This window comes from Heptranchias perlo, chromosome 25 (assembly GCF_035084215.1).
Source record: "Heptranchias perlo isolate sHepPer1 chromosome 25, sHepPer1.hap1, whole genome shotgun sequence".
Lineage (NCBI taxonomy): Eukaryota > Metazoa > Chordata > Chondrichthyes > Hexanchiformes > Hexanchidae > Heptranchias > Heptranchias perlo.
This window is the reverse complement of record NC_090349.1, coordinates 14,417,722-14,482,344: the sequence shown is the minus strand read 5'-3', so window position 1 is coordinate 14,482,344 and position 64,623 is coordinate 14,417,722. Positions and strand designations below refer to the sequence as shown.

At 43.9% G+C, this 64,623-nt stretch overlaps 2 protein-coding genes across 3 annotated transcripts; one reads left to right on the top strand and one right to left on the bottom strand.

Annotated features, from left to right (window-relative positions):
- Positions 1-17,121: 17,121 nt before the first annotated feature.
- slc35e4 (solute carrier family 35 member E4) lies at positions 17,122-32,109 on the bottom strand. Its single transcript, XM_068005671.1, has 2 exons — positions 30,780-32,109; positions 17,122-17,789 (listed from the first exon to the last, which is right to left on the bottom strand). The coding sequence occupies exons 1-2, from the start codon at positions 31,375-31,377 to the stop codon at positions 17,350-17,352; spliced, it is 1,038 nt and encodes a 345-aa protein (XP_067861772.1). The 5' UTR covers positions 31,378-32,109; the 3' UTR covers positions 17,122-17,349.
- A 2,608-nt stretch (positions 32,110-34,717) lies between these two features.
- c25h12orf43 (chromosome 25 C12orf43 homolog) lies at positions 34,718-64,043 on the top strand. Of its 2 annotated transcripts, XM_068005672.1 has the most exons (6): positions 34,718-34,845; positions 38,636-38,690; positions 42,717-42,815; positions 47,238-47,302; positions 50,431-50,521; positions 59,568-64,043. In XM_068005672.1, the coding sequence occupies exons 1-6, from the start codon at positions 34,746-34,748 to the stop codon at positions 60,061-60,063; spliced, it is 906 nt and encodes a 301-aa protein (XP_067861773.1). In that variant the 5' UTR covers positions 34,718-34,745; the 3' UTR covers positions 60,064-64,043. The 2 variants fall into 2 exon arrangements, with proteins under 2 accessions (XP_067861773.1, XP_067861774.1); XM_068005673.1 differs by lacking the exon at positions 42,717-42,815.
- Positions 64,044-64,623: the final 580 nt, after the last annotated feature.

Here is a 64,623-nt window from a genome sequence, read left to right as displayed (position 1 = left end):
GATCATGGGGGAGGGGGTGAGATCGGACCACGGGGCGGGGAGAGATTGGATCACGGGTGGGGGGAGAGATCGGATCACGGTGGGGGGAGAGATTGGATCACGGGGCAGGGAGAGATCGGATCACGGGTGGGGGGAGAGATCGGATCACGGGGGGAGAGATCGGATCACGGGTTGGGGGAGAGATCGGATCACGGGGGAGAGAGATTGGATCACGGGGCGGGGGGAGAGATCGGATTACGGGGGGAGAGATTGGATCACGGGGCGGGGGGAGAGATCGGATCACGGGGGGAGAGATCGGATCACGGGGGAGAGAGATTGGATCACGGGGCGGGGGGAGAGATCGGATTACGGGGGGAGAGATCGGATCACGGGGGGTTAGATCGGATCACGGGGCGGGGAGAGATCGGATCACGGTGGGGGGAGAGATCGGATCACAGGGCGGGGAGAGATCGGATCACGGGGGAGAGATCGGATCACGGGGCGGGGGGAGAGATCGGATCACGGTGGGGGGAGAGATCGGATCACGGGGGAGAGATCGGATCACGGGGCGGGGGGAGAGATCGGATCACGGTGGGGGGAGAGATCGGATCACAGGGCGGGGAGAGATCGGATCACGGGGGAGAAATCGGATCACGGGGGGAGAGATCGGATCACGGGGGGAGAGATCGGATCACGGGGGGAGAGATCGGATCACGGGGGGAGAGATCGGATCACGGGGGGAGAGATCGGATCACGGGGGGAGAGATCGGATCACGGGGGGAGAGATCGGATCACGGGGGGAGAGATCGGATCATGGGGCGGGGAGAGATCGGATCATGGGGGAGAGATCGGATCACGGGGAGAGAGATCGGATCATGGGGCGGGGAGAGATCGGATCACGGGGCGGGGAGAGATCGGATCACGGGGGGAGAGATCGGATCACGGGGGGAGAGATCGGATCACGGGGGGAGAGATCGGATCACGGGGGGAGAGATCGGATCACGGGGGGAGAGATCGGATCACGGGGGGAGAGATCGGATCACGGGGGGAGAGATCGGATCATGGGGCGGGGAGAGATCGGATCATGGGGGAGAGATCGGATCACGGGGAGAGAGATCGGATCATGGGGCGGGGAGAGATCGGATCACGGGGCGGGGAGAGATCGGATCACGGTTGGGGGAGAGATCGGATCACGGGGGAGAGAGATTGGATCGGCGGGGGGGGGAGAGATCAGATCACGGGTAGGGGGAGAGATCAGATCACGGGGCGGGGGGGGGAGAGATCGGATCATGGGTGGGTGGAGAGATCAGATCACGGATGGGGGGAGAGATCAGATCACGGGGCGGGGGGGGAGAGATCGGATCACGGGGCGGGGAGAGATCGGATCACGGGGGGAGAGATCGGATCACGGGGGGAGAGATCAGATCACGGGGGAGAGAGATTGGATCGGCGGGGGTGGGGGAGAGATCAGATCACGGGTGGGGGGAGAGATCAGATCACGGGTGGGGGGAGAGATCAGATCACGGGGCGGGGGGGGAGAGATCGGATCATGGGGGGGGGGGAGATATCAGATCGCGGGGGAGAGAGATTGGATTGGGGAGGGAGAGATCGGATCGGGGGGAGAGATCGGATCGGGGTTGGAACATCGCGGGGGGAGAGATCGGATCACGGGGGGGGGGAGAGATCCGATCGGGGAGGGGTCGGAAGATCACGGGAGGAGAGGTCGGATCACGGGGGGGAGAGATCGGATCGGGGAGGGGTCGGAAGATCACGGGGGGAGAAGTCGACTCACAGTGTGGGGGGCGTCGGTAGATCGCGGCAGATTTGCTTGGGGTGCCGTGGGGAAGCACTCCTGCTACTCCTGGCCCACAAGCAGTGCTGGGAAAGCATTTACTGGCTGGATCCGGCAGTTCTTGCCTCCCTGTTAGCTGCTGGGTTTCCTGTGCTGGAGGCGTTAAATTCAAATCGCTGACAAAATCTGAGGCACGGAACCTCATTAACATATTATAATTACTGACCCGCCTCTCCAAAGCGGGTCACTCGGCCGACCCCCATCTCACCCTGGTTAAACCAGAAGTAGGCGCCTTCGCAGCGGATTGGGGTCGGGTTTCCCATTTTTAACAATTTAACCGCTCCCTCCCCACCTCCTGACCCTCTCCCACCCATCCTAGGGCGGGTTAAAATGACGCCCTCAGTGTCTGAGGTCCTCGATTGCACTTATAGCCGTAATGTAGTACTAGTGGCCAATGTACGTATATTGGAAGTGGGAACTCTGTTGAGAATGGGAGTTCCTGACACCAGTATATGGAGCCTGCCAACCAAGTCATTAATATTGGGATCATACGAGGACCAGCAAGGCATTAACCACCAGACTCTGGTAGAAGTGAGCTGGTGGAAATGGATGCTAAGGGGAGGGAGGAGAATGAATGGCAAAGTGGGGGGGGACAAAGTGGAATGGAAGGGGAGGAGAGGGGTGGGTGGGGGCAAAATGTGAGGGGAAAGGGCAAAATACATGGCAGGAGGAGGGTAGAGACAGAATATATGGCAAAGGGAGGGGAGGGAGCAGAATGCAAAGCAAAGAGATGGGGCAACATTTTTTTAATCCATCACTGCAAAAATCGCACATTTATGTGCTTTGGTTTATTTTCTTATAATACAACTGATGAAATGTTGGGGCTTGCTGCAGCTTAAGTCATGATAAGTTCATAGACCACTGCACCCACATTGTAACTACTTCTTTTCATACGTCATACGTGAGACCACTGGGTTTCAGTTTCCACAGAAAAACAAACTGAATTGTGGAACGTGATCCCAAAACACTAATTAAAATCTTGAAATCCAATGTAATAAAAAGAATTTTAACTTAGATTAAGGAAAGGTGAATACAGAAAAGGAGAAAAAGATAGAAAAAGAAGAGAAAGACAGGGAAAAGAGAGGTGAGAATACTTTAACACCTCCTGGCCCATCTCCCGTTGCCCATTGTGATCGGTGCATCTTGAAGCTTTTAACCAAGTTTATGTTTTTTGACCTGAATCAATGCTTCCAGAATAAGGCATGATGGGCTGAATGGTCTCCTTTTGTGCTGTAAGATTCTATGATTCTATGAAATAATGAGCTCACAGTTCATGAGTCACAGGTACAAACCTGCGATTCATCACTTTATGGTGTAGTGTGTTGGAGCATTCCTGACTCTAGCTCTCAAACAAGACACTGCTTGGGATTATGGCCCTCAGCAAAACATGAATAACACTGTGAATTAAGCATGTATGTACAGCAGTTAATATCCTAACACTGCAAGGGCTACATACTTCAATGAACACATTTAAAAGGAACCTCAAATTATTTATGAAAATACCTTATCTGATTGGTTGACATTGACCAGCCAACACTTCCAATGATAGTGCTCATAATGAACATTATGGGGAGATATCGCTTAATTCTATTGCCTTATTTTTATGGTATATAATAAATGAATCTTTTCTTTATAAAGCCATGGCTTCTGCCTGGAGATTCTTATCAGGAACAAAGAGTGCACCAAGGTAAATATAAAATTTCGATCATGTGGGGATAATGAGTTATTTCCCAAATTAAAGAATAACATCACATCACACTTTTGTCCCTACACTTTTGATTAATATTATAAACACTGTCCCTCTGGCCTAGTCGGTAAAGGCACTGCTCGGTGTACCCCCAAAGCCACACACACCAGAAGGTCTCAGCTTTGACTCTTGGGCTGTGCTGAATTTGCTGATGGGGTCAGTTGGGATGGCAATTAGAGGCTACAATTGGTCTTAGCATCTTGGGATAGGGAGAATAAGAAAAAAATCAGCCTAGCTTCCCATTCTGATTACTACTCAGTGACTCCTGCTTGAAAGTGTACATGTGTGCACATCCGATGAGGACAGAATTAGGCTTGTCTTCCTACCCCAGAGGCACTGAGGCCAGTTGTATAAAAGCCCTTACCGACACCCCAGCTGAGGTCAGCTGACTCAGCATAGAAGGACCTGGGACCATCCAGGCTTGTATGGAATACACTGATGAAGAAGGAGTGTTAGGTATTCTGCTTTATATTTTGTTTTATATAATAAACATGATGAATAATCAGCTGATTAAAGAAGGCCCACTCAAAACATATAGCTTAAATAATAGAAAACCAAAACCGGACTATGTTCTTTATTAAGGCTGTCAGCACACAAAATAATTCTTGCTATAACATATACTTTAGAATTTCAGGGAATGATCATGTTGTAAAATATTAATGCCAGATGCCTCCGTTCCCACTCCCTGTTCTGGTTTCAGTTAATTTTGAAACACGTGGAAAATTTCACAGTGACCACAGAAGTCAATGAAAAGGAAAATCGGCCGGGTGTGCAGCGGGCGAGGTGTACAGCGGGCGAGGTGTACAGCGGGCGAGGTGTGCAGCGGGCTGGGTGTGCAGCGGGCTGGGTGTACAGCGGGTGAGGTGTGCAGTGGGCTGGGTGTACAACGGGCTGGGTGTACAACGGGTGAGGTGTACAGTGGGCTGGGTGTACAACGGGCTGGGTGTACAACGGGTGAGGTGTACAGCGGGCTGGGTGTGCAGCGGGCTGGGTGTACAGCGGGTGAGGTCTACAGCGGGCGGGGTGTACAGCGGGCGGGGTGTACAGCGGGCGGGGTGTACAGCGGGCGAGGTGTGCAGTGGGCTGGGTGTACAACGGGCTGGGTGTACAACGGGTGAGGTGTACAGTGGGCTGGGTGTACAACGGGCTGGGTGTACAACGGGTGAGGTGTACAGCGGGCTGGGTGTGCAGCGGGCTGGGTGTACAGCGGGTGAGGTGTACAGCGGGCGGGGTGTACAGCGGGCGGGGTGTACAGCGGGCGGGGTGTGCAGCGGGCTGGGTGTACAGCGGGCGAGGTGTACAGCGGGCGAGGTGTGCAGCGGGCTGGGTGTACAACGGGCTGGGTGTACAACGGGCTGGGTGTGCAGCGGGCTGGGTGTACAGCGGGTGAGGTGTACAGCGGGTGAGGTGTACAGCGGGCGGGGTGTGCAGCGGGCTGGGTGTACAGCGGGTGAGGTGTACAGCGGGCAGGGTGTGCAGCGGGCGGAGTGTGCAGCGAGCGAGGTGTACAGCGGGCGGGGTGTGCAGCGGGCTGGGTGTACAGCAGGCTGGGTGTACAGCGGGCTGGGTGTACAGTGGGCGGGGTGTGCAGCGATCGAGGTGTGCAGCGAGCGAGGTGTACAACGGGCGGGGTGTGCAGCGGGCGGGGTATAAAGCAGGCGGGGTGTACAGTGGGCGAGGTGTACAGCGGGGGGGGGGGTATGTACAGCGGGCGGGGTGTACAGCAGGCGGGGTATAAAGCAGGCGGGGTGTACAACGGGTGGGGTGTACAGCGGGCAAGGTGTGCAGCGGGCAAGATGTACAGCAGGCGGGGTGTACAGCGGGCGGGGTGTACAGCGGGCGGGGTGTACAGCGGGGGGGGGGTATGTACAGCGGGCGGGGTGTACCGCGGACGGGGTATAAAGCAGGCGGGGTGTACAGCGGGCGGGGTGTACAGCGGGCGGGGTGTAAAGCGGGCGGGGTGTACAGCGGGCGGGGTGTAAAGCGGGCGGGGTGTACAGCGGGCGGGGTGTACAGCGGGTGGGGTGTAAAGCGGGCGGGGTGTACAGCGGGCGGGGTGTAAAGCGGGCGGGGTGTACAGCGGGCGGGGTGTAAAGCGGGCGGGGTGTACAGCGGGCGGGGTGTACAGCGGGCGGGGTGTAAAGCGGGCGGGGTGTACAGCGGGCGGGGTGTAAAGCGGGCGGGGTGTACAGCGTGCGGGGTGTACAGCGGGCGGGGTGTACAGCGGGCGGGGTGTACAGCGGACGGGGTGTACAGCGGACGACCGATCTACCACTGCCGAAAGTCAAAATCGGCCCTCTTACATTTTGCAAGCTACTTTCTATTCGGAACAGTCAAAAAATGAAAAACACTCTAACCATTCATTTTCTAATTCCTTTGTGCCCTTGCTCCACCCTAACTGGACATTCTTCTCCTGCCCTACACCCCTGCCCTACACCCCTGCCCACACCCTTCACTTCTCTGACTCTGGATTTCTGCTCATCCTCACTCTCTCCACACCACCATCAGGGGGCAATCTTTCAGTAACAATGCCCCTATTTCTCTAGATTTCTGTCCAAATGCCACTCCATCTTGTTTTCTCCCTTCTTGCCTGCTCCACTTTGCCAGTTTTTCATGCTTCCATTTGAACCTGCCTTTCCCCCCCAACTCCTCAGCTATTCATATGTTCTGTGTCTCATAAATGTCTTTCTTTGATATCTCTCACTGTGCCTCCGATTGTCTCACACCAGTATCACTTCTACCATTTGACCATCTTTAGTTCTCCTGTTTTCTACTCAAGCGCTTATCCTAGTTCGTCTTTCGTGTGTGTATGTGGTCTTTTTCCTTCCCTATGTTCTGTTCCTTTTTAAATGCTGTTTATCTGTAATATCCTCCAGTTCTGATGAAGAGTCCACACCTGAAATGTTAACTTTCTACAGATAATGCCTGACCCGATGAGCATTTTCTGTTTTTCTTTCAGATTTCCAGCATCTACAGTTTTTTGGGTTTTTTGTTTATACGTTTTCCTGGATTCCCATTTAAGCTGAACCCCCGAGCACACGCCTCACCATCCTGCTCGACCCAGAACTGAGCTTCAAACCCCATATCCAGTCCATCAACAAGGCTGCCTATTTCCACCTCAGAAGCATTGCCTTATCTCCAGCTCGAACCCACTCCCGCTACTGCTAAAACCCTCATCCATGCCTTTGTTACTTCTAGACTCAACTTTACTAATGGACCCTCAGACTCCAGGGCTCTACCTTACATAAACTTATCCAGAACTCCACCACGTTTAGCCTCTCACTCACATCTATCACCCCTAGATCCCTGATTATGTCTCGGTCCTCACTCATGCAATATACTGCACACCCCACCAATCAGCATTGAGGAGCTGTTATAGCTCATAGCAGACTATCAGCATGAAACAGCAATCTGCGCAGTTTTGGTCATAATGCAGTGTATTTTTGGGGACGGCAAGCTAATTAGTCGTTCAAGCAGTGTTGAATATATGCAGCAGCAGCTCACCATGAATCATTTATCTTCCCTAATCATTTTTAAATGCAGATACAGATTGTGGTGCGAGCCCCACACCAGGGACTAGAGCTCACAATCTAGGTTGAGACTGCAATGCTGTACTGACAGAGGTGCCATCGTTCAGATGAGACAACATCAACAATTTGCATTTATATAGTGCTTTTAACGTAGCAAAACATACCAAGGTGCTTCACAGGAGCGTAATCAGACAAAAATTGACACCAAGCCAAAGAAGGAGATATTCGGACAGGCGACTAAAAGCTCGGTCAAAGAGATAGGTTTTAAGCTGCATCGTAAAGGAGGAGAGGTTTGGGGAGGGAGTTCCAGATGTAGGAAATGACACCAAAATTGGTACAACGGTTCTTTATTTTATACACAAGCGAGTTCTAATACGTTTCAATGTTTAAGCAGTAATTTATGGAGAAGCAAGATGATATTTTACTTAACTGGAGGAGGGCTAATTTCAGTGAGTTAAAAAGGGATCTTGCCCTGGTGGATTGGAATCAAAAATTGGCAGGCAAAACAGTAATTGAACAATGGGAGACCTTCAAGGAGGAGTTGGTTCAGGTACAGAGTAGACACATTCCTACGAGGGAGAAAGGAAGGGCATCCAAAGCTAGAGCTCCCTGGATGACTAAAGGTATGGAGATTAAAATTGAAACAGAAAAAGGAAGCTTATGACGAATGTAAGGTTCATAATTTAGTAGAGAACCAGGCCGAATACAGAGAGTACAGAGATCTAAAAAAGGGAATAAGAGGGTCAAAGAGGAAGTATGAAAATAGATTAGTGGCTAACATAAAAAGGAACTCAAAAGTCTTTTATAAACATATAAATAGTAAAAGGGTAGTCAAAGGAAGGGTGGGACTGATTAAGGACAAAAAAGGAGAGGGTATGACTGAGGTACTAAATGAATACTTTGCATCTGTCTTCACTAGAGAAGAGGATACTGCCACTGTAGCAATAAAGGAGGAAGTAGCAATATTGGATGAAATAAAAATAGATAAAGAGGAGGTACTTAAAAGAATAGCACTACTCAAAGTAGAAAAGTCACCCAGTCCAGATGGGATTCATCCTAGGTTAATAAGGGAAGTAAGGGTGGAAATTGCGGAGGCTCTGGCCACAATCTTCCAGTTCTCCTTAGATATGGGGATGGTGCCAGAGGACTGGAGGATTGCAGACACCTGTTTAAAAAAGGGGAGAGGGATAAACCCGACAATTACAGGCCAGTCAACCTAACGTTAGTGGTAGGGAAACTTTTAGAGACAATAATCCGGGACAAAATTAACTGGCACTTGGAAAAGTATGGGCTAATAAATGAAAGTCAGCATGGATTTGTTAAAGGAAAATTGTGTTTGACTAACTTGATTGAGTTCTTTGATGAAGTGACGGAGGGTTCATGGGGGTAGTGCGGTTGATGTGTATATGGACTTTCAAAAGGCATTTGATAAAGTACCACATAATAGACTTGTTAGCAACATTAAAGCCCATGGGATGAAAGAGATAGTGACAGCATGGATACAAAATTGGCTAAGGGACTGAAAGCAGAATAGTGGTGAACGGTTGTTTTTCAGACAGGATGGAAATATACAGTGGTTTTCCCCAGGGGTCAGTATTAGGACTATTGCTGTTTTTGATATATATTAATGACCTGGACTTGGGTATAATTTCAAAGTTTGCAGATGACATGAATCTCGGAAATGTAGTAAACAATATGGAGGATAGTAACTTCAGGATGACATAGACAGACTAGTGAAATGGGCAGACACATGACAGATGAAATTTAACACAGAGAAGTGTAAAGTGATAAATTTTGGTAGGAAGAATAAGGAGAGGCAATATAAACTAAATGGTACAATTTTAAAGGGGGTGCAGGAACAGAGAGACCTGGGGGTGCACATACTTTGAAGTTGGCGGGAGAAGGCTGTTAATAAAGCATGTGGGATCCTGGCCTTTATTAATAGAGGCATATGGTACAAAAGCAAGGAAGTTATGCTAGACCATTATAAAACACTGGTTAGGTCTCAGCTGGAGTATTGTGTTCAATTCTGGGCACCACAGTTTAGGAAGGATGTCAGGACTTAGAGAGGGTGCAGAAGAGGTTTACTAGAATGGTACCAGGGATGAGGGACTTCAGTTATGTGGAGAGACTGAAGAAGCTGGGGTTGTTCTCCTTAGAACAGAGAAGGTTAAGGGGAGATTTGATAGAGATGTTCAAAATCATGAACAATTTTGAGAGAGTAAATAAGGAGAAACTGTTTCCAGTGGCAGAGGGGTTGCTAACCAAAGGACACAGGTTTAAGGTGATCGTCAAAAGAGCCAGAGGTGACATGAGGAAACATTTTTTTATGCAGCAAGTTGTAATGATCTAGAATGTACTGCCTGAAAGGACAGTGGAAGCTGATTCAATAGTAACTTTCAAAAGGGAATTGGATAAGTACTTGAAGGGAAAAAAAATTACAGGGCTATTGGGAAAGTGCAGGGGAATGGGACTAATTGGAGAGCTCTTTCAAAGAGCTGGCAGAGGCATGATGGCCCGAATGGCCTCCTTCTGTGCTGTACCTACTACGATACTATGATCCTTGTTGGCCTCCATTAGCACCCCATCCCTCAAGGTCCTCCGCCTCATTGATTTGAAATGCACCATTTTCAAATCCTTCCATAGTCTTGCCTTTTCCTACCTTATCATCTTCTCCAGCCCTATGTCTTCACTCATACGCTCCACTTTTACAACTCTGGACTACTCCCTCCCTAAACCCCTTCATCTTCCTACATCTCTCATCAGCTTAAAAAGCCTCCTTAAAATTTACTTCTTTGACTGCATTTTCAGTCTGCTCCTTTAATCACCTTTCTATTCCTTCTGAATAGATGCCCAACCTCAGGATATTTTGCTACTTTAAAAGCACTATATAAATGCACGTTACTGTTTACAAACTGTATAATCATTTGCAAAAATACCCTTTTTTTCCCAGTGTGATACTGTATTTTTATCATGTTCACAGACTTTTTGATGTAGTCCTTAATTATAAAACAACCAGTATTGAAGCTCCCCTGATGGCCCAGTGTGTTGAACTGAGTTTTTCAGATCTCGAAGGTCTCCGATTCAATCCTCATCTGTGCTGGTTTACCTGATCTCAGCTGGGGCTGCTACAATTGGCCTCAACAAGCACCTGACCTCTGAGGAGGAAAAAAAATCTTAACTGTTGTACGGTGCCCCTTGTTGGAAGTTTGTGGACGTGAATTGAGAATAGGGAGCAGGCATATCTCCTATCGTCGAGTGGCTTGCTGACACTCAATGCCTAGATTTGAGTACTTGAACAAGGTACTAGAGGGTGGACATCCTTATGAAATCATCACCAAGCATCACTTAGCACTGTCAGAAAAGGAATCGAGAAAATATGGAGAGAAAAATAGAAGAACAGGATAAACAGCCTGATTCTCAAACTAGCCTAAACAGTAATACTCAGTTAGTCATTTCTGTTTTCTTCTGAATTCTCACTTGCTGGGGCAGAATTCATTGAAATATTGTACACATGACACAATAAGCTAGTGACAGCATTGACACAGCCCAGCAGACTGCGGACCTGCAAGTTAAACACTACAGTGACACTATCTAGGTCACTTGCTGCTGTGTATTAAGTTTCCATAAACAGATTTGAGGAAACAATACGTTTGGTCATTAAGGGAAGCTTTATTCCTGATTTGGTACATAACCTCTAGGGGTAAACAAATCTGATCAGTCTTATGAAGGAATTTAAAGAATCCTGTAAGATTTGCAATTTGGCCAACATGATCCTGAAGTTTTGTGAAGAAATTTCCCATGGAATATTTTTACAAGGGTTTCTATCCTTTGTGTTACTTGAAGAGAATCTAAATATTTTTGTTTAGTAAATGTTTTGTGCTCCAGTCTTTTTTTCCCTCATAAAAGAGGATACAAATGAATTTTACGATACACGTGGAAAGCTTGTAATTCATTCCATCAACAATCTTGTTTTAACTAGAACAATCTCCTTCAAACATCCCACTTTTTTAAATTATATATGTTCTGTGACGGGGTTCCAGTTGGGGCACAGATGCTACGGCACAGGTGAAGTATTCAATATTCTATTCAGGAACCCTAACACCATGTTCTCAAAATAGAAATGTGGTAGTAAAGTGTTTTATTTTATATAAGTATTACAGTAATTACGTGCTGTATTTCTGAGAGGTTCCAAGTAATGTGAAATCTGTCAAAATTTACCATCACACTCTCTCCTTGTTTTCATAGGTTTTGTTTTTATGCCAACCATCAATGCCCAGAAATTACAACCAATGCCACTTCCAATAAGTGAATGTAAACAGGGATTTAACTTATGAGTCATTATAAATCTAAATGATTACACACCAATGATGCTCTTTGCAGTCTTCAAGTCCCATTCCAGAGGCTTGAGCCCAAATTCTAGGCTGACACTCCAGTGCAGTACTGAGAGGGGGTGCCGTCTTTCAGATGTGACATTAAACCGAGGCTCCATCTGCCCTCTCAGGTGGGCGTAAAAGATCCCATGGCACTATTTCAAAGAAGAGCAGCGGAGTTCTCCCCGGTGTCCCAGCCAATATTTATCCCTCAACCAATAGCAGTAAAACAGATTATCTGGTCATTATCACATTGCTGTTCGTGAGACCTTGTTGTGAGCAAATTGGCTGCCGCATTTCCTACATTACAAAAGTGACTACATTTAAAAGTACTTCATTGGCTTTAAACTGCTTTGGGACATCCTGAGTTTGTGAAAAGCCCTATATAGATGGAAGTCTTTCTTCATTTCATTTAACCTCCTGTACCTGCTAGACCAGAATCAGAATGAGAAGATCAATTTGAGAGGAAGTGATCTGAAACAAATAAAATGTGTTGTTGACAACAGGCCTTCATCCAGGAAGCTTAGTATGGAAACTACTTCTAAATATTTCTGAAGTACATTCCTCACCTCCAACAAGTACGAGGAGCTCATGGGCTACTTTGTCACTAAGATTGAGACCATCTGTTCAGCTGCCTCTGCCGCTTCCCTCCCAAGGGCCGCTAGCCCCACCAAGCCTTTCCCCGACAGTTCCCCCCCGCTTTAATCCCGAACTCGCACCTTTCTCTAGTTTCTATCCTATCACCCCTCCAAGCTCATCTTGATCACGAGACCAATCTCCTGCTCCCTCGACCCTACTCAAGAGATTGATTAAGAGAGGAAAAATGGAGTAGGAGAGTAAACTTGCAAGGAACACAAAAATGGACTGTAAAAGCTTCTACAAGTATGTAAAAAGAAAAAGATTACTGAAGACAAATGTAGGACCCTTACAGTCAGAAACAGGAGAATTTATAATGGGGAACAAGGAAATGGCACAGCAATTAAACAAATACTTTGGTTCTGTCGTCACAGAAGAGGCACAAATAACTTTTCAGAAATGCTAGGGAACCAAGGGGCTAGTGAGAAGGAGGAATTAAAGGAAATTAGTATTAGTAAAAAAATAGTGCAGGAGAAATTAACGGGACTGAAAGCTGATAAATCCCCAGGGCCTGATAATCTGCATCCCAGAGTACTAAAAGAGGTAACCATGGAAATAGTGGATGTATTGGTTGTCATCTTCCAAAATTCTATAGATTATGGAATAGTTCCTGCAGATTGGAGTGTGGCAAATGTAACCCCACTATTTAAAAAAGGAGGGAGAGAGAAAACAGGGAACTACAGACCGGTTAGCCTAACGTCAGTAGGAGGGAAAATGCTAGAGTCTATTATAAAGGATGTGATAACAGGACACTTAGAAAATATCAGTGGGATTAGACAAAGTCAACATGGATTTATGAAAGGGAAATCATGTTTGACAAACCTATTAGAGTTTTTTGAGGATGCAACTGGTAGAATAGATAAGGGAGAACCAGTGGATGTGGTGTATTTGGATTTTCAGAAGGCCTTTGATAAAGTCCCACTTAAGTGCTTAGTGCGCAACATTAAAGCACATGAGATTGGCAGTAATATACTGGCGTGGATTGAAAATTGGTTGACAGGAGAGTAGGAATAAATGGGCCTTTTTCAGGGTGGCAGACGGTGACTAGTGGGATACCTCAGGGATCAGTGCTTGGGCCCCAGCTATTCACAATATATACCAATGATTTGGATGAGAGAACCAAATGTAATATTTCCAAGTTTGCTGACGACACAAAACTAAGTGGAATTGTGAGTTGTGAGGAGGATGCAAAGAGGCTTCAAGGCAGTTTAGACAAGTTGAGTGAGTGGGCAAATACATGGAAGATGCAGTATAACATGGATAAATATGAAGTTATCCACTTCGGAAGGAAAAACAGAAAGGCAGAGTATTATTTAAATGGTGATAGATTGGGAAATGTTGATGTACAAATGGACCCGGGTGTCCTTGTACACCAGTCACTGATAGCAAACATGCAGGTGCCGCAAGCAGTTAGGAAGACAAATGGTATGTTGGCCTTCATTGCAAGAGGATTTGAGTACAGGAGCAGGGATGTTTTACTGCAGTTATACAGGGCCTTGGTGAGACCACACCTGGAGTATTGTGTGCAGTTTTGGTCTCCTTACCTAAGAAAGGATAGACTTGCCATAGAGGGATTGCAGCAAAGTTCACCAGATTGTTTCCAGGGATGGCAGGACTGTCGTATGAGGAGAGATTGGGTCGACTCGGCCTGTATGCACTCAAGTTTAGAAGAATGAGAGGGGATCTAATTGAAACGTATAAAATTCTGATAGGGCTAGACAGACTGGATGCAGGGAGGATGTTTCCCCTGGCTGGGGGGGTCTAGAATGAGGGGTCACAGTCTCAGGATAGGGGGTAGGACATTTAGGACTGAGATGAGGAGAAATTTCTTCACTCAGGGTGGTGAACCTGTGGAATTCTCTACCACAGAAGACTGTGGAGGCCATGTCACTGAATATATTTAAGGAGGTAGATAGATTTCTAGATACAAAAGACATCAAGGGGTATGTGGAGAGAGCGGGAATGTGGTATGGAGATAGAGGATCAGCCATTATCATATTGAATGGTGGAGCAGGCTTGAAGGGCTGAATGGCCTACTCCTGCTCCTATTTTCTATGTTCTGTTCCCACCAAACTGCTAACCACCCAACTTCCCTTCCTGGCCGCCATGTTGGCTGATATTGTTAACGGTTCCCTCGCTTCAGGTACTGTCCCCCTCCCCTTCAAATTTGCCATCATTACCCCCTTCTCAAAAAGCCCACCCTTGGCCCCTCTGTCCTTGCAAATGCCCCTTCCTCTCCAGAGTCCTTGAACGTATTGTTGCCTCCCAAATCAGTGCCCATCTTTCCAGCATCTCCCGTTTGAATCCCTCCAATCGTGTTTCCGCCCCTACCACAGTCCTGAAAAGGCCCTTATCAAAGTCACAAATGATATCCTATGTGACTGTGACCGGGTTAACTATCCCTCCTCATCCTTCTCAACCTGTCTGCAGTCTTTGACATGGTTGACCACACCATCCTCCTCCAACGCCTCTCATCCGTCATCCAGCTGAGTGGGACTGCCCTTGCCTGGTTCCATTCTTACCTATCCAGTCGGACCCAGAGAATCTCCTGCTATGGCTTCTCTTCCCAATCCTGCACCCTTACCTCTGGAGTCCCCCAAAGATCTATCCTTGGCCTCCTCCTATTTCTCATCTACATGCTGCCCCTCGGCGACATCATCCAAAAACATGTCAGGTTCCACATGTATGCTGACGACATCTATTTTACAGCTCATCTACCAAACCACCACCTCCCTCAACCCCTCCACTGTCTCTGATTTGTCACACTGCTAGTCCGATGAGCAAAAATTTCCTCCAACTAAATATTGGGACGACCGAAGCCATTGACATCGGTCCCCACCACAAACTCCGTTCCCTAACTGACTGCATCCCTCTCCCTGGCCACTGTCTAAGGTTGAACCAGACTGTTTGCAATCTTGATCTCCTATTTGACCCTGAGATGAGCTTCCAACCACATAACCCCTCCATCACCAAGTCCGCCTATTTCCACCTCCGTAACATCGCCTGTCTCTGCCCCGTCTCAGCTCATCTGCAGCTGAAACCCTCATCCATGCCTTTGTTACCTTTACCTTGATTCCAATGCTCTCTTGGTCGGCCTCCCATCTTCCACCCTCATCCAAAACTCTGCTGCCCCTATCCTAACTCGCACCAAATCCTGTTCACCCATCATCCCCGTTCTCGCTGACCTACATCAAATCCCTCCATGGCCTCTCCCCTCCCTATCTCTGTAACCTCCTACAGCCCTACAACCCTCCGAGATCTCTGCGCTCCTCCTCTGCTGTGCCTTCAGCTGCCTAGGCACTCAGCTCTGGAATTCCCTCCCTAAACCTCTCCACCCCTCCCACCTCCTTTAAGATGCTCCTTAAAACCTACCTCTTTGACCAAGCTTTTGGTCACTGTCCTAATATCTCCATATCTGACTTAGTGTCAAATTTTGTTTGATAATGTTCCTGTGAAGTGCCTGGGAACATTTTACTATGTTAAAGGTGCTATATAAATGCAAGTTTTGTTGTTGTTGCAATTTTAATCATTTAATGAAAAAATGGGATTTTGGCTCTTCTTGCTGCAGGGGGTGGGGGGGGGGGGGGGAGGGAGGAAAGAGAGGAGAAGGAATTGGTCCCATTTATACTGATGAAATAGCCTTACATAAATTCAGTGGGATTGCTCTCAGCAGAGAGCTAGAACACACACGATGGCCCAAATAGCCCCCTTCTGTAAACTTTTCTGGTTCTAAGACTTCTTGGCATGTACAGTTGTTTTTCTGTTGCTCTGAAATCTGTCCTGCAACATAAACAGATCAGATTCTAGAGCACCAGGATCCCCAGCACACTCAGGAACCACTTCAAACAACACTTCTGTAATATAAAGATTGTATAAGGACTTAAGTTATTATCTGAATCAGGATCCTAAGCAGGAGTGTCATTTAGAGTCAATAATCTATTTTACAGCTCATCTTAGAAAGGACTGGATCTTATTGGCATTAGCTGTGTCAGTGGCACAGCTTCTTAATGTCACAATATGTCCTGCCAAGGAGTGGCAGAATACAGATTTGTCCCTGCAATGCCCAGGAACGGCACAGCTCCAGAATGAGAAAAGGAAAAATAGAGGTCCAACTGCCCAATGATGTTGTTCTTAAACCCCTAGCAGTTGGCATGGGCCTGAAATTGGGTCACCTCTCCCCTACTTGAGTCAGAGATGACAGGGTTGATTTTGACTCCTGGTGCAAGCGGACAGCAATCCCGTCCGGGAGTTTGAGGTGGAGGCGATCTTAACTCGATGGGCCTCATTTGAATGCCGGTCAGCTGCTCGCCCATTTCAGGCAGGAAGCGGCAGCTGCTCGACGGGCAACGGCGATCAGGCAGCTCAGAGGCCATCAGCCAGCACCAGGAGAAAGCTGCCGACCGCAAGGTAAATCGGGGATGGAGGATGGGGGCAGAGTGGGGGTGGGTGCTCCGAGGGTCTCTGTGAGGGGGGCGGAAGGCCGGGGCTGCCGAGGCTCCGACTTTCCTTGTGCGGCCCGAAGGAGCACTCCTGCTCCTCCTGGCCTGACTAAAGAAAGTTTTTTTTAAAAAAAATCTTTACCTTCAGTGGCCTCACTGGCTTCCCGGCAGCAACACCTGGTGGGGCGGCATCCCAGTCAGGAGTAGGTTAAAATGCTATCAGGGTCACAATGTACTTCATGGGACATCAGTTTGCATTTATTAGTGAGGCTCATACCGGAGTATCATCAGTGCTAAAACCAGAGGTGTTAAGTTTGCAGATTGGCAGGAACAGTGAGAAATAGAGCCGCTCCACTTTAACTGCTCTCCGGCTCCTTTCATGCAGATCAGGGAGAGTTAAAAGTCCCCCCTCATAAGTAATACCAGAGGAACCATAAATATAAATAGTGGGGACAATAACTGGAGGGAAAAGAAAGAGGAGCTCTGATCAGAATTTATCCAAAATGGGCACTTCAAAATAGTCACCTTTTCCTTGTGTGCAACAACATGAAAAGCACATTTACAATAAAAATTCAGCTATTTAATAATCTGGTCTAGAACTATATGTTGTAATAAATACAATTCCAGTCACAGACTCGTCATATATTTAAATAGGACAAAATATTGAGTAAGGCATTAATTTAAATAAGGCAATGTGCTTTACTTTAATATCTTTTTGTCTGCCCGCAGTTTGGCAAAATTTAACCCTATTGAATTACAAATGTCATCTCCTGCCTATACACAAGGCTTTCTTTCAGTCAGTTTTTAACTTGTCTTGCTCTCCATGATGCTTATTTCTTGAATTCAAATAGTCTGCTATGAAGTCCGAGTTGTGATACATCAACACGCCCGTTAGCGTCAGCCCGATACCAGCGTAGCTCAACGCGGTCATCTCGCTGCCAAAGAGGATTTGCGAAATGACGAGATTCCCGACCATGTTGAGGTTGCCCACAACGTGCAGAGTGACAGCAGAGGTAAGTGTGGTGACGCAGAAGCTCGCCAGGTTGTACAGTACCGAGCCCAGGCAGCTAAGGAGGATGAAAACCCAAAGTCTGTTGTCATACTTGATGGATGGTTCCCACACAGCGCCACTCTCCAGCAGTAACGCAGCTGAAATAAGGATACAGAAGCTCGGGATGGACATCAAGTAGAGCAGGATGACAGAGTTGATCTTTTCTTCCTGAAGGAGAATACCTGGAAAAGAAAGAGACAATGATGAGTGTTGGAATAGATGACGCATTAGCCTCTGCTCTTAACAGATGGGAAATATATAATTCTCTACTGAATGTCAAGGACCTCTTTGGAATGTTACTGATGGAGGCACGAGGGAGATAGAGGCAGAGACACTGAGGGAGTGGGACAATGGACAGAATCAGAGGCAGAAGCGAACACAGATAACCAAAGAAACCGAGAAAGAAGAGCAAAAATTAAGTGCATGCGGCAAAAATGTTACTTAGAATCTTAGAATCATTACAGCAAGAGGCCATTCAGCCCATTGAGCCAGGGACAGTTCTTGGTAAGACCAATCCAGTTAGTCCCATTCCCCCGCTCTTTCCTTGTAGCCCTACAAATTTTTTCCCTCCAAATATTTATCCGATTCCTTTTTGAAAGCCACAATTGAATCTGCTTCCACCACCTTTTCAGGCAATGCATTCCAGATCATAACTACTCGCTGCGTGAAAAAAAATTTCCTCACATTGCCTTTGGCAAAAGAACCAATCACCTTGAATCTGTGTCCTCTGGTTCTCGACCCTTCCGCCAATGGGAACAGTTTCTCTTTATTTACTTTATTTAAACCAGTCATGATTTTGAACACTTTTATCAAATCTCCTCTCAACTTTCTCTGCTTTAAGGAGAACTACCCCAGCTTCCCCAGTCTATCCATGTAACTGAAGTCCCTCATCCCTGAAACCATTCTAGTAAATCTTTTCTGCACCCTCTCTAAGGCCTTCACATCCTTCTTAAAATACAGTGCCCAGAATTGGACGCAATACTCCAGTTGTGGCCGAGCCAATGTTTTATAAAGGTTCAACATAACTTCCTTGCTTTTGTCATCTATGCCTCTATAAAGCCCAGGATCCCGTATGCTTTTTTAACCACTTTCTCAACCTGTCTTGCCACCTTCAAAGATTTGTCCACATAAACCCCCAGGTCCTTCTGTTCCTGCACCCCCTTTAGAATTGTGCCGTTTAGTTCTTCCTGCCAAAATGTATCATTTTGTACTTCCCTGCATTAAATTTCATCTGCCATGTGTCCACCCATTCCACCAGCCTGTCTATGTCCTCTTGAAGTCTATTACCATCCTCCTCAGTGTTTACTACACTTCCTAGATTTGTGTCATCTGCAAATTTTGAAACTGTGCCCTGTACACCCCCCAAGTCCAAGTCATTTATATCAAGAAAAGCAGTGGTCCTAGTACCAGCCCTGGGGAACACCATTGTACACCTCCCTCCGGTCCAAAAAAACAACCAGTCACCATTACTCTCTGTTTCCTATCACTGAGCCAATTTTGTATCCATGCTGCCACTGCCTTTTTTATTCCATGGGCTTCAACTTGCAACATGTTCCAGCATTTCTGATGATTCAACTATAAGCCCAAACTTTGGAATCTGCTCTAATTTTCAAATAAATTTGAACAGTTTCAAAAATGTGGTTTCCAAAGATGAAAGAATTCCTGACTAAAGCGTTCCTTTGAAACACCAGTCACTGCATTTGAGCTGCATTATAGCGTTTCCATAGTAATTGATTCAGCACAGCAAAAGTTAAGGTGGGTTGTATGATTCCTTGAACTATTTAAAATATAAGTGTGGAAAAATATATACTCACTCTGTACTCAAGTTACTGAAATGTGTGTTGTAACTATGAAATGTTTTATTCAGTTCAGTAACCATGATACCGAATTGTGGGATTGTGTGGGAGGTGAGTTGGGTGGGGTCCTTCCTAAATACCAGTACTGTAACCTCATGCATAACATTTTTTTTATTTACTGGTTCTCCTTGTGTCAATAGTGGTAACAAATTCCTTCCTGAATAATACTCAACGGTGAAAGTGAATCATTCATTTTAAAAGCAAAAGTGCTCCCACTGTGTCATAAGAGACAATTGTTGATTCTGAAATCTATAAAAACAGCAGAGTCCCCTTTGTTACAATGTAATTGTCATTTTCAGGTCAGTTTACTAGATGATGATGATCCCTGTGCAAATAGACAGAGCTGCTATAAAAAGAGGGACGGTGCATGGATTATAGAAATAAAACCACCTGACAAGGAAAAATGACTTGCAGGAGTAATGACTGTGACTCCAACACAGAGTCTAACATTACTTTGCTTCGGTAGGTTTCAAAACGTCTCCATCCCAGAAGATGAGATGCAGCAAGACTAGAAAGCGGCTGCCCCAATGCCTCAGGTGGTAAATGCACCTCTTGGTGTGTTACTGAACCATACAGACTAGGAAGGCCCTTTGTATTATCCGTGACCTGTGGTGAGTTAGCTGTCTTAGCCAGGATCACAACAACAGGCCTCACTGTCTCCAGGCTAGGTCGGGTACCTGTATCAACTGAATGCAGGACTCCATTTAAAAGCTTCTTATCTACTCCGTTTTATATCATTCTGAGGCGTCTGTCTTGGGATGCGGATAGAAAATAGATCACAGGGACTGAAGTGCTTGCCGCACTGTTACAGTGGCTCCTGGCTGTTTGACAATGAAAACAGTGATTAGCATCATACCCAATTGGCATTTCATGCCTAATGGAGGCTGACCTCGGTGGATAATCTCTCTCTCTCTCTCTCTCTCAAAACAAAATTAGCCAGAGCTCCTGCTGCTGATCCCAATTCAATAGTAACCACTATGAAGGGTATATATGAACATTGGGTAAGGAAAGGATTGGGAGCAGCACATACCCTGCCAGCACTCTCTGTTACACACATGGAGAGTGGTGACCTGGGTGAGGTACTGGAGGCGTCCATGCAATAGTACCTTTAGTAACTCCCTTCAGGAGACGAGGGGAGAAAAGTGGAAAAAGTGATGTCTCAACCTAAAAAATACTGATGTTTGTCGGTGATGAAAAGCTGGATGAGGACAGACGCACTGCAGCCAGCACACGTACAAATGGCTAATATTTATTTGCTGACCAATATTTATTTATTTTTAAGAACATACAATTTGGATGAGTGTGCTCCAAATATACCCACTCTATATCAAGTCTCTGCATCTGTTTACGCACTGCCAGAGAGAAAGTGACCTTCAGACAACCTGTGTGATTGCTCTGAATCACAGTCTATGTATAGGCTGGTGAAATTGCAACAGTAGAGGGTCTAACAACGCACAAAGTGAGGGAGTAGAAACCAAACTCATAACAAAATAACTGATCACATGTTCAGTTCTGTCATGGTGTTACCTGTTACAACTCCCTGTGTTGGGGAGAGGGGGGCACTGGCTGGACTGGAAAAGCATTAGCTGACATTCCAAAAACTTACGGTCAAATGCAGGTGACATTATGATACCACAAAACAACATTTTCAATATTCTGCTCCCCATTTAGCAGGAAGTTGCAAGAATGGAAATGTATGTAGTTTGCTACGTCAATTTGAGACGTAATAACTCAAACTGCTGGGCATTCACACTGCTGTTGGGGTGGGACTTCCAGCCACCTTCTGGAATGGCTGTTGACCCCCATCTCAAATCCTAGGGACCCTGCCACTTCTCTGGGATCAATTACCTTTGTCTCTCTATGTTTTTGAGGCCTTCAGTAGGCACACAATGAAATCCACGTCTGCGCACAATGGATGTGGGGCTTCTCTGGGCCCAAGGAGGGCCTGCTGGGCATAATTTCACGCCCCCAAAGCTGGCTGCAGACATGGGTGACCCATGCAGACCCACTGATGGGTGGACGATTTGCCACCCAACAGCCTCCCCCTGCCAATCGGGATTTCAGGTGCAGATTCTGGTCCAAAGTTGCTCCAGTTTACGTGTTCGCATAGAATTTCTTTGTGATCAATTTTAACCCTGTGGTTGATCTATTTAAAGTAAACATATTAATGGCTGTTATAATAGCACACAATGGATTTTACATGAAAAAATTAACCAATGTGCCACCAGAAGAAATTATATTGCTAAATGGGCAATAACCCTTCCAGTTTACTCATTGGCAGAACCTCTTCTATGATATAACCCTGTCAGTCGTATACAACTGGGATTTTAATTTAAAGCCAGTTTTTAGCAAATGGAAGTGTTTGCTTCCATATCCAAATCGGAACCAAGAGCGGAAAAGGAGGAAGTCTAAGGTTTTTTTTATTTGGGGGGGGGGGGGGGGGGGGGAAGGAGGAGGAGGTAGGGGGTAGGGTTAGAAAAGCTAGGATAAGTTAGATTAATTTGGGTAAAAACAGAATTAAAAAGATGAAATAGGAGAGAGAGAGAGAGAGAGAGAAAATGGGAAGGAAAAGACGAAGAAGGGAAAGTAGGGACTGCAGAATAAGTAACATTCAAGTGTTTAAAATTTACTTTTGTGTAAACCACGTTGTAAGTGTTTTATTTTGTAGTTTAGGGTTAATAGTTACAAATGCTACTCTTAACAATGGAGCACTGTTATGACTGTTACATTAATGTTCAGAACAGCATTACAGAATGTGAAAGACCTGGGACGCATTCAGCAGTTCAAACTTTAACATAGGACATAGGAACAAGAGTAGGCCATTCAGCCCCTTGAGCCTGTTCCACCATTCAATGAGATAATGGCTGATCTGAAGGAAATGAAAGCAATTCGCAATAGAAAAGGAAGCAATGAGATTAAAAGTGGGTTTATTTTCAGCCATTTGATATTTCACACCAGTGAAATTTGCATGAAAGTATTAACGCAAGTAGACATCACGAGAACCACTCAACAGACAATGAGAGGCAGCAACTCCATGAATGGAGCCATTAACGTTGGTTCCCCCCCCCCCCCAAGAGACATTCAACAAGGTCAGCTTTCAAAATTATATATTTTTCCACTGATACATTAAACACATGAAAAAAAGAAAAACACCTATTTCTAATAATCAGGTTTCTTGTGCCTGTTGTGCCCATCAAGTCTGACTGTAAGTTTTATCTACTTTTCTTATTCACCAGTCACATCACGCAAATGATTTTCTATCATTTCATTTTTCTCTCCAATTGTATTCACCTGAAGAGTTATCGGAGATATAGTTACCATGACAGTTCCTCACCCACCCTCACTATAAACCCCTAAAAATAATATTTATCATATATCAAACATACAAAAAAGACAGACATGCCCAGAAATTTAGTGTGGACAAATTCCTCCCCGCTCAACATCTTGAATTCCAACTACACCCTCCCCCAGTTACGGAGGCACTTTTCCCCCACCTCCCCAACCCCCCCAAACAAAGAGAAGTTCCCCCAGGATTACAATGCCAAGGTGTCCCTACAGCTTTCTTCGATCGATCGACCACACCCACACCCACACACACACAATATCATGGGCAGAAATCCACCTGCTGAACTTTGTTCATCTGCCCTTCTGACCCCAATGCCCACCACTATGATTATGATTTAAAAGGGAGAGAGAAAAATGAGAAAAAGTATCAGAAACAAACTTTGGCAAAACAGAAACTACAAGAGAAAGTGTGAAAGCCATACAGTACAGCAAGAAAGAGGGAGATGGAAAGAGTGGAAGACGAACAGAAAGATAGGGAAACAGAATCGATTCAGAATGGGAGCCAAGAAGAAAGAGAGATAGGGAGATGGAGTGAATACAGAGTAGGAGACAAAATTTTTGTTTACTTTTGTCTGTAAACAACACTACAGAAGATCAACTCAAATTAGAAATAAAACATGTACATGATTTGTCTTTTATTCAGGAGGAGGCAGAACCAGGGGATGAACAATTTATATGCAAGGTTTTATTGTAACACTTAAGGATGTAAAAGTTTATATTTTATGAGCTCAATTTTGGTTCTAACAACTCATTTGTTGTATTAGCAGTAGAGTCTCTTCAATCATTTAATACTTGTCTCCCATTTTTAAACCTGCCTGTGCTGGTGGTCATCGAATACATTTTGTCTGTGTACATTCTGGGGCTGAAAATCCTTGGCCCTTTGGCACACTCCTGCTGTAACTCTGGCACGTGAGCTTCCTATAAACCATTGTTTGGGTGGGGGGCGAGGGTGGACTATGGAGCCTTTGCTTGATCCAAACATGGCCACTGACAGAGGGTGTGGGGACTCCCAATACTGCATTCCAGGCCTGCAGATTTTTGGAGGGATGGTATCCCTCTTTAATGGCAGTTGTGAGGTCCAACTTGGAAGTCTAGGCCTGGATTATGGCCTTGGTCCCAAAAACTTGGCAGATAAAACTTTTCTCTTTTCAAAAAAAATCATCCTCCTAACAAAGAGGACTAAGGGGACCTTAAAATCATCATTCTAAAAAAAGGTGGGGGGTGGGGGATGTTGCATCTGGCAGAGCACCCAGATTTCCCAGCCTCTGGAGGCAGCAGCAGACAGGCACCCAGGAAGCACACGTAGTGGCCGTGAAGCCCACCCACGTGTACGCGAATGACGGGACATTATCCTGACCCCTAAATTCTCAGTGTTGGTGATCTCCATGATTGAACCTGAGGATTTTCAGGACCACTTTGTTTCCCCTATCAGATGTTACTATTTTATTGGCCAAAAAGACATCTGTGGTGAAAATGAAGAAATGTATTTTCTTGTGCAATATTCATCCACTAGTACTCAAAAAATAAGCATTGATGTTAATGACCCGTTAATTTCTTGTGGTACTGTTCAGAAGTCGGATAATATGCTGTTTAAATACAGGAATAAGAGTGTTATACCATATAGGTCACATATTGTCCATTTGCCACGGTTTACACTTTTCCAAACGTTCTTCAAAGGATGCTAGGTGCTGTAACCAGTCTGGGGTGTATTCGGTTATGTGGGTCTGCACATCAAGTCTATAGGACACAGATCTGAACGAGCCTGGTGCACAATGACCCAGTCATCGATCCCTAGTCCTGACTTGATGATGTCAAGCATTACTGTGCTTAATTCCCCTCAGTCAACACCCATTATTACTTAACCCCGTACTACTCCAGGATCACACCAGAAGGACAATCTTAAGCTCCATTTCCCCCTCCATGACCAACCCAGATCTTTAAAACCCTCTGCCCATCCCTCCACCCTCACCTCAAACATCAAAAGTAAGGCCCTCATGGATTCACAGACCATTCGCAATCTTGCCATCCTGTTTGACCCTGAGTTGAACTTGAAGCCCCGCGTTATATCCAGCACCAAGACCAATTACTTCCTCCTCTGGAACATCAGTCACCTCTACACTGTCTCCTGTCCTCCGACACCTTAAATTTAAAATCCTTATCATGGTCTATAAATCCCTCCATGGCCTTGTCCCATTCTATCTCTGTGATCTTCTACAGCCCTATATCCACCCTGAATGCTCTGTTCCTCAGATTCCATCCTTCTGTGCATTCCCCCACCCTTCCCTCCAACTGGCAGCAGAACCTTCAGCGGCCTCAGCCCTACTCTTTGAAACTCCCTTCCTAAACCTCTCCACCTCTTTCTCCACCTTTGAAAGTTGTTGTTATTACATGTGCACTAGTATGCAAAGGATGTAGGGAGTCTGTAGATAAACTCTTCAACATCTCCTTTCCTTAGTTATCCTAATTGGCGCAGTAACCGTAACATATTAGTCATTCATTTCTGTTAAGATGCTGCCAAGTAAATATTGGCAACACTCTGCCACAAAGGAACTCCAACAAATATGTTATGCTGATGGCTGCCAGCCAGACCTACAACCACAAACATTCAGCAAGCCTTCATTGTGTATCAACATAGCTGAAGGGCCAGTACTGTCAATGTCACAGAAAGCACGTTGAGTTTTATTAAAGGAAGTCAGTCCTGCTTTGAAATGATGGTGCACAGCGAGAATCAATAAGTGGAATGTTCCACAACTGACCTCATTAGTGTTTTGTTTTAAACTGAGAAGTCCAGCTGAAGGAACAGCTCATAGTGCAAGTTATCACCAAGGCTGGAAAAAAATAATGGGAGAAACAAGATCATTCAACAAGTAATTGGTTAGGTGATACCAAATTTAGGCTTTAAATTTAATTTAACCTAAATTAATTGTAGGAGGAAGGAAACGTTGAGGAACACAAGGAGTTCCATTGTTTTGAGGTTCTGACAGTGCGTTGAGTCTTGATTTCAACACAATGAGGATGGATGGAGGTGGAGATTAAAAAGAGAGAAAAGTTGAGAGGAGCGATGACTACAGTAGTATTGATAATGGTGAGAAAGGATGGGAGATGGAGAGAAAGAGAAAGGTGGAGGCTAGAGGTGACGCGAGGATTGCCTGTCAGATGGGAAACTTATACTGAACAAAAGGAATTGAGTAAGAAGACAATGTAGATTTCTATTTTGGAATAGTTACATCCACTGGGGCTCTGCCTCAAAAGAATAGAGGCTAAGGTTGGATCCATGGGCAGAGAATGCAATGAAGTGTATCAGAGAGTAGAGAAAAGCAGAGTGACTTTGGAATGATATTTGAGCTGAACTCAGACATTGGGGGGGGGGGGGGGGCGGGGAGGGCAATGAGACAGAAAATCTGAGACAGGGAATCATTAGAATCAGGACTAGCACCAAAGGATTGGAGCAAAGGGGAAAAATACTGTCCTGGAAATGACCAGTGGGCCTGACTACTGTTGTGGGTGAACTGTTAAAAGGTCACCCTGAAAAAGCATATTAGGGAACACCGAGGAGGAGCACGAGATCAGCAGGTCAAGTCAGTATGGATTTATGGGAGTAAGATCATACTCCACAAACCTGTTTGAATTCTTCGAGGAGACATTGGAGCATGTGTAGAAATGGAACTCCATGGACACTGTTAATCTAGATGTCAGCAAGGCTTTCCACACAGTGGCACATAGGAGATTGGCCCACAAGGTAGAACAGTACAGAATGGGTGACCAGTTATTGAAGTAGATTGGCAACTGGCTACATTAAAGGAGATAGGGGTTTGCCATACATAGAGATCTGTCAGAGTGGCAGGATGTGACTAGTGAGGTGTCTCAAGGATCAGTGGGGGGGACCTTTGCTACTTATCTTGTACGTCAATGATTTGCAAGTGGAGATACAGACAAACCCATCATGTTTGGTGATTACATCAAGGTGTGGAGGAGGGTTACAAGCAATCAGAAGCAGACTGATCAGGTGCAGAGATAGATTTGGAAGATGGGCTGAGAAACGGCAAGGGAATTTCAATGTCGACAAATGCAAAGGGATGAGAATAAACTTTAAAACTATAAATTCAATGCTGTCAGTCTACAGCATAGGAAAATGATTTGGTGGGGGTTGGCGAAACCATCTGCACCATGTACAGCAGTAGTAAATAAGGCAAGTGGGATCTTGGGTTGTATAATGCATGGAATACAGCATAAATCACAGGATGTGACACTGAGCTAACAGAAGGCATTGGTTTGTTCCCATCTGGAGTATTATGTGCAGTTTTGGTCACCATATTATAGGGAAGACATTGTAGCACTGCAAAAGGTGCAAAGGTCTACCTGTCTAATACCAGGCATTAGGTACCTAAGCTACAAGGAGAGCGTACAGAAGCTGAGTTTTCACTTTCATAGAATTTTCCTTCAGGTTTGCAAACCATTTACCAAAGTAGAGAACAGACAGTGGAGAACGCTGAAATGTTATATGTATGTGAACGCACGTAGCAGTCTCCTGTCTCTTCATTTCCGTATACATTAAATCTGCTTTACAAATGCAAAATATTTCCTTATAAGACATAGAGCAGTGTTCTATCCCAGCACCACTACGGACTAAATTCACAAACAACACATTAAAATAATAGCTATATATATTGTAAAGAAAATGATAGATGGAAATGTTCACAATGAAAATCCAATCTCAGTTTCATTTTTGTTCTTCATGATATTTGATGAGAACATAAGAACATAGGAAATAGGAGCAGGAGTAGTCCATACGGCCCCTCGAGCCTGCTCCGCCATTCAATCAGATCATGGCTGATCTTCAACCTCAACTCCACTTTCCCGCCCGATCCCCATATCCCATGAATCCCCTAGAGTCCAAAAATCTATCTATCTCAGCCTTGAATATACTCAACGACTCAGCATCCACAGCCCTCTGGGGTAGAGAATTCCAAAGATTCACAACCCTCTTCATGGAGAAATTCCTCCTCATCTCAGTTTTAAATGGCCGACTCCTTATCTTGCAACTATGCCGTCTAGTTCTAGACTCTCCAGCCAGGGGAAACAGCCTCTCAGCATCCACCCTATCAAGCCCCCTCAGAATCTTTTATGTTTCAATGAGATCACCTCTCATTCTTCTAAACTCCAGACAGTATAGGCCCATTCTACTCAACCTCTCCTCATAGGACAACACTCTCATCCTAGGAATCGATCTAGTGAACCTTTGTTGTACCGCCTCTAAGGTAAGTATATCCTTCCTTAGATGAGGAAATCAAAACTGTATGCAGTACTCCAGGTGAGGTCTCATCAAAGCCCTGTACAATAGTAAGACTCTTGTACTCCAACCCTCTTGCAATAAAGGCCAACATGCCATTTGCTTTCCTAATTGCCTGCTGTACCTGCATGCTAACTTTTTGTGTTTCTTGTATGAGGACAACCAACTCTCTCTGGATACCAACATTTAATAGTTTCTCACCATTTAAAAAATATTTTGTTTTTCTATTCTTCCTATCAAAGTGAATAACCTCACATTTCCCCACATTATACTCCATCTGCACCTTCTTGCCCACTCACTTAACCTGTCTATATCCCTTTGCAGACTCTGTGTCCACTTCACTGCTTATTTTCCCACCTAGCTTTGTATTGTCAGCAAACTTGGATACATTACACTCAGTCCCTTCATCTAAGTCATTAACAGATTGTAAATAGCTGAGGCCCCAGCACCGATCCTTGCGGTACCCCACTAGTTTCAGCCTGCCAACCTAAGAATGACCCGTTTATCCCCACTCTCTGTTTTCTGTCCGTTAACCAATCCTCTATCTATGCTAATATGTTACACAAGATAAAGGATCATGGGGTTGGGGGTAACAACCTTTTATGCGGCACCTTATCGAATGCCTTTTGAAAATCCAAATATACTACATCCACTGGTTCCTCTTTATCTATCCTGCTAGTTACATCCTCAAAAAACTCCTAATAAGTTTGTCAAACACGATTTCCCTTTCAGAGCTGCTGGATGATATTTTATCTGATCATTCCCACACCCATTAGACTCTATATTGCACTTTCCTACGTGACTATATTACTCTGAATGTGATGACTTCATAACAGCCTCATAGCTTTCATGCAATTTAAATACTGCTCAGCAATCCTGTGCTGTACTGGGGTAGGGGGAAAACAGTCACAGTTCCTAATCTTGGTTGCAATCCAGTGACCTCTGCTGGCAAATTCCTGTGTGCAGACATTGGGGTAGAACAGGATCAGTCATGGACGCAACTCCTGCCCCAATCAAATAGCCCACTGACATTCACTGTCCAGGTTCACAAATGAAGAACTGCCATTTGGGTGAGGAGGTGCAAAAAGGCAGTCAGCCCCTGCAGAAAAGTACTCCAGCATCAATCAGTGCCTTCAAGACAGTAGGGGAAAAAAACAGAGGGAAAATTGCAGTATTAGTTTTATCTGTCGTTAATATTGTTTTCATTTGATTGCTAGTGTATGTATTGTAAAAATGTTAGATGCTATGAAGCAAATGAAAAGGTGCAATTTATGGTTACCAACTCTGGTTGGACATATTCCAGGAGATGTCATCACATGACCTCCCACCTCCAATCACCCCACCCCCTGACACTCCCACCATTGGTTGCCTGATCCATCCATCCTCATGGCACACTGCCTTCCCACACCAATTGGAAAGCGAATACACTTCATTACTCAACTGGATGATTCTTGACTTGTCAGTCAAACACATGTATTTTCCATTTCTGATTTTTTTTTTAATGTCACTATGATTTTTCTCCTGGATGCTTGGAGTAGTGTCTGGGAGATAAATCGCAGGAGGGTTAGACATCCTAGTACAATTTAATGCTGAGGTTCAGATGATTTTTAAAAATCAATTCTTTTGTTTTGGATATCGTCAGCATTTATTGTCCATCTTTAGTTGCCCTGATTTAATACAACTGAGTAGCTTGCTAGGCCATTCCAGAGGACAGTCGAGTCAACCATGTTTGGTGAGCCACATATAGGCCAGACCAGGTATGGACATCAGGTTTCCTAAAGAGCATTAATGAACCAGTTGGGTTTTTATGACATTCTTGTCAGCTTCATGGTCACTTTTACTGATTTTTTTTTTAAAACTAAATTCGAATTCTCCAACTGCCATGGTGGGATTTGAACTCACATTCTCTGGATTACTGGTCCAGTAACATATCCATTACACTACCATATCCCCATATATAAAATTAGTATTATGTAAACTACTAAATGCTTTAGATAAAAGTAAATTCTGAATAATTACAACATGGAAGAATAGTAGAGCCAGAGGTCATGTGTAAACGAGTGAAAACTAATTTTAGATCAGATTACAGAAGGAATTTCTTCACAAAGGGCGATAAATGTCTGGAATAATCTGCCAGGTAAGTTAGTAAAGATGCAGACTTCAGAGGCATTCAAGACACAGTGGATGCTAGGCTGGAGAGTTAGGGCACTAAAGGGATGAGCTTCAGTGGCCGAATGCCCTTTCCTCACCCTTGACTTTTTTTTAATGTTCTTGCATCATTCCTGATAGTGAATCACGTAACTGTATTGTTCTGCAATCGTGTTGTCACAATTGGATTTACACTTATGCTTCTTGTTGCCATCTGAGCCCCACAATGTTCATTTGTTATTATTCACTCCGAGCCATACATCTATATATTTATTTTCTGGTGACATGATTTAGAAAAATGGTACTCCTGGGTGGACTATGAGCTTCATCTCTTACTCTAACTCAAGCAGCATCTCATCCCAACATACTTTTCATGAGGCAGGCTTGAGGCAACGCTCTCCATCACAAAATACTGTTTTTGTTCATCTTAATGGTAACCCACCCATCCATTTGCCCCCTCCCCACCCAACCACTCCTCCTCCCCCCACCCAGCCATGGTACTTTTAGAAAAATCACAGAACAACCCAACTCACTTTGTTGGATGGACTTCACTCCTCTCAACATGGTTGCAGCAAAAATGTAGAGGCATCCTTTGTGATCAAACTGCACCTCGCCCATAAGACTGAATGAAGCTCCCAGACAGATGGGCATCATGGCAGTGTACTTGAGGATGTGATGGTGCTTACCCAGAAAGAGCTTTGATATGGCTATGGTAAAGAGAGGGGTAGTGGTGGAGATCACTTGTGCAAAGGAGAGCTGTACATAATTTAATCCCATGTTCCCAAAGGCGATAGTGGCACAGAAGGTCAGGCTCAGTAGAAACACTTTGAATTTAGCAGCAGTAGGTAGACCGGTGACTTCTTTAATTTTCAGGTTTACGAATCCCATCCGGATCAAAGCATAGTCGATAACAATGGCTGTCAGCATGTGAAGCGCCGACAGCAAGAGAGGGTAACGAAAATTGTACACGGCGAAGATGCATTTGTTGAGGCTAGTTATGGTGGTCCCCGTGGCGAGCAGCACAGCGACCGCCGCGAGTGTGTGTAACATCTGCCTCTTCTTCTGGGTCGCCCCTGCTGCTTTATCGGATATTGGCGGAGGAAACTCCGGGAATACATCAGTAGTTGTCATGGTAACTCCATCTCGGGCTGAAAAAATAAAGTCTTTGGGTTATCCTTCGCCCCGCGTCCTCTGACGGTCTCAGGGTTGAAATTAGACGCAGGATCTCGCTGCTCTCTCGGGATAACTAGTCCTGTGCATTTCAGCAGCTTGATCCTGGCTGGTAAATCACCGCCCATTGAACATAGCGTTTATGTTAACGTTTCAATTATTTTTTTTTAAAAACCCTATTTATTATCGTTTCTGGGAGAGGGGGTGGGGATAATTTTTTTTTTAAAAAGCGAGAGGACAGCGATTTCTGAATTCACCACGCCTTGCTGTAGGCAGATGCTGGCTGTCGTTCTGATGAATCACGGTGCTGTTTGTAACCTGTTTTTTACCCCCCCCCCCGGCTTCGCTCATTTGTGCCTTCACCAAATTGCTATTGCTTGCAGCCTCGGCTGGTCCAATGAAGCGGGGCGAGGGCAGATCTCCGCAGGATCACAATCCAGACGTCAGATTTCCAAATTTAGAGTTTTGACGATATTGCGCCCGCCCCTGGGCAGCTTCCAGAATAAAAACCCAAAAAACGCGGTGCAAACGGCCATTGTTTTCCAAATTAACTGCGAAGAATAACAGCACAGGCACACACATTTTTAAATTTTGTTTTAGGATGACGAGCACCAGGCATCGTATTTACATTTATGACGGCGAGGTCTTGTAGTCATTCACACGCATGCAAAACGCCAGCCTTCATTCACCGTGTATCCCTTACACGTGACACTTGCAATGCCATTTACTTCCTTCTTACAAACACAATGTCAAATGTTGAAACTACTGACGCCGCCTGCCACTAAGCAACAAACACCAAGCTTCTATTTTATTAATTCTTGTGGGAAATGGAAAGCTCTCAGCACTAGTTTATTTTTCTATCAAAAAATTACATTGTACAAGACATATATTGGATCTCTATTCGTATTACATGAATCTCTCATAGAATCATGGAAAGTTACGGCACAGAAGGAGGCCATTCGGCCCATCGTGACCTTGCCAGCCGAAAAAGAGCTATCCAGCTTAATCCCGCTTTCCAGCACTTGGTCCGTGGGTCTGTAGGTAACTGCACTTCAAGCACATCCAAGTACTTTTTAAATGAGTGGAGGCTTTCTGCCTCTACCACCCTTTCAGGCAGTGAGTTCCAGACTCCCACCACCCTCTGGGTGAAAAAAATTCTCCTCAGCTTCCCTATAATCCTTCTACCAATTACTTTAAATCTATGTCCCCTGGTCACTGAGCCCTCTGCTAAGGGAAATAGGTCCTACCTATCCACTCTATCTAGTCCAGTCATAATTTTTTATACCTCAATTATATCACCCCTCAGCCTCCTTTGTTCCAAAGAAAACAACCCCAGCCTATCCAATCTTTTCTCATAGCTAAAATATCTTTCTTGAAATCACAATTCTCATACTGTGTCCCTGCATAAAAATGGTTAAGCTCACAATTTCCTTCTTTATCTGATGTTTCATTATACATGTTTTATTATTGTTAGTGAATTATTATTCATGGTTTATTGATTTTGTTCCAGCAGTAGGGACCACTATTTGTTTACTTTGCTGATATCAGCTTTTCACCACAAATATATTAATAACTTGGATGATTGAATAGAGATATATATCCAAATTTGCAGATGATACTAAGTTAGGAAGGCACAGTAAGTTCTGTAGATGGGAGCAGGAAGTGGTAGAGGGACAAAGGACATCTAAGTAAGTGGGCAAAACTATGACAGATGGAGTTCAATGTGGGGAAGTGTGAGGTCATCCACTTTGAATCAGAGAAAGACAAATCTGAATATTTTCTTAATGGTGAAAGACAGACCAGTGAAGGAACAAAGAATCATAGAATGGTTACAACACAGAAACAAGCCATTCGGCCCACCGAGCCCGTGCCAGCTCTTGGTAAGAGCAATCCAGTTAGTCCCATTCCTCCACTCTTTCCCTGTAACCCTGCAAATTTTTTCCCTTCAAGTATTTATCCAATTCCTTTTTGAAAGCTACTTCCACCAACCTTTCAGGCAGCGCATTCCAGATCATAACTACTCACTGATTAAAAAAGGTTTTCCTCATGTTGCCTTTGGTTCTTTTGCCAATCACCTTAAATCTGTGCCATCTGGTTCTCGATCCTTCCACCAATGGGAACAGTTTCTCTTTATTTACTTTATCTAAACCCATCATGATTTTGAACACTTTTATCAAATCTCCTCTTAACCTTCCCTGCTCTAAGAAGAACAACCCCAGTTTCTCCAGTCTATCCACATAACTGAAGTCCCTCATCCCTGGAGCCATTCTAGTAAATATTTTCTGCACCCTCTCTAAAGGCCTTCACATACTTCCTAAAGTGCGGTCCCCAGAATTGGATACAATACTCCAGTTGTGGCCAAACCAGTGTTTTATAAAGGTTCAACATTACTTCCTTGCTTTTATACTCTGTGCCTCTATTTATAAAGCCCAGGATCCCATATGCTTTTTTTAACCATTTTCATAACCTATCCTGCCACCTTCAAAGATTTGTGCACATATACCCCCAGGTCTCTCTGTTCCTACACCCCCTTTAGAATTGTACTATTTAGTTTATATTGCCTCTCCTCATTCTTCCTGCTAAAATGTATCACTTTGCACTTCTCTGTGTTAAATTTCTTCTGCCATGTCCATTTTAATCATCACAATTACATCACCCCTCAACCTTCTAAACTCAAGGGAACACAAACCAAATTTATGCAGTCAGTGCTCTTGAATTAACCCTTTAAGCCCAAGTATCATTCAGGTGAATCTATGCTGTACCCTCTCCAAGGCCAATATATCTTTCCTCATGGGGTCGGAACAAGGCGCTGTACAACTGAAACAAAGTTTGATATAGGTAGATTGAAGGCTCCTAGTTCTCTATGTATACATATTTTAAAATGTATTTGTATTCGACTATATTGTTTAAAAATGATATTTGAATATAAACTATCCAAAATCATGCAAGGAACCAAAGCCTCACCCGCTGAGTTATTCCTTCAATTTATCCCAGGACGGTATGTGGAGGGGTTCTTGCAGCAGGAGATGCCCCCAACCTCGTGATGTGTTTGCTGTGGAGCTGCTTCCAGGGATGCTGTTGCTAAGGCCGGATTCCGTTGGTAAGGGGAGGATGACGCGCTGTGTAATTTGAACCTGCATTTGAGTGCGCACATTCTCGCCGCCGACCCGTACGTTTGCCGATACGCATCGTGGGCGTTGTAGTTCTCCAGTGACGTCACATCATTTCTATTTCGCTCGCGGCGACGCCTTCATGACTACATCTCCCACAGGGCGCCGCGGCATGCTGCGCTTGCGTCGTGGAAACCAACGCGAGAGGGGGGGTCGAAGATGGCGGCGTATGATTCAGACTCTGACAGCGTGGAAGAACTGTCCCGTCTCAAAGAGGCGGCCTGGGATATTGGGAATTTCAATTCTCGGAAAGCAAGAGGTAGTGTAGATTTCTAGGGGTCGGTGAATATATTTGCTGCCAGACTTATCAAGTCTCATTCATTTTTGGTTTAAGTTATTGTCTGTTTAATATATTGCACTATGAAAAGTAAACACCACTCCATACTTTGAAGTGGGTTTGTGATTGTAATTTTGTTTAAAAACCTCCCTGGTGCTGATACATCCTGGGGTATGCTTTGCAGGACCGCTGGGCATTCACTGGTACTTTACGTGTTCTCAGACCTTCCAACTTGTCTTTACTTCTGAACAATCAGCCACACTTTTCAATATGCCACATTTATCTCATTAGAGTTTGCTGATATTGTTTATATAAAACAATAGAATACATGACAGCCCAAAGTTTCTGTGGGCCTAAAGCACTCCCTAAATCTTCAATAAATTGGGGATTTATATATATTGCCCCTTTGATACTTGACTGAGTCCTTGCCCTCATAACATTTTACGGTTTAAGGGCCTCTGTTTCTTATATGTGAGCTTAGTGAATATCAGCAGGCTGTTTATGGGGGACATCACAGTCAAGCCTGATCCTGTCCTTACCTGATGTCCACGTATGCACACTTTCCAGCAGGGGTCACTGGATAGTGATTAGACCACCTGTAGCCCCTCCCCCCAGCCTCTGAGGTTAGCCAACTGCACAGACTGGGAATCAAATTTTGGACTTTTCTGTCTCTATGGTTCATTATCACACTAAGTATGAGCCATAAAGGCAGGTCCCCAGTCTCACTCTCACTCCCAAGATTCTCCAGTATTGATGGCTCTGTACTGTTCATAAGGCACAAAACCATCCCTGACAATTCAGAGTGTCAATACTTACAGCTCTAGTTGCTATCAAGACCATTATGTTACAAAGTTGGTAAATACATTGAGAATCCATAATAGATATCTGATAGTTACCTATGAACATTTTAAGCAAAATAAAAGGTTATTTAACATGCTTGAAGGATGCATCTTGTACAGTAATTTTAAGATCCACAGAATCTAAAAGGTAAAATGTATACACTAAGATGAATAGTTTATGTTGGGTGTCCTGGCTGTTTAAAACTTCTATTTACAGTAATATTTTCACTATCCCCACCTCAAAACACTCTCTATAGATCATCTTCTCCAGCTGCCACCTTGTCTCTCAATACCATCCCTTTCTCAAGTCTTCCAATATGTTGTCTCCATCCAGCTCTGGGCCCACCTCTCCTTTCACTCCATTTTCAAATACATTTGATCCGGTTTCTGCACTGCCTAAATCTTTCACAGCACTTAGTTAGTCAAAATCACTAACTATCTCCTTTGTGACTCTGCCCGTGGTGTACTCTTCCTCCTTGACCTCTTGTGATATTCAACAAACTTGACTCCTCCATCCTCCTCCACAACTTTTCTCTGTGGTCCACTTCTGTGGCACTGTCCATGTTTGGTCCACTCCTACCTATCCTAACAAAGCCAGCAGATTTCATGTAATGGCTTCTCCTCGTGTCCCTGCATAGTCACCTTGGGTATACGCCAAGGCTTCACCCTTGGCTTACACACAGAAACAGGTAGTCAGCCCATCAAGTCTGCATCAGTGATTTTCCCCCATGCGCAACAGCTAGGCTAATCCCACTCTCCTCATACCCTTTAATATTCCTCTTTTGCAATCAACTATCTAATTTTTTAAGGAATTTATGGACTCTGCTTCAACAACAGTTTGTGGCAGAAAATTCCATATTCTAGGACTATCACCGATTTCAATATTTACCTTTATTAACCGTAAAGACCTTTGTCAGGTTATCCCCTTAACCTTTAAGGGTCTGCTTGCCTCAGTAGTAGCACTCTTGCCTCTGAGTAACTTTATCTACATGGCCTCACTCCCCCGCTCCACAGACCCATCAGCCCCTTTTTCCTGCACATGCAGTGCACCCTTCCAATTCTGGGCCCCTTTGTATCATTTTCCCTTCCAGGCCACCTTTTGTGCAAAGACTTCAGCTAGCTCGGCCCCAGTCTTTGGAACAATCTTCCCAACCCATCTACCTTGATATCTCTCCCCTACTTCAAACAACTCCTCAAAATGTGCCTCTTTGATCAGGCCTTCATTCACCATCCGTGTCCTTGTGTCTAATTATATTCACCTCTCTGAAGTGCTTTGGGCCATTTTATTGCATTGTAGATATCATGTAAGTGCAAAGTGTTGTTTGTCCCACCTTATTGAACCACACAAAGACTAAGAAAATTGCCTGTTTTTTTTTTCAATTTTATTCCACATTTCCCACAAATTTCCTTCATTTTTTTTGCCTCACTTGCTACATTCCGCATGCTTTAAGGGGGAAAACCCTTTATCAGAGTATACGTCCGCCATGAACAGATACAATTCGCATTACAATGATCACTGTGTGGTGACATCACTGCACTGAAAATGATGCATAACTGCTTTCCCTCCCTAGTAATAAAGACACTAGCTTACTTCTGTTGTTTTCTTCCCTTTATTTTTATATTTTGTGTCTTGTTATATTTTTTAACAGTTGCAGTGCTGTTCAGAGTCCTGTTGAAAAGCTTGCTGTTGTTACCACTGCTACGGTTACAAGATTTCAGTTACAATGCAAATGTAGTCTGGGTGCTCTTTGAATATTACAACCTGCCCTAATTTTCAATAAACCATAAACTTATCTAAATGTGTAGTTTACTGGTATACCTTGTATCAAACAAAGGATTTGTAACAGCTGAAAGCTTTTGGGGGTCCAAAACAACTCATGAATCCCCAGAAAATGTCCATGCCTCTTGCCTTTTGCACTTGCCTGGGTTTTCACCCTCATTACACTTTCCTCAGGTTGGAAGGTTTGATATTTATCACAGCATTGCAGACCATTTCTCAGTCAGAAAACATTTTCTATTGCACTTGTTTGGTTATGGTGCTTTGTCAAACCATTACATTGATGATAATTCTGTATTGGCGAGTGAGTCTTCTGGAACGTCTTTGGTTACAGACAATGCTGGAGAACCCTTTAGTCAGAAAACTTTTGATTTGCTTGCCGGTTTTTCAGTTACAGTTTTGAATAATGCCATCTTAATTCCTGTTCTGAATCCCAAAAATATCTTGCTCTCTTTTCTACTTTTTATAAACTTTGATGTGCTTTCTTCCTAACATTGTGGCATCATTGTGGTATAAAAATCTACTGTCTTCACTCGATGATAAATTCATGGATGAGCTAGAACTTTCTGCAGCTTATTGTTGGCAAGACCAAAGCCGCCCTGTTCAGCTCCTGCCAGAAACAGATACATATTTCGAATACCGGTTTCAAGTAGTTGAGCCATTTAGTATTTACGTTTACTATATTTCAGTGCATTATTATTGCGAAGAGGTAGTGAGGGTATAAAAGCTTATGAGCTCTATAGCACTCTTTCAAAAGTCTATAACTGCCTTCAGAGGCAGTATTGTAATACAGATAAGGCAGCGTGAATTAACAAATACACAATGCAACCTTGTGAGGGGGTTTTGCAGTACTGCCAGGGAGAAGTGTGGTTATTTTCGTGGTAGAGGCGCGCACATACACCGCATGCACACGTGCACACAGCAGGTCTGGAACCCAAATGATTGAGTGACTGCATGTGTACACAAATTGTGCTCATGCATTTGTTGTGGTGCTGCCAGTTCTCTCAAACTTCCCCACAATATAAATGGGGATAATTAAGAATGGGAGTTGCCGCTGGAACTGGTTTTACAATATAAACGGAGCACTAAGCAGATTAAAGAAAATGGAGCAGCTTCCCATTCTTACAGCTGTGTCCTTTTTATTTCCCCTCATTAGCTTGGACTAGTGAAGATGAGAAGCACATTCCAGCATCAACGAGACCCAGTCTGAGGTATATATACACAGGTTTTTATATGTCTGCAACTGAGTAATGTTGCTTTCCTTTTCAATTCTCAGAGAATGCATGATTTTTGACTTTGTGGATTTTATAAGCGCCACAGGGATTATGTTCATGTTTGTTTATGGTTTAGTTATCACTAAAAAGAATGTGCTAAACTTTTTTTAAAGAAAGAATTGATTGTAATGCACATTCTTCATTACCACTTTATAATACATAACTCTTAGCAGAACTAGTTCTGTAATTTGATGAAATTTCCAGTAAAATTCACACCATATATATGCGGGAAAATTCCACAGTATCGGGGGCAACACAGAAACTGTGGATATGTATTGCTTCTCCTTTATCATCATTGGGTCAATATTCTGGAATTCCCTATCTAATAACATTGTGGGAGCACCATTAGCACAAGAACTTCAGAGGTTCAAGAACCTCCTCGGGGCAACTAGGGATGGACAATAAATATGGCCAAATGCCAAGAACAAATAATAAATAATGTGGTTGCAATCTTGAACCCAAGCAGTTGTTTCAAAGTCACAATCAAGACTTTCTTTTCTGACTGTTGAACCTATCCTGGTGGATTGAGATGGTCCATGTGAATACTACATTGTTGGCCTGTATGGGCCCCGTGAAAGAGTTCAGCTGACCTGTGGCCAGAGAAAAAGGCAACTTGAGGTGTTGGCTGGCATTTACGTCTGCTAGCGGCACATTTGCCTCTGAAAGAATGGGCAAAATCTGTCTCTTGATAGTTATTGGCTCCTGTGGGGCAGCAGTGCTGCTGAAGTTGGGTCTGAATTAGTTTTATTGTGTTCCTGAAAGAGGTCTGAAACAATGGTGGGGTGGCTTAACTTTTTTTCTTTTATCCCTAACTCCTCATTTGTTTTGTAAAGCTTTGAGGGCTGAATTGAAAGAGTTTCCAGTTAATCATTGGTAAGGCTGAAGACGATGGCTTCGGTCTTACCAATGATTAACTGGAAACTCTTTCAATTCACAAACTTCACAAACTTGTGGAGTCTTCCACAAACTCTGTTTCCTCGCCACCGGTTCCATCCCCCTCCTGGCCACTGTCTCACATTGAAGCCAACTGTTTGTAGCCTTGGTGTCCTATTTCACCCCATGCTGAGCTTCTGACCCCATATCCTCTCCATTATAAATACTGCCTACTTACACCTCCATAACATCGCCCGACACTACCCTGGTGTCAGCCCATCTACTGCCGAAACCCTAATCCATGATGTTGTCATCTCCAGGCTTGACTATTCCAATTCTCTTCTGGCCGCTTCCTAGCCTCCATAAATTTCAGCTGATCCAAAACTCTGTTGCCATATCCTAACCTGCACCAAGTCCTGCTCACCCATCACCCCTGTGCTCACTGACCTACATTGGCTACCCGTCCCCCAGCACTTTCAATTTAAAATTCTCATCCTCTTGTTCAGATCCCTTTGTGGCCTCGCCCCTTCCTATCTCTGTAACTTCCTCCAGCCCTACAACCCTTTGAGCACTCAGCATCCCCCCCTTCCCCTCACACCCCACCATTGGTGGCCGTGCCTTCAGCTATCTAGGCCCTAAGTTCTGGAATTCCCTCCCTAAATCTCTCTCCCTCTTCACCTCTCTCTCTACTTTAAGACTCCTTAAAGCCTACCTCTTCGACCAAACTTTTAGTTACCTCTCCTATTTCCTCCCTTGGCTCGGTATCAATTTTTGTCTGATTACTCTAACTGTTCCAAATTAAAGGTGCTATATAAATGCAAGTTGTTATTTTCAGCTTCCAAAATAATGTAAAGTATTTATTTAATATAGCGCTATTAAATTGGTTTTCTATGCATCTCAGTGGATGAGTGTTCTAAAATGGAACTAGACAAATTTACAGAATTGATTAACTATTAATTCATACTATTGGAATAACATTTCAAAAATTGCTATAATAAATATTTGTTTTTGATGCAGCAATGCAAGCAGAGTCCTCAAAGCATTAAATCAAAAGCAAAATACTGCGGATGCTGGAAATCTGAAATAAAAACAGAAAATGCTGGAAAAGCTCAGCAAGTGAGGCAACATCTGTGGAGAAAGAAACAGAGTTAACGTTTCAGGTCAAAGACCTTTCATCAGAACTGGAAGATGGTAAAGAGTTAAAGTTTTTAAGCAAGTGCAGAGCCAGGGAAAGGGGAGGAGGGAGGACAGGGGAGGAAACAACAAAAGGGAAGGTCTGTGATAGGGTAGAGGGCACGAGTGATTAAATGACAAAAGGGATGATGGTGCAAGTCAAGGAGGGTGGTAATGGGACAAGTTAAGAAATAAAAGATCAGTCTAGAGGAGCTGTAAAAAAAAAAAATAGGAGCAGTGGTTATGGTCTGAAGTTATTTAAATCAGTGTTGAGTCCGGAAGGTTGTAAAGTGCCTAAACAAAAGATGAGGTGCAGTTCCTCGAGCTTACGTTGAGCTTTGTTGGAACAGTGTACGGTGCCGAGGTCAGAGTGGGAGTGGGACTGGGAATTAAAATGGCAAGCAACCGGCAGGTCAGGATCACGCTTGCAGACAGAGCGGAGGTGTTCAGCAAAGCGATCACCCAATCTGTGTTTGGTCTCCCCGACGTAGAGGAGACCGCATTGTGAGCAGCAAATACAGTATACTGCATTGAAAGAAGTACAAGTAAACCGCTGTTTCACCTGCAAGGACGAGGAACACTGAATATCATGGAGATATCTGTAATCACGGGTGGATCCGAAACATGAAGAGTGGAATTTAAGTTGGAAACTATGTGGAATAAGTCGGAGCTGGAGACAGTTCTGACAATGCCACCTTCCACAGCAGTGCTTCCGATATGTCTTCCTTTTTCATCAACCGAGGATTCCCCTCGTCTGTAGTTGACGGGACCCTCGACCGTGTCTGCCCTATTTTCCGCACTTTTGCCCTCACCGCTTCCCTTCCCTTCTAAACCATGATAAGGTCCTCCTTGTCCTCACTTCCCACCCCACCAACCTCCACATTCAACGTATCATCCTCCGCCATTTCCACCAGCTCCAGCGCGATCCCACCACCAAACACATCTTCCCCTCCCCTCCCCTTTCGGCATTCCGAAGGGACCGCCCCCTCCGCGACACTCTGGTCCACTCTTCCATCACCCTCACCACCCGCTCTGCTCCCCACCCGTGCTAGTGCAGGAGATGTAACACCTGCCCTTTCACCTCCTCCCTTCTCACCGCCCAGGGCCACAAACACTCCTTCCAGGTGAAACAGTGGTTTTACTTGTAATTCTTTCAATGTAGTATACTGCATTCGCTGTTCACAATGTGGTCTCCTCTGCATTGGGGAGGTCAAACGCAGATTGGGTGATCTCTTTGCTGTACACCTCTGCCCTATCCGCAAGTGTGACCCTGACCTACCAGTCGCTTGCCATTTTAATTCTCCGTCCCACTCCCAATCCCACTCTGGCCTCTCTGTCTTTGGCATCGTACACTGTTCCAATGAAGCTCAACGTAAGCTCGAGGAGCAGCACTTCACCTTTCGTTTAGGCACTTTACAACCTCAATAACTTCAGACCATAACCACTGCTCTCGTTTTAAAAATTATTTATTTATTTATTGGACTGCCATTCTGGTTATGGTTCTGCTGTAGCAATTTACAGCTTCTCTTATTTCTTAACTTGTCCCATTACCGCCCTCTTTGCCTTGCACCATCATCCCTTTTGTCATTTAATCACTCTTGCCCTCTACCCTATCTTAGACCTTCCCTTTTGTTCTTTCCTCCCCTCCTTTCCCTGGCTCTGTACTCGCTTAAAAACTTTAACTTTTTAACATCTTCCAGTTCTGACGAAAGGTCTTCAACCAGAAACGTTAACTCTGTTTCTTTCCCTACAGATGCTGCCTCACTTGCTGAGCTTTTCCAGCATTTTCTGTTTATTTCCTCAAAGCACTGTGAATTTACAATTGCTACAGTGTTCCACGGGGAGATTCTTGGAATCATACGGTAATGTTGTGGATCTTCTACACGTCTTTTGAGCTTGTTTTGTCCTTGCCTGCAGGCAGAAAGTAGATGATCATCAACATGATGGAAATGAGCTGCAGACAACGCCTGAATTCCGATGTCACGTTGCTAAAAAGCTGGGTACCTTGCTAGATAGGTAGGAAGAATTAATCCTCTTACTGTGAGGCTTGGCTGTGCATGTGACTCTGCACTCCCCAGTGCAGCCTGCTGTTTGTACTTGCAGAGTGCTGCTTACTGGCATTAAGCACTTCTTTGCTTACAAATGCCTTGGAGGAACAGCGTCAAGTATTAGCTGTGAAGGCTAATTTAACAATCTACAGTTCTTGTTTGTAAAATTAGTTGAAAACTAATCAAGATCCGGAACCTATTTTTTGTACGTTTTAGGTCTGGAAAGGTAGGAGACATCAGTGTACCAGTGAAAAAGGAGCTCAGTAATATCTTAGAAGCAAAATGCTGCAGATGCCGGAAATCTGAAATAAAAACAGAAAATGCTGGAAAAGCTCAGCAAGTGAGGCAGCATCTGTGGAGAAAGAAACAGAGTTAACGTTTCAGGTCAAAGACCTTTCATCAGAACTGGATGATGTTAAAGAGTTAAAGTTTTTAAGCAAGTACAGAGCCAGGGAAAGGGGGGGGGAGGAAGGGGAGGGAGGAAAGAAAGAACAAAAGGGAAGTTCTAAGATAGGGTAGAGGGCACGAGTGATTAAATGACAAAAGGGATGATGGTGCAAGTCAAGGAGGGCGCTAATGGGACAAGTTAAGAAACAAAAGATCAGTCTAGAGGAGCTGTTTAAAAACAAATGGTTATGGTCTGAAGTTATTGAAATCAATGTTGAGTCCGGAAGGTTGTAAAGTGCCTAAACAAAAGATGAGGTGCTGTTCCTCGAGCTTACGTTGAGCTTCGTTGGAACAGTTTAAGATGCCGAGGTCAGAGTGGGAGTGGGACGGGGAATTTAATGGCAAGCGACCGGCAGGTCAGGATCACTCTTGTGGGCTGAGCAGAGGTGTTCAGCAAGACGATCACCCAATCTGCACTTGACCTCCCCAGTGTAGAGGAGGCTGCATTGTGAGCAGCGGACACTATACTAAATTGAAAGAAGTACAAGTAAACCACTGTTTCACCTGGAAGGAGTGTTTGGGGCCCTGGACGGTGGGAAGAGGGGAGGTGAAAGGGCAGGTGTTGCATCTCCTGTGCGCGCTTGGGAAGGTGTGGTGGGGAGGTGGGCGGGTGTTGGGGGTGATGGAAGAGTGGACCAGGGTATCATGGAGGGAGCAGTCTCTTCGGAATGCTGGGGGGGTGGGGAAGGTGTGTTTGGTGGTGGGATTTCGCTGGAGCTGGTGGAAATGGCAGAGGATGATACATTTAAATGTGGAGGCTGGTGGTGTGGAAGGTGAGGACAAGGGGGTCCCTATCATGGATCTGAGAGGGAGAGGAAGGGGTGAGGGCAGAAGTGTGGAAAATAGGACGGACACGGTAGAGGGCCCTGTCAACTACAATGGAGGGGATTCCTCGGTTGAGGAAAAAGGAAGACATATTGGAAGCACTGGTGTGGAAGGTGGCATCGTCAGAACAGATGCAACGGAGAAACTGGGAGAAGGGAATTGAATCCTTACAGAAAGCGGGATGGGAGGAAGTGTAATCAAGGTAGCTGTGGGAGTCGGTGGACTTATAATAGATATTGGTAGACAGCCTAGCCTCAGAAATGGAGATAGAGAAGTCGAGGAAGGGAAGAGTCAGAGATGAACCATGTGAAGGCAAGGGAAGGGTGGAAATTGGAAACAAAGTTGATGAAATTTTCCAGTTCGGGATGAGAGCAGGAAGTGGCACCAATACAGTCATCAGTGTACCGGAAAAAGAGGTGGGGGGGTGGGTCCTGAGTAGGACTGGAATAAGGAATGTTCCATGTATCCCACAAAAAGGCAGGCATAGCTGGGACCCATACGGGTTCCCATAGCGACACCTTTTATTTGGAGGAAGTGAGTGGAGTCAGTGATGTCTTGCAACCCCTGATTTCTGTTGCTCAGAGGATGCCACAGAATTTGCAAAGCTCACTCGAGCATCTAGTGGCAAAAATTAGGTATTTCAGTAGCAATATAAGACTGAACTTAACTAATAATTTTGATCCTGTTGCACAGTTTAACATCTGCACTTCTGATAACATCTGTCTCCATTTGAATACACAGTGGACTTCTTGATTTACCCTCTGACCTACATTGGCTCCTGGTCCACCAACGCCTCGATTATAAAATTCTCATCCTCGTGTTCAAATCCCTCCATGGCCTCGCCCCTCCCTATCTCTGTAATCTCCTCCAGCCCTACAACCCTCCGAGAACTCTGCGTTCCTCCAATTCTGGCCTCTTGTGCATCCTCCACTTCCTATGCCCCACTGTTGGCCATGCCTTCAGCTGTCTAGGCCCTAAGCTTTGGAATTACCTCACTAAACCTTTCCGTTTCTCTACCTCTCCTCCTTTAAGATGCTCCGTTAAACCTACCTCTTTGACCAAGCGTTTGATCACCTAATGTCTCCTTTTGGCTCGGTGTCAACTTTTGTCTGATTATGCTCCTGTGAAGCGCCTTGGGATGCTTTACTACGTTAAAGGCACTATATAAAAGCAAGTTGTTGTTGTTATCCAGCTGAAAGAGACCAGGAACAAAAAAGCAGAGTAAATCAGATTAGTTTTGTACGTAGAGCAGAACCGCGCTCACCTGCACTCTCGGTTATCCAAAATAATTTTTGTGGGAATTGGGCACAGTTTTGCAAAGAAAAGCTAAGATGCATTTGAGTGTATTTATAAGTAGTAGTCATAGTAGGAGAATTTAGTATCCATGCAATTCTATTATTTGGCTTTGGGTCAGGAGACCAGCAGGAATCAGGGTTTCAGGTCCAAGAGACCAGCAGGACTTGATCTCCTAAAATTTTTTTTCAAAGATGGCTCATTTTTAAAATTGGACAAGCTGGGAATTTGATTAATCTGTAGAGACCAATCAGAAGCAAAAAAAGAACCTCACTGCGTGAGGAAGCTGGAGAAACTGGGATTGTCCTCCTTGGAACGGAGATGGTTGCGAGGAGATTTGATAGAGGTATTCAAAATCACGAAGGGCCTAGACAGAGTAGATAGAGAGAAACTGTTCCCATCGGCGGAAGGGTCAAGAACCAGAGGGTGTAGATTTAAGATGATTGGCGAAAGAACCAAAGGTGACAAGTGGAAAAACTTTTTTACACAGCGAGTGGTTAGGATCTGGAATGTACGGTCCAAGGGGGTGGTGGATGCAGAGTCAATCATGGCCTTCAAAAGGAAACTGGATAAGTACTTGAAACAAAAAAATGTGCAGGGCTGCGGGGATAGGGCGGGGGAGTGGGACTAGCTGGATTGCTCATGCGTAGAGCCAGCGCAGACTCGATGGGCTGAATGGCCTCCTTCTGTGCTGTAACCTTTCTATGATTCTACGACTAATTGTAAGAGGACTAGCCATTATTCACCCGTTTTCATTTTATACGAGGAGTGCTATCCCCCCATTATGGCGGATAATCAAGATTCCACTGTAGGACAGTTCTTTCTTATTCTTCCTATGACTGTTGTGTCTGCTCTCCCAACAAGAAAAAAGAATCCACTCCCCCTCAAAGAAATCAAAAAAATTCCAGTTTGCCATTTTGAACCTTAATGGGTATGAGGGCCAGTAAATGAACAGATTTTTTCATAAAGCATCCCTTACAAGCTTGTGTGACAAATAGGGATTTTGGTCTTTAATTCTGTGTGGTTCAAAAATAGCTAAGGCTAAAATGAAGTCTGTCTTCTTTCACTTAAGCTTCCAAATAGAAGGCAGGCATGCAAGAAAAGTGCAGATGTGTTTGGTGTAGAAATCATGATAGAACAGAGTCAAAAAAAGGTAATGTCCAGTCACTGTGAAGCAATAGGCTACTTGTAACACCTATCAGGAACGTAACCATGTTAAAGTGATTAACCTTTTACTGACTGCTGAAAAGAAATTCTTTGAACTAAAAAATACCTTAACAATGTATTAAATCCCATGAGAATGGGATGGGCGGTGTAGTTGTCCTGCCCTAGGGTGGAATATCCTGTGTCTGTGCAGTGTTCCATCTAATAAACAAATGCACTTTCCCCAACTGTGACTGACAGCTTTTAAGTGTAAAACTGTAAGAGCGCAAGTACCATACCACTTGCACCTAGTACCTGTAGGTTTCAGAGAAGCCTTTAAGATTCCAGCTATAGATTCTGTTTGTGATACTGACTTCACCAGGGGCAACTGCAAATAACATAGGGACAAACGGTTCATTTTTGTGCCATGCTTGCAAGGCATTGCTGTCCATGATAAATATTAAATTCACACTTTGTATAATTATAGACTGGTCTTTTTCAGAATGAGTAAAGCTTTGAAGTAAATTCAGTAAAGCTTTGAATGAAGACCAGGCTGCAAACCGAGATAATTTATAGTCTATCTTAAATTGGACATCACCTTGAACTAGATGGAAGCTAGTTGTGCATATTAATATAGAAGCGCAATTCAATATTTTTAATAAAAGCTTGTTTTACTTTTCAGTATTATAACTGTTGACGATTCAGGGGCCTTTCCACAGCAGCAAGCAGAGGATGGGGATGATGAAGGTAATTTGATTATCTCCTGTTTACAGTATGTTATAGATTGTTTTTCTACATTAAAGGTGCTATATTAATGCAAGTTGTTGTCATGTAGCCTCAGTGCAACCAGTATTTTTACGTAAATATATTAATTTCCAGTATACCATTGTATTACCGTTGTTTTATAAAAACAAAAAAAAATTGTGTGAAATTTATACTCATGGTGAGAGACTTTAGGGTTGGGAAATGAAACCATTTCAGGTACTGAGTGTCATCAAGTGCAGATACAGTAAGCAGAATAAAGCTCCCTTTATCCTATCCCAATAATGTGCCTCAGCCCAATCTTTAGGGCAACTCTTATTGCACTAGTGTGACATAGTTCCATTTTCCAGACCATCCATCATTGAAGTAGAAAATAGGAGCAAGAGTAGGCCATTTGGCCTTTGGGCCTGCTCCGCCATTCAAAATGATCATGGCTGATCGTCTAACTCAGTACCCTGTTCCCGCTTTTTCCCCATATCCCTTGGTTCCCTAACATTTCTCTGAGGTTATTTGTGTCCTCCTTTGTGAAGACAGAAGCAAAGTATGTGTTTAATTGTTCTGCCATTTCTTTGTTCCCCATTATAATTTCCCCCATTTCTGACTGTAAGGGACCTACATTTGCCTTCACTAATCTTTTTCTCTTGACATATTTATAGAAGCTTTTACAGTCAGTTTTTATGTTCCCTGCTAGTTTACTCTCATACTCTATTTTTCCCCTCTTAATCAATCTCTTTGTTCTCCTTTGCTGAATTCTGAACTGCTCCCAATCCTCAGGCTTGCCGCTTTTTTCTGGCAATTTTATATGTCTCCTCTTTGGATCTAATACTATCCCTAATTTCTTTTGTAAGCCACGGTTGAGCCACCTTTCCTGTTTTATTTTTGCGCCAGACAGGAATGAATAATTGTTGTAATTCCTGCACACGTTCTTCAAATATTAGCCATTGCCTATCCACCTTCATCACTTTTAGTAAAGTTCCCCAATCTATCATAGCCAACTCGCACCTCATACTTTTGTAATTTCCTTTATTTAGATTCGGGATCCTAGTTTCGGATTCAACTACTTCACTCTCCACCTTAATGAGGAATTCGGTCATGTTATGATCGCTCTTCCCTAAGGGATCCCGCACAACAAGATTGTTAATTAATCCTTTCTCATTGCACAATACCCAGTCTAGAATCGCCTGTTCACTAGTTGGTTCCTCAACATATTGGTCTAGAAAACCATCACGTACACACTCCAGGAATTCCTCCCCCACAGTATTATTGCTAATTTGGTTTGACCAATCTATATGTAGGTTAAAGTCACCCATGATTATAGTTGTACCCTTCTTACATGCGTCTCTAATTTCCTATTTAATCATAGAATCATAGAAGTTACAACATGGAAACAGGCCCTTCGGCCCAACATGTCCATGTCGCCCAGTTTATACCACTAAGCTAGTCCCAATTGCCTGCCCTCCCCTACATCTCCACTACTGTTTGGGGGCCTATAAATAACCCCCACCAACGTTTTCTGCCTCTTAGTGTTTCTTAGCTCCACCCATACAGATTCCACATCGTGATTTTCCGAGCCAATATCCTTCCTCACTATTGCATTGATTTCCTCCTTTACTAACAACGTTACCCCACCTCCATTCCCTTTTTGCCTGTCCTTCCTAAATATTGAATACCCCTGGATGTTCCATTCCCATCCTTGGTCATCCTGCAGCCATGTCTCCGTAATCGCAACTATATCATAACCATTAATATCTATCTGCGCTGTTAATTCATCTACCTTATTGCGAATGCTCCGCGCATTAAGACACAATGCCTTTAGACTTGTCTTTTTAAGATTGCTAGTCATCTTAGTTTTATTTTGCACTATGGCCCGATTTGTTTTTCGCCCTTGTTTTCTCTGCCTTCCACTATTGCTTCTTCCCTTTCTGTCTTTTGTTTCTACCCTTGTTTCCCCCTCCTCTGTCTCCCAGCACTAGCAAACACCCCCGCGAGAACATCGGTCCCGGTCCTGCTCGGGTGTAACCCGTCCCGTTTGTACAGGTCCCACCTTCCCCCGAACCGGTCCCAATGCCCCAGGAATCTAAATCCCTCCCTCCTACACCATCCCTGCAGCCACACATTCATCTGGTCTGTTCTTCTGTTCCTATACTCACGTGGCACTGGTAGTAATCCTGAGATCACTACATTTGAGGTCCTGCTTTTTAATTTATCTCCTAACTCCTTAAATTCACCTTGCAGGACCTTATCCCTTTTTTTAACCTATGTCGTTGGTACTGATATGGACCACGACTACTGGCTGTTCACCTTCACCCTCCCCCTCCAGAATGCCCTGCAGCCGCTCCGTGACAACCTTGACCCTAGCACCAGGGAGGCAACATATAATCCTGGAGTCACGTTTGCGGCTGCAGAAATGTCTATCTATTCCCCTTACAATTGAATCCCCTATCAAAATAGCCCTGCCACCCTTATTCCTCCCCTCCTGTGCAGCAGAGCCACCCATGGTACCACGAACTTGGCTGTTGCTGCTTTCCCCTGATAAGCCATCTCCCCCAACAAGCGGTATATCTGTTTGAGAGGGACATGGCCCCAGGGGACTCCTGCTCTACCTGCCTGGTCCTTTTACTCTGTCTGGCGGTCACCCATTTCCTTTCTGCCTGCGTAATCTTTACCTGCGATGTGACCACCTCACTGAACGTGCTAGCCCCGATAATCTCAGCATCGCGGATGCTCCACAGTGAATCCACCCCCAGCTCCAGCTCCGAAATGCGGTTAGCCAGTAGCTGCAGCTGGACACACTTCCTGCACAGATGGTCGCCAGGGACACCTATAGTGTCCATGACTTCCCGCGTAGTGCAGGAGGAGCATATCACGGGTGCGAGCTCTGCTGCCATGACTTGCCTTAGATTAAGATCCCACGGCCCCTCTCGCATGAGGTTTGCCAATTTGTGCTGAATAGGGACTGAATTATAACTGTCAAAACTTCAGTCACATAAGACCCTTGGAGCCAGCTGAGATAGGCCTTCATCTCATCGATCTAAGTTGGATTAATTTTTAAAGACAGTTTTATGCATGTTATATCTTATTGCACCTCATTTTGAGAATATTTTATTTTGCAGGGTTTCGTTTATTTTCTACGTCTGTACCAGGGGATCATGGGAAAGTGGAACCCTCAGCTCCAGTTAAATGGAAGCCTCCACCTAGTTCAAGGTAATGTCTGATTTACAATAGGCTGTCAATTTTGTTAAGAGATTTCAAGACAATATTGGTTTCTTTGGCAAATTTGCAAAAAGAAAACTAAATAGAAAGTGATAGGCAGTGAAAGTTTGTGCCTAATTCTGCCTTCAGCCAGATACTTGTGATTTCGAAGGTTGCACTACAAGGTCTTTCTGGGCAGCACATTGAAATATGAAGTAGTAGTTGGGCCAATAGCACATGAATCCAAACTTGCAACTTTCTTTGACCAACAACTTATTGAGCTGCTGTGGGGAGGGGTGAGTGTGGGAGAGGAATTTTTTTATTAGTTGAGAAACCTCGGAGATGGACAAAAGCCTGTAGAGCAGGATAATAACAGGGTTGAACATGTTGGAGAGAAGACGAGATTGGTCAAGAATAATTCTTATATAGTAGTACAAGTTTGTTGACTATAGTGAGGGATTCAAATATCAAGAAACACAAGTTAACAAGTTAAGTCAAGTGGAACATCTTCCCCCAAAGAGTAGTAAGCTTGTGAAATAAGTTACCAAGAAAGAAGCAGGCAGTGTTAATGGATTCACGAGGCAATTGGTGGATGATTTCCTATTTCTGCTATATGTAGTGAAATTGTAAGTGCATGCTTTATAAACTCATATATTGTAAATAATACATGGGGCAAATTTTAGCCCAGACGTGTTTCCGGGATGAGAAGGGATTGATGACTATGATGTGTAGGTGGGGTTAATTCCTGGAAAAAGGGCTTTCTCTTTGGACCCATTTGGCCATTTCCCGTTCCTAAACATTCTTGTGAACCACACCAATTTGAGGAACCTGTGCCCAAGGGAAACCTAAAGTGAACTAAGAAGTCACAGTCAAGCCTTATCTGTTTTTTTTGTTCATGCTCAGTTATGCAAGGCTTTTGGCATCATCATTTGAATGCAAGCTGCCTGGCTTTTTGAAAAGCGTTGCATAGCAATGCTGGCTCACACCCATGTGCTGCTTAGAGCCTGTACTTTGTTCTCCCATACTGAGGAAGCTTTAAAGCACAAAGATTGGGAAAGAGGATGACTGACTGCATAGAGGGGAGGTGGTGGGGGGCTCTGAGGAAAGGCAGAAGTAAAATGAAATGGGACCCTTAAAGGTGAATCTTTCAGCTTTAAAGTGAGTGGTGTTAATGAAGCCTCAAGGCTTCAAATCTCTTGCAGCCCTGCAGCTGGTGTTACTGTGAACTGTAATTGTCATTTGAAAATAGTTAACGGTGGACAAGATATAAAGACAGGCTTGTATTTATATAGCGTCTTTCACGACCTCAGGATGTCCCAAAGTGCTTTACAGCCAATAAAGCATTTTTGAGGCTTATATACTGTTGTAATGTAGGAAACGCAACAGCCAATTTGTGCACAGCAAAGTCCCACAAACAGCAATGAGGCCGATGAGCAGTTAATCTGTTCTAGGTGTTGGCTGAGGGATAATCTTTGGCTAGGGTAGCGGGAGAACACCACTGCTCTTCTTTGAATAGTGTCGTGGGATCTTTTACGTCCACCTGAGAGGGTAGATGGGGCCTCAGTGTAATGCCTCATCCGAAAGACGGCACCTCCGACAGTGCAGCACTCCCTCGGTAACTGCGCTGGAGTGTCAGCCTAGATTATGTGTTCAAGTCTCTGGAGTGAGACTTGAACCAACGACCTTCAGACTCAAAGGTGAGAATGCTACCACTGAGCCACGGCTGACACTGAATTCTCTTGAGTTAAGCAGAAATAACCCATCAAAACTGAAGGGTGTACATTAAATGTAAAGAATTAAGTGCTGTCACTTCAATTCGAATGAGGCATAATATTGGATGATATAGGCATAATCCAGGCCACACTCAGATGATCAGGGAGCAGCCCATATGCAAGTTATTTGTTCCAGGAGGGAAAGAGCTAAAATTTGGAATGTGACCTATATACATGTCAATACGACATGTCCACTTGAATTGTGGAATAACATCCAGCGGTACAGTTAGAGATTCTGTCCTCCAAACCTGGGTTATATGTGGAAAAGACATTTTGAGCCATCTAGCGCTAAGGTGAAGTACTGATGGTTACAGATCTGTCACTGGTAGTGCCAGTGGTAGGAGCTCTTGAAGTGATAAATTAAGAATATCACACGAGCCATAATATCACATTAGACATGTTGGCTTAAGTATTTGTTCCTGTGGCGTATTGATACCGAAGCTCTAACTAAGCGTCTTGAAAGCTCTGGAGGTTTCATTGACATTTCCTGTTTGGAGGCAAGGTAGATGAATCCAACCAATGTATTATTGCATCAGAAGAATCGGCCAATCTTGAGAAATAATTGATCTGCATTCATTCACAGCCCTGCACAAGGGAGGGATAATGAGGACAGCAAGTTACCTTAGAGCTGCCCTGTAGTGATGATTAAAATCAATTCAGCTGGATCACAATTATAATTAAAGTTTCACGTGCAAGTAGATGAAGTGGCTGTTGCTCAAAGGCAAAGGTTTTCATGCTTTAGTATCCACTTTGATAAATTACATACGTATCCAGATTGTGAATGCCAAAGTATCCTTTTTTAAAAAAATATATACTTTTTACTTAGGATTTCACCATACAAAAAAGGGAAACGAATGACAAGGAAACAGATGTGTATACACGCCCAGAAAGAAGCATTAACAGTACAGTGGTACTTGGTCTGAGTTTATCAGTTTGGCCAGACAATTGGTCAGTTCAGGCGACCCCCGATGGTAATGTACCGCCGAGCTCAGCCCTCACCGGTGCTTCAATCAGCCGATTAATCAGCTCCGCCCTGAGTGGCTCACTGCTCAGCAGCACTTTAGTTTTATTATTTTCAATTTGAGTAGTGATGGGAAGAATCCTTCTCTAAATAAAACCAGAAATCCAGAGAGAAGAGTGGACCCACTTTTTTCATGCTATCACAGCTAACATAAGGACTTATGAGCTGAAAGCCCCCTGATGTTGGCACATCCGGAGTTTATGTATTTTGGCAATATCCCCCAGCGCATCCCCTCTCAAACCTTAATAAATGGATGCAGGGGAATCACTGATGATAACTATGAAAATGAATTGTTTCTGTGCAGATTGATTATCCTGTAAAGCTCAGGAAGTAACAACAGTGGAACCTCCATTAGCCACCATCCTATTACCGGCAGTCTTGATTATCCAGCAGAAATATTGCAAAGCTTCAGGTCAGGGGACCAGCAGGAGTGGAGGGTACCAAAGTGTTGTTTGTAAAAACAAACTTTGTTTTAAATAAAATGGAGTTGGGGGTATGGTGGTGTAGTGGTTATGTCGTTGGACTAATATTCCAGAGAAAGTGAGTTCAAATTCCATCATTGCAGCTTGAGAATTTGAATTCAGGTTTTAAAAATTCACTTAGTTAGGCAGATGGGAGCAAGAAGTTACAGAGAGACTTGGGCAAAACTATGGCCGATGGAGTTCAATGTGGGGAAGTGTGAGTTCACTCACTTTGGATCTGAGAATGATAAATCGGAATATTTTCTTAATGGTGAGAGACTAGGAGCTGTGGAGGAGTAGAGGTATTTAGGTGTCCATGTACACAAATCACTAAAAGCTAGTGCACAGGTTAGGGTACAAAAAGTAATCGAAAAGGCTAATGGAATGTTGGCCTTTATCTTGAGGGTTGGAGTTCAAAAGTGAGGAAGTGATGCTTCAGCTGTACAAAGCCTTCGTCAGACCCCCATCTGGAGTACTGTGTTGTTTCGCGCACTGAGCCTTGGTAGTACAGATTTACCAGAATGATGCAAGAGCTTAAAGGGTTAAATTATGAGGCCAGGCTGCATAAACTTGATTTGTTTCACTTCCGGGTGGGCGGCGGTGCCGTCATTCCTGCTGGCTTCAGGCGGGAATCTGTGTCGGGGCACGTAAACGAGGCCTGGGAGTTAAAATCTCCTGGGCCTCACGGCCAGATAGTTCACTGCCCACTTTGGTTCCCGTGCCACCGATTCCCGACCCAAGTTAAAATCGGCCTTTAGATGTCAATTGTGTGAGCCCAATGGGGTGGTAATCTCATGCTGCTTTAGAAGGTTAAGGGATGATCTAATTGAGGCGTTTAAAATAAAGGGATTCGATAGGTTAGATATATTTTTAAGACTGAGAATGATAGATTTTTATTAGGTAAGGTTATCAAGGGATATGGAGCTAAGGCAGGTAAATACAGTTGAGGTACAGATCAGCCATGATCTAATTGAATGGCAGATGCTCAAGGGACTGAATGGCCTACTCCTTTTCCTATGTTCATGAATTTCATTTAAAACATCTATTGAAAGAGGATTTCTGAATTCTTTACCCAGCAAGCAAAGGGGGATTTTCATTATGGCCGATAATCCACTGTATTGTTTTAAAAAAAGTTTTTTTTAAAATGCATTTGTAGGTGAAGCTCAAGACCATGCATTTTCTTGTGTCCTGTATATCTAAACAAGTTTGCTCATTAATGCTCGGCAGGGACTGAAATCAAACAATAAACTGTCCACAGTTGATGTCTTACCAGAACGATTTCACTGAAACCAATAATGAGCATGAAGAGAAACCCACTGAGATAATCTCGTAAATAATGACATTAATATTTACCAGTAGATTTACCTTCTCCTTTAAACTTACATTTCTGTGGAGATAGTCACCTTCCATTGAAGTGAAAGTGTTTTGTGTATCTGAGATAATGCCCTGGCAGTATTGGAATGCAAGACAGCAACACATTTCAGATAAACAGTAAAGGCAAAGCTGGGAAAGTTAATCAGTGCCACTGTGATGCAATGCATTCTTGATGTGCACACCAACCTGTATTATGTTGTATAATATCTATGGTTGCAATTCACACAACTGGTTTTATTTAATTGTTTTGATCGGTGTTTCTTTACCACTGAGTGTGTGGCACTCAGTAGTAATTTGTACTGAAGTGGTATTTTGCCACATGAAGTACAGTGATGCCAGGTTTTCTTTTCTGTCTGTTACAGGAGAATAATATGCCCAGTATATAGGATACTTGCTCTAGATCAGTATGATGCCCTTAAGGTTTGGTCTGGGCACGCGCCATAACATATAACAAACTCATGATAGTTTGATCATTGTGAACTAAGGTTGCATCCTGCTGAAGTATCCTATTAATAATGTGACATTTCTGAGAGCTTGAGCGTACTTATCTAACAGTTCTTTCCATCTCACCATGCTCTTTAAAAATGTAACATTAAAATTGAAAAAAGTATTGGGGTACCAGAACCCCTCACATTAGGGTCAGCTGTACCCCATGCGCCACTGGGCTTCAGGCTACCTAATAAAACTTGCCACACAGATATCGCTACTTTTACTTTGCTATGTCATTTCTTTGCCAAACTGATAGTGACAAGAATAGGAGTCCAGTGTGCCATATCTTCCAATCCTCACTTACCGCAGTGCTGATCCAGGTCTTTGCTAAGCATATGCTTCAATAGAATTCCAGTTTAAAGAAATCAAACTGAGTGGGTCGCAAATTGTCTTCCAGTTACTCAGCAAATTCAGGTCGCCATAACAATAAGCGAAGTCTATGTGCATTAATCATTTGGTAGCTCTTTCAGGAATATGAGATGGGAAGATAATGAAGTGTTTTAGGTACAATGAAAATTCGTGCCTTTTTGTGCCCTGATCATGCTTCACTTCTGACATTGTACGAAATGAGAAGTCTGCATCGGCTAAATCCACAGAGTTGCAGTTTTAAAGGGCTGCGAGAAGACGATATGCGGTGGCATCAGGAAAACACGTCAGCACCGACAACTTGGATGGTCGCTTGTTTTTAGCCACTAACCTCTGAACCCACAGTACTGACCTATAGCTGAAGTGCAATCTGTTAACGAGGAGTAAACTAAAGATAAAAGAGAGTCTCATTGGGAACCCTTTAAATGTACTTTTCTTCTTTTGTTTCTGTTTATTTCTGACTGGATTATCATTTGTTCCCGCTCCCTTTGTTCCAACATCTAAAGGTGATCACTCAGCCATTACAGTCTGAAGTTACATGTGAGGAAATCTAAACAGGTGCAATTAGTAGCTAGTGTTTTTATGATACAAAATTATATGTCTTTGTTTGAAAGGTGAGCACTTCAAAGCTGTTTGGGGAAATAAGCTTGCAGGAGCTGCTGAGCCAGAGTGAAATTTAACTTGAGGCGGCTTCCAAAAGAGCCGCCTTGCTGCTAAAATGTAAGGGATTTTGATGGGGGACTGGATTACCAACACTGACGTGTAGTTTTGGTATAATGTTGCTGGCCTTGGGGTGGGAAAGCATGTTACAACAGCCTAGCGGCCTTTTGCACCCTACCCCCCACCATCCTTTCAACTGTGGCTTTCTCTAGAGTTCCTGCTGTGTGTGCCTCAAGTTCTTCATTCAGGGGCCAGTCCAGGTGAAGAATATTAACTACGCTACAATTCCATGCTGTGTCCTTTTTTTTTGCTCTCCAGCAAAAGACGACCAGAAACTGCAATCCCAATTATCTTTAGGGAAAATGAAAGAACCCTATTTAAGAAAAAAATAGCTATTGGTCCTATAGTTTTTTTTTTGTTCCTTTTTTCCTGTGGAACTGCCCTCAGTGGCATTATTGAAATCAGGAGAGTGCGGGACAATGCTTTATGGGAAATCGCAAGAGCACATCTGCACCTTGTTACCACATGCTGAAACATTCCTGATGATGGCCCGGGAGCAAGAATCTGGTTGGGATTTTGGCACTCGACCAAAAAGTCAGTGAGTAATGCTAAAATATGACAAGGAAGCTAACGATGAAACGGTGAAGGTCTGGATGCAGGGGGAGGCATGACCTGGCAAGTTCTTTGTACTTTAATTTACGTGAAAGCCACTTCCCACCTTGGTAGTTAGAGAGTGATAACCTATAAATGTTGTATTTTGTTTGAACTATTTTTAACACCAAAATATTCAAATAATATATGGTTTCATAATTCAGCAACTAAAGTTTACTGCAGTGAGGATATTTGACAGGTAGATGGCAGTATACACTGCAGTCACAGTCATTGAGTTTCCTACTTTCTGACCAGTTTTTGCTGTAACAGAGTAATGTTCAGTGTAGGTTTGCACAGAGTAAACCCATGGTAATGACTATTAATGCTACATTTAGGTCGTTGGCACTGTGTCCTCCAAGTCTGCTGCAAATCCTGCTGCAGGAAGTGCAGATTCCGAGCCAAGTGTTTAATTGTCTGACTTTTCACACATGGCAAGTACTTGCAATCTAAATGATGGTAGATGAGTGATATAGCACATTGTACTGTTGACACGCACAGATTATAACCAAAAGTCTTGCCATTGCCAGCCCTGGCTGAAGTGGCAGCCCCGTAATACAAGTTAGCAATGCTGCTGCCATCGGAGAAGCCAAAAAGAGGTGGTTTTCTGAGGAACTTCGAAAGGCAACAGTGCTGCTGATGGCAAACCTAAATGCTGCTGGCACTTGATGCCACGACTGTCAAGTTTTCAGGCCATAGATAGGCTGAGCTACCAAGAAAGAAAGGACTTGCATTTCTATAGCGCCTTTCATGACCTCAGGGCATCCCAAAGTGTTTCACAGCCAATTAAGTACTTTTGAAGTGTAGTCACTGTTGTAATGCGGGGGAACGCACAGCAAGGTCCCACAATCAGCAGTGAGATAAATGACTTGGATAATCTGTGTTTTGTGATGTTGGTTGAGGGATAAATTATGGCCAGAACACCAGGAGAACTCCCCTGCTCCTCTTCAAATAGTAAACAATTTTACAACACCAAGTTATAGTCCAGCAATTTTATTTTAAATTCACAAGCTTTCGGAGGCTTCCTCCTTCGTCAGGTGAACATGAACATGAAGCCTCCGAAAGCTTGTGAATTTAAAATAAAATTGCTGGACTATAACTTGGTGTTGTAAAATTGTTTACAATTGTCAACCCCAGTCCATCACCGGCATCTCCACATCTTCAAATAGTGCCATGGGATCTTTTACATTCACCTGAGAGGGCAGATGGGGCCTCAATATAATGTCTCATCTGAAGGACAGCACCTCCAACAATGCAGTGCTCCCTCAGTGCTCGCCTGGATTATGTGCACAAGTCTCTGGAGTGGGGCTTAAACCCGTGACCTTCTGACTCAGAGGCGAGATTGCTCCCACTGAGCCAAGGCTGACCAGGGTTTGTTTTTCCATGTGTGGCCTGTAAGGACCTTCCCCACCATTAGAAAGTCTATGACCGGAAGCTTAGTCACAATCACAACTTTGAAGTGACTCTTTTTGTTTTTGATTGCTTCGATTGGAGGGAGATTTGCAATGTAAAAAGATATAGCAACATTGAAACGTCAGTCAGATGTCTGTGACGCAAGCTGGCAGCCTGCTTGTGAGCACTAAATCCAGGACTCAGACAGTAGAATCTGTTGTCAAGGCTTCCTAATGAGCAAGTATTAAACTTGATCGGTTATCTCTGATCAGTCCAGATGGGCAAGGTCAGCTAAACAGTTAATCATTCACTGAAGGTTACTGTGTCTGAGCTTGCCTCATTTGTCATTTTGCAGGCAGATATAGTAACTGTTTCACTGTGAGACAATTGTCCGAATTGCACATGATTGGCGTCAATAGTCCTTCAACTTTGAGGAGCGTCAGTACAGAGACTGCTGCATCTAACTGCCATGTGGAATTCCAGCATAACTGAGAGATCACATTTTACACGGTTAAAGGGTTTTCTCTTTCATTGTCCTACCCAGTATTCCATTTCATTTGTCGATCACTCTTTGTGAAGAATTGTACAATTGAAGGTCAACGTATAAGAAGCACAATTATAATTTTCTTCCCCTCCGTCCCAACCCCCCCACCCCAAAAAAAAACTTTATAACAATTCTGGTCATTTTCTGGTGTTCAAAGCTGTATCAGATCCTTAGACATTACCTGTCCGAGTATACATTATTAGACTTTGGGATAGTACTAAATGCATAAAATGATTGCAAGGTTTTTTTTGCATTTACTGGGTTCACTATATTTCTATTGCACCTGAGTGCATATCGCACGTCCTTAATTGTGCTGTGTCAAATGTTACAGTGATTCAGACAGTGAGTGGGAGCGGCTGAAGGAAGCAGCGGTCTCGGGCAGCGACTTACTCCAGCAAAGTACCCTCCTCTGCGCGCCAGTAGAGACCACGCAGGCTGCAGGCCCCGTCGAGGCTGAACACAAAGGAAAGGGAAAGAAAAAGAAAAAAAAGAAGGGAAAAGAGCTGGCCAGGGAAGGAGGGGATAATTTAGCCAGAGGCAGCGATCGGAAAGTAGGTGAGCAAGTGTCTGAGGAAGGCGGCTTAGATTCCAGCTCAAAAAGAAAATCGAAGCAGATGTGCCAAGTCCTGGTCAGTGGACTGGAACAAACTGAACTTACAGATGGAACTGCTGTCAGGCAAGGACACTTTGCAACGGAAGAGGCTGACCTTGAAAGGAGCAAGAAGAAAAAAGTGAGACACAAAAGTGCCAAACCTGTATCCGAAAACGTTAAATCTAACTCTTATAAAACAAAGAAAAAGAAAATTCCGGTAGCAGATGGTTCATGACTAGGCATTGTGATTCTGTGGGCTCTTGTTGTCTTTCAAAGGACAGTATTTATTTCAAGTGACATTGTGCAAGTTATTTTTTTCCTCCTTTTTCTACTTTTATTTTGCCAGTTATTTTGAAATAACGCGAGTCTCGGAAGAGATGAGGAAGCAGTGATTTCTTGCATGCTGCTGTCCTACCTTTGGGAGAATGTCTTTGAACGGAGAGCTGCTGGGCTGATTCAGCTGAACTGTGTATAATGGACTGTCACTTAAGGGAATTCTGACTGTGGAGCTCATTGTTCCGTGTATCTCCTACTTACCTGCCTGAAATAATAATAGATCCTTTATTCATTGGTGTGTAGACTTGCTTTGGTTTGATTTATGTTTGAAATTTGAAATGCAACCATCCCAGTTCATTTTCCCTGATGGGGTTTCATTTTCGCTGTTCACTTTTTTAATGCCTATATTTTTAATATTTTGAACCCATGTGATTAAAATGCTGCAGTGAGTTTATTATTGTCTCTAAAACAAGCTTGCCCGTTTTAACCCAAATCTCAGTAACTGACTGTCGGATGGTTTGTTTATACGTTATTAACCAGTCTTTGGATTCCTTTCCCACTGTGTGCTAAGCATAATACAATGCATAAAAGAGCAATATCTTTGCAGCAACACATGGTGTTCAGATGGCATCCTAAACTACAAGAGCAAAATTCAACTGGTTTATCAAACCCCCCTGATTCCCAAGACATGTTGCTGCCTGAAAACTCACCCGAATCTGTGTCTCACATGGTGGGTACGTCAATCTTTGCCATTTTTCACAATCCAGCCTTTTCTCTGCTCTCCTGAATGTGGTGCCTCTCTCAGTACTCTGCCTATGTGGTCATTCTTCATATGTGAGTCCAAAAAATGAATATCAGGGGGTTATTCATCCATTTGGAGAATTAAGCCTGATCACGTTCTCACTGAGCACCCACGTGTGCCCTTTCCAGCAGGAGAAAATGGACAGCAATCGGAGCGGGAATCCTGGCTGATTTTTAAAAAAAATTCTCTTCTCATTGGCACAGGAGCGATGAGGTGAATTGTAGCTCCTCTACTATGTGCTCCTGAGATCAAATGAGTCAACACGGAGTGGGTGATCGTAACTAAGACCTTTTCTAACCTGTGTAGTTTATTTGGCCGTGCCTTTATACGATAACCCTATCACATATGCCTATCGGGCTGGATGAAGTAGGGTGGGAGGAGGCTCGTGTGGAGCATAAAATACCAGCATGGACCAGTTGGGCCGAATGGTCTGTTTCTGTGCTGTAATTTATAAATGAGCCATCAAGGAGTAGTTTTTATTACCTAATGAAAATCAATTTTGGTAAGTTCCCTGAAAGTAAGGTCTTGCCACTGTACCACCTGACTCTTACTGCAATTATTGGATGAAATAACATCCCTGATACAGATATTCTATGTTACATTATATTCACAACACGTGCCAAAATTGCTGAATGAATGTTTTTACTTTTCTATTTTTAAAGGAGCTTTCATTGTTAAAAGAAAAATTGTCTCTTTAATTGTTAAAAGCCATTTTCCCAAACTGGCCAGCTGGACCTTTCAGTGTGTCTAATTAGTCCATCATTCTCTGCATTGAACTAATATTTTTTGATGCAGTACAACACAGAATTAATACATCAGTTATCCAATTTCACTAATTTGAGCACGGGTTTCTGAAGCGATTTGGATAACAGCCCACTTGATATCAATTATACTGCTAGAACCTAAATTACCTTTTTTATATAAAATGGGCTAAAATGCTTTAATATGAAATTCCTTTGTCTGGTATTTTAGTGAAGCTATTAATCCCCTTATTTTAAATGGGTGAACATCTTTCTTAAAATAGTAGTAATAGGATAATGCATTTATGTACAATTCCACCCCAAGGGTCTAATTTTCACCAGACCTGCCGTTTAGGGGTCATTAATAACTAGCTTTCTATCGCTATACTGAGCTTGGGCAATCTCAGGGAATGGTAAAACCTGCTTTCTTGAGGACACAACCCTTTCAGTAACAAAAATTAGTTAATGTAAGGGTCTCAGTTGAAGTGAAAGTATAAAACCTTAATTCTAAATTTGTTTGCTTAAATGTAACATATTGTTGATGTGCCTCAGTCCAAGTTATTGGCGTGTGATTTAGCTATTTGTAACCTGCTGGCTTGACTTGAAACTTCCATTATTTATCCCAAGGCTGGATGCAGTGATTTTGTTTAAAAATATTTCCCTTGCAACATTGCCCAGTTAAGAGACCAATGCAGCAACCTGCTGTCAGGCTTCTGCTGATGCTGCGTTGTATCCAGTCTCTATGTATACAAGCCAAATGAGTGACTAAACTTCTGACATTTTCTTGTTGCCCTGAATTTACCTTTTATACAACCCAGCCCCCACCCCCCCCAACCCTTTGCTGAAGGCACCGACTCTTGCTGTGTGATATGACCACAAGTGAAAGCTGCCCTCCAGAATCTCACTCTGATGACTACTTTCATGTGCAAGTTTCAATAGATGGGGGCAGAAATTGTTCTTTTCACAAAAATATGTGAGAGGCCAGTTTCTCTTCCCCCCCACCCCCCCCCCCTCCCTCCCTAATATCCCCAAACTCCTGGCAAAAACGCAGGAGCACATGATTTTGAAATATATAATTCAGAAAGCTTTTATTAGTGATAATGCACAGTATTAACCATTCCTATAACATTTCTAATGGATGCGACAAATGCTAAAGAGTTTGTTAATCCAGCTGTGGAGTGCACTATAATATGTAATGGCAGAACAGTAGCAGCACGTCTCCATATACGCACAAGGCACTGCACATGCTCAGGCCCTCAGTGGCAGTCCTCACTTTCCTCCTGAAGAATGACATGTAGCTCGGTTAAAGGTCTTCATTTCTGGTAGTTTTTACATACTAGCCTGATCAAACTGTGCTGAAGTTCTACATTTTTTTGTTTGAATTTTAATAATTTTGTTGTATGACTTTATTTTCCAGTAAAATAGAAGTATAGTATGAAGCCATGTGTTTCAGATATTTAGCAATGCTAACCTCTGGGTACTGTGGCTTCTTACTGCTATGATTCCTTTTATCTATTTTTGGAATCATCAGAGGTCTGAGTAACGAGGAAAGACTGAAGAGACTTGGGGCTTTCAGTTTTGAAAGGAGGTGCCTTTGAGGTGATCTGCCTGAAGTATCTAAGATACTAATTGGTATGGAAAAGGTAAATACGGAAAATTGCAAGAGGTGAACAAGGGGGCCAGAGGTTCAAATCTAATAAAAGTCAGGTTTAGGAGTGATCAACACTTAGAATGGACTCCCGGATGGAGTAGTGAAGGCAAAATCCCACGGCTCATTTAAGAACCAATTGGATGGATTTATGGGGGACTTTAGGGTCATTCTGGATGAATGAACTAAGATGGACTAAATGGCCTTCCTCATCCGTAATTATCTGGCAATTGGAGCAGGCCTGAATGCAGATGAATAGTCCAGTAGGGCTTTTGACTTGGATTCCACCACTTTACGTTTTTGATAAATTTATTTAAAGGTGGAAAGTTGGTTTGAGTATTCATAGGCTATTTGACCGGTGGGTCCATCACAGCTGAACCTGTCCTTGGCCATCAACCACGCCAGCAGGAGTCACTGGACTGCAATCGGGGGTGGGACCCCAGGCTGCTTGTGTTTTTGATGGTATTTTGGATCCACTGAAAGCATCCAGTATCTCAAGGTCATGGACAGGACAGCTGGGAAACCAAGTACTTACAACATCCTCCAGAAGAAAGCCCCGCTTACCCCAGGCAGCTTTATGCTTTATCACTCACGTTCCCACTGGTCTCTTAGTCCTGAATACCTGGCAGGAAACTCTTCAGCTGAAGTCTGACACCAATGCAAAAGTGGAATGATGTCCCTCCCTGAGTCTTGTGTCCTGTATCCTAATTCTTAACTTATTAAATGACAAAGCTGATTAGTGAATGAAAGTATTCAACTGTCTTTTTTTTTATTACGACTCAGTGAACGTTAAAGGCGTTTTATAAATGCAAGTTGTTATTGAACCCCTTTGTAAAATTATTTGCAATATTAACAGTTTAACTCTAAAGGCCTCCACAGCAGTTTTGTTGTCTTAAAATATAATTGTTCTCTTGTTGTACTTCACTGATGCATAACATGGGATATTTGGAATTCACCGTGCCAGAATGTTCGTTGCTGTCTGGATTTTTAAATAAGAAAAATCGTGGTTCAGTCTACTCTTCATTCAAATTATCTGTTCATTTTTTAAAGCACTGTTCCCATGTTGCTTAGTTCAAATAGTGCAAAAAAAAATGACTGAACTATCAAAAATATATTGTAAAAGTTTCATGCAGGATTGAGGTCAGGTTTCCAACCATCCAGAAGTGACATTGTCCAAATACCCCAAGAAGATCTATTCTTAGACAGGCCATTTTCCTATCAATACTAAAGTGGACAGATGTAAGAAAAGACCATTCAGTACATTGAAGCTCAGCACTCTTAACTCTCAGCATCCAGTTGCATTTGGACTGTCCCTAATATTTTTGCATC

What these genes read in the sequence shown, in the direction of transcription:
- slc35e4 (XM_068005671.1), bottom strand. Translation starts at nt 31,377, where the DNA reads ATGACAACTACTGATGTATTCCCGGAGTTTCCTCCGCCAATATCCGAT. An exon ending in AGTGAAGTCCATCCAACAAA is followed by an intron (nt 17,790 to 30,779) that starts GTGAGTTGGGTT and finishes TTTCTTTTCCAG; the next exon opens with GTATTCTCCTTCAGGAAGAA.
- c25h12orf43 (XM_068005672.1), top strand. Translation starts at nt 34,746, where the DNA reads ATGGCGGCGTATGATTCAGACTCTGACAGCGTGGAAGAACTGTCCCGT. An exon ending in CAATTCTCGGAAAGCAAGAG is followed by an intron (nt 34,846 to 38,635) that starts GTAGTGTAGATT and finishes TCCCCTCATTAG; the next exon opens with CTTGGACTAGTGAAGATGAG. An exon ending in AAGCCTCCACCTAGTTCAAG is followed by an intron (nt 50,522 to 59,567) that starts GTAATGTCTGAT and finishes CAAATGTTACAG; the next exon opens with TGATTCAGACAGTGAGTGGG.